At 50.5% G+C, this 70,944-nt stretch overlaps 1 protein-coding gene across 1 annotated transcript; it reads left to right on the top strand.

Moving 5' to 3' along the window:
* Positions 1 to 27,781: 27,781 nt before the first annotated feature.
* On the top strand, positions 27,782 to 59,173 carry LOC102112304 (heparan sulfate glucosamine 3-O-sulfotransferase 3A1). Its single transcript, XM_088065430.1, has 2 exons — positions 27,782 to 28,329; positions 57,896 to 59,173. The coding sequence occupies exons 1-2, from the start codon at positions 27,782 to 27,784 to the stop codon at positions 58,512 to 58,514; spliced, it is 1,167 nt and encodes a 388-aa protein (XP_087921556.1). The 3' UTR covers positions 58,515 to 59,173.
* Positions 59,174 to 70,944: the final 11,771 nt, after the last annotated feature.

Raw genomic sequence — 70,944 nt, 5'->3', positions numbered from 1 at the left:
CATATTTTTTATAAACAACACTTAGTCCTCATCTGAGGGAGGAAGATTTAGAAGGTGCTGGAACTGGGGGATGACTTCACTGAGTGTGCTTCTAATTGGGGATTATTGTCAGATATGCTAATTTGCAAAACCTGTAAAAATTGCATATGCAGAGTGTGCATCTTCTTGTCCACCTGACAAATTATGCATCTAAGGATCCTCATAGAAAGGTTTTATCACCCTAACTGTGTCTGGCTCATAATTCCAGGAGCAGCAGAAAAGGCATCACTTGTCCTTATGAGAAAAGGCTCTGGCCCCTGGCAGCCTCACTGAAGTGTCCAGCCTGGGGTCTGTGCTGGTGCCTTGAGGCCTCTCGTGGTCCCTGGGGTCCCTGGGAGCTCCCAGGGATGCTGCTGAGGGAATGTTGCACCTCATGGAAGTGGGGTGGCTCAGAGCCATGGGAACCCAGCTTGGACATCCCAGTTTCACCTGCAAAGCAGCGTGGCAGCACTGCAGCTCCTCTGCTTTCAAACACAGCCCTCACAGGGAGTTCAGAGTCCTTTAAAACTGGAGAAATTGTGTTGGCTTCAGCAATGAGCATCAACCCATCACAAAGGGATGCAGGAAACTGGCTCAGCAGGAGCCATGGCTCTCACCAGCTCCTTCTGGGAAGTAATGAAGCTACCAAAGGCTGGGAGGAGAGAAAGTGCCATCCAGCCCATGGGGAGCTGTATTTTTATCAGACAGCATGGGATAATTTCAGTCTTTCCCTCCTTAACGATGTCTTGGAGCAGCACAATTCCCATCTCATTCCCTGCAGATGAAATCTTATTGCCCAGAGAAGCAATTCTGCCAAGAGAGCAGAAGGGCAGGCAGCTGTGTGTGTCCTCCCAGGATCATGCTTCCCTTTGGAAAACTGCACACCACCAGGATCAGTGTCCCTGCTCTTCCACCTGGGACTCTGCCAGGAGAGGTGTCTGCAGCCATCTCACTCCTCCTGGCACCAGCTGAGCCTTGGCTTGAAGTTGTCCAGGGGTGTTTTTGATGGGAAGGCAGCGTGGCAGTGTCCCATCCCTGGAAAAGCGCTGTTGGATGGGCCAGCCAGTGTTCTGCTGACCAAAGAGCTCCCAGAGCATCACCCCAGAGCAGCAGCATCCCCCGAGGGCACAGCCCTTGCTGGAGCAGGGACAGAGCCGAGGGACAGATAGACAGACAGACAGAGAGACAGAAACAGACAGACAGAGAGACAGAAACAGACAGACAGACAGACAGACAGACAGACAGACAGACAGAAAGACAGACAGAAACAGACAGACAGCTGTCAGCTCTCAGGGGAAATTCCCTTCAGTTCTGACCCACAGTGCTGGGCCATGTCAGGGATTAAATTCCTTCTGAAAGACAAACCTGAAGCTCGTGGGTGTGGGTCCAAGGAGGCATGAATGCTGTCTACAAGGGTGACCCTTTGCTCATTACAAAATATAAAACATGTGAGACTGCCGAGGCTGCTTTTGGACTCTCATGGCTTTCTGATTTCTGCTAACAACGTGCCTTGGAGCTGCAGGTCATTGAGAAGGTCAGGAGAAGAGGAAAGGGCACTCTGGGGTTATATCTGATGCCTCCCATTCTTTCCCTTCTCTTTTCCCTGCCTTTGCATGGAGGGGATCCTCAAAGCAGAAGATACACATTTCTATTTGTTTCATTCCAGGTGTTTTTTTTTCCCTTTGGATGGAAAGATAAAAAAGCCTTTACATACAGCGAGACACAAGTGATCTTACATATTAAACAAAATGCTGACTATTTAAGGCCAAAACCATCCAGGGGGGATTTTTCAGAGCATTGCCCTAGGACCAGAAGGGAATTGGAATATCCTGTGCAATGTTGATAAATGATAAAATCTCCTGTAACTCCTTCTGCAGGGCACGATCCATAAACCCAGGTGTTCCCCTGCTACAACACAGGGACCTCCCTCTCTCCCCAAGCTGCCTCCCATTCACTTTAATTATCTGGTGCACCACAGCAGGTGTCTTTCATGGTTGGTCACCTTTAATGGCTGCTCAACAGGAGAGATTTAATTAAATTAGCAAGTTCAAAAACAAACGTGGAAATGAAGAGAAAATAGGCCTGGCACGTTAAACACAGAAACCTCCATCACTTAACAGTGACATTAACAAATGATGCTCACTACTAATTTTTCAAATGGCCAAGTCTGATATCTGGTGGAGATACAGGGAATTCCAGTAATTCTCTTTTAATCATTTCCCTTTCCATGATGGAAGGTGGGAGCTGCTCACCAGGAACACGGTGCTGGGCCCAAGAGGAGAGGCAATTCTTTCCTGAAGAGCAGTTCAGGTTTTGTCTTGGTGCAGCATCAATGTGAGCAGAGCCTGAGACAGAGCAAAGTGCAGCAGAGTTTTAGTCAGAGAGCAGGTTTTGATTCCCAGGCTCAGGCGAGCTGGCTGATGAGCTTTGCTTCCATGTGGCAGCACCTCCAGAGAGAACATAAAGACCTGAGTGCTGTAAAGCACTGCAATTTCATAGCAGTTAACAGCAAGAGACCGTAAAAGCCACATTGCTTTTTGCTTCAGCCTCCCCTTGAAGATCCATCTTCTTGTGCCTACGTGAATCTCTGATGAATTCCTAAAAGCCATGAGTTTATTTCTATTTCTGTGCCACTCATTCCTGTTTGCTCGTCCCCTGTTAACTGCCACCATCTGCTTTCACCTCTGTGAGTTGTGCTGTCCCATCTTGGACTCTGCTTTCACTCCCAGATTCCATAAATAAACCTTACAGGAAAAGGCAGTGGGAACTGACACTGACTGCAGCATCTCTCTCCATCGGTGTTTGATGGGGAGGAGCTTTGCACTCCTACAGCAGCTTTATTTTCTCCTTGCTCACCTTTTGGAGCAGCTGTCCCTTGGTGTTTTTCCCTCTGCACAGTGTTTGTGGGTGTTTTCTCCTGCAGGCAGATGTGTTCTGGGGAGCACTCATGTGTGGGCTGTGACAGGACACGCTGTGCCAGCAGTGCAGAACAGCTGCTTTGCCTTTGTGTGCTGTTATTGCTGTGGGGAGTGGTTAACACCTCCCCAGAACCACACAGGGGCCAAAAGGTGGGAGATGGCTCTGCCTGCCCTGGGATCCTCGTTCTGCATCACAGTGCTCAGGCAGAGATGATTTTAGACACTGCTCATGGTTATAAGTGTGCATTGCATTTCCTGGACAGGCCTTGTCCTCCTAAGCCCTACACCTCTAAAAAAGGCAACCTCAGCTCCAAAGAGCTTGCAGTAATACCCAACAGTGCCTTCCCACAGTGGGGACAGACAATTTACCCTGCAGCAGGTAATTCATTAGTGCATGGAGCATCCCCAGGCAGAGCAGCAAGGGCAGGCACAGCTGTGATGAACTGCTGAGACTGCAAACTGCACTTCAGGCTGCCTTTGTCCTCTTGTTTCCTCCTGGTGTCTGCCATAGAATCACAGAACATCTGGGTTTGGATGGGACCTTTGAAGGCCATGGCTGGGGACAGCTTCCACTAGACCAGCTTGCTCAGAGCCCCATTCAGGCTGGCACTGAAAGCTTCCAGCAATGGGACATCTCCTGCCTTATTTCTTGCTGGAAATTCAAGTACTTTTTGTCACCCTGCTGACTTCCCAACATGCAGGAGGGATCTCCTGTCCTTATGGGGTCTGAGTGTTGTACCTCGGCAATCTGAGGGCAGCAGGAGCAGGACAGTTAATGTGGATTTAATTTTTCTGAAGTTCCTGAAGATAGGCAAATGTATTTCAAACCCTCTGCTTCAGCTGAGCTAAGAGGAGAAGCCAGCACCAAGGGGTTGATGGAAATCAGTGGTGATTTTTGTGCTGTCCTACACAACAAATTCAGCTCTGATACAGGAAACTGCCCTTGCAAAAACCTCCCAGCCCTTTTGTGCAAGGCTTGGCAGTGGATTTCTCTAAAGCCTGGGTGCACACAGGTTTTGGGAGGGTGGAGAGTGCCAAGGACACTCTTGCTGCTGTTGTGGCTGCTGGGCAGCTGGAAGGATGATAACACGAAGGGTGACACTGCAGTGTCCCAGCACAGAGTAACCCAAAAGGACTTGGCTTTGGGGTGTGATCTAAACCACTTTGTGCTCTTCAGCCAGCCTGGCTGATGGGCTCACTCCATGTGGTCCATGCAGTTATCTCTGTTCTACGTCAGGGAAACTGAGGCACCACCACGGCTGCACAGCACCCGCTCCCAGGAGCCTGGAGTACCCACAGCTAACAACCCCCAGGTTATTTAAAATGAAAATAACACAGTCAAAGTCTCTGCCTATTTAAATGAGGCCTCTGATGTCCTCCCAGGGCTGTCAGGAATTAGGGACATGGGCACTTTGCACTCTTTGTCAGGACTCAGGGACATCCCAGGCAAACTCACAAGTTCCCAAAAGGCCCATTCCCAAATGTTCCCATGGAGAAGATGATGAGCTCTTGGCTACCCTGGGTTTGCTAGCAGGATGCTCCAGGAAGGTCTGTGCCATCAGGGCACTTAATTTATGAAATTAATTCATGGAAACCCCAGCTCAGACCTGACACAGAGCCCCGGTGCTGCTCACAGCTGGGGCAGCTGCTGCTCAAAGCCTCAGTCTGATTTAGTTTAGGTTTCAAAGGCAGCATATAAACATTCCCAGTGAAGACACTTCTTCTTGGCTCAGCCAAGTGGGGTTTCCTTCTTCGTGTTTATGGGAAAGCATTTTGTTTGGATAGAAAAGCAAATAAGCAAATCTCCACATTCCTCTCTGGCACATCTCAGCCAGCTCTCCAGCCTCTGGGATGGAGATTTAGCACAAACTCCAGGGAAATTTGCATTAATAGTCCCTTATGAACCCCCTGGCTGTGTGTCTGTGGGGCACCAGAGCCTGGTTTAGGTGCTGGAAGAGGGTGGGAAACACCACTGGTGATGCAGCCTGCAAACCAAGAGTTACCCTGAGACCCATTACAGCAGGAAATTCCTCTTTTAAAGACTCTTCTTGCCTGTGACTCAAACCCACAGCCTGCCTACAGCCCAGGAAGGTTAGAAAAGCTGATATTGCTTGCACTGTGTTTCCTCAAGAACTACAAAATAAGAAAGAGTTTCCAATTCTGCCCTTCAGGGCAGGTTGGAAATTCACCTCTACATGAATACCAGAAAAAAAGATTTACACCCATGTTGTACCACTCACAATAGGCTTTAAGTGAGAATTAATTGGTATCTATACCTCTGAGCAGGCTGAATTTCCCCTGGGCCCGAATAAGTTCTGCCTAAGCCTTTTGTGGAGTTATTATTTCTTTCATTAAAGGGGTAGAAGAAGGGATGAAAATCTCCACTGAGAACAGCTGGCTAATTTTTGCTCTTTATTTATAACAACTCAGGTCAACATCTGATTTCTGGCAAGCAAAGCCCCAACATCTGCAGGAGGAGAGGCCTCTGGCCCCCTTAGCTCGCTGGAATTTTCCATCTAATGGGAGATATTTCCCCAGTTAATGACAGAGTCTGTCGAGGCAGGGATGGGCTGACCAGGTGGTTATTTTTTGGATGCACATTTGGGTATCACAGGGTGAGTGATTGAGGGAAAACCCAACCTCATGCAGAGGTGGGCTCCACAGTCATGCTCCAAGGGAGCCAGGTTTTATTTCTGGGTCTGCTTTAAGGAACAGGAGCCTCCAAATCTCACGTCAGCCTCGTCCAGTTTGATCCCTGATTTATGGGAGCAGAAGAAGGGAAGAGTCTGGTGTCATTTCCATGTCCCCACTGACCTAGAGAGATCTCCCATCAGTGCAGGAACACTGACACATGATCTTCTCAGCAGCAGATTCCCAAGAGCTTTCTGCAGCACGGTCAATAAATGTGTTTATCTCCACGCCTGGGGAAGACAAGGCCCAGTGCTGACAAGTGGCTGCTCCAGCTCATCCATTCAGCCCCACCACTGCCTTTTAAGGGCTGCTCCTTCACCTCCCTACCCTCAGGATCTGACTCCAAATGCTCCCAATGGTCATTTTACAGCTGATCATTTGCATCAGCATGGCACGAGACACTTGGGACGGACCCAGGGAACCTGCAGAGCATCGACTGCAGGACTGGGGGTGAAGGTGAGGAACAAAAGCATCAGAGCCGACCTCACCCTCAATTGTGATCAAGGTGAAACCCCCAGGCAGAGGGATTGGAAGGCCCAAAATTAGTTAAAATCAGTCTGAGAGACTCACTGGAGCAGAGACCAGGCAGCTGTCACCTCTAAGCCCCCCAACCCCTCTCCATCCTCAAAGTTCAACCCCAAAACAAAGGGAGCCAGTTCCTGACCGGGGACGTGCTGGGCATCCACAGGAAGGAGGCATTGCAGGGGTTAAGGCTCTTGGCAGAGTTTCAGTGGTACGATGCAATAAAATATTTTATGACATTTTTACAATATTGTGCAATGGGATTTCAAAACCTCAAAAGAAAACACTGCATTAAAGCAAGATGCAGCTGAGCAGAGCAAGCCCGGCAGGTGAGGGTTTGTCTCTTTCCCCTCCTCTCTTCTCCCCTCCCTCCACCCTTGCTGCAGGCAGCAGCACTTGCTCCCCATGCCATGGCCCAGCTGCCCTGCTGCCTCCCACAACATCTGTGCTGCCTTTGTGAGCGTGCCACATATTTCCACACTGAGCACATCCTGCATGTTGCTACAAACAGCCCCAATAAACACCCAGGCCAAGTGTGCCTGAACATGACAACGTGTTAAACCCCCCTTTAAACCCATGGCCTTGTCATTGGAGCAGGAATAACATCTCCTCTTGCACTGGGATTTCATTGCTGCCATTGTCCATCAGCTTGGCTCTGGGTCAGAGATCACCGAGGCTGTGTGAGCACCCTGGGGAAGAGCATCTTCCCCAGCCACAGGACATGGGGGTTGTTCTGATGATCTTCTGACACTGCTCCAGAAATGATGGTCCCCTTCAAATGCAGAAGCAGAAAATGGGACTGCAGCTCCAAGGTGAATGTTTCTGATTCTCGGGGATCAGAGAACACTCCTTACAACAAGCAGGATCTTTAATCCCAAAACCAAGTGGTGCAAGAGGCCTCTTTCTCTCCCCCAAGTAAGATCTTCCTTCCCCATTTCAACCCTTCTGGTAACAACATGGGGCAGGAATGTACTTTTATAGCTGAGGCAGCAAGGAAGTTCTTCTGTAATCACTTTATTCCAGGAACTGGCACTCTAAGAAAAAGCCCAAACATCACAAAACTTGGCATAAAATTGTACAAATTGGCATTCAGAGTGAGGGGAGCTAAGAAAAGCCTAATCCAATCTTATACTTTAGAGTAACAGCATCGTGGCAACAGATTGCCTGGGGTGGCTGGGAAAGAAAGGCTTGTCCCAGCATGGGATGTGTCCAGGCTCTCTGCAGAGCAGGGGGAGATTCACAGAGGAAGCCTCAGTGTTTGAACTTCTGCAGGCAGAGACATCTCCTGCCATGGCTGATTTGTCTGATCAAACAGAGCAAATCCCTCACTCTGATCCCACTGATGGCTCTAAATTGCTTTAACCATTGTGAAATGAGCCACACAATACATTTTCAATGTAAGCAATTTTCTTTTTTCTCCTTAACAGCTCTTTGGCCTGACTTCAGTAGGAGGTTCAGCTCCCTTGGAAGGTGCTGCTGAGGAACTGGTGTGTGTGAAGACTCACATGAACTGCTTGTACTCTTTTGTTTCCTCCTCTGGATTACTAAAATGTGTTTTATTCCATAGCTCCAGCTGTGCTCGGGGATTCCTTGCCGTGGGTGCTGCACACACTCACATGAAGGCACCTTCATTCTGGAAGGGCATAATTACAGCCTCATTAGGCAGGAGGGAAAAGGATGGTTGGAGCCCCAGGCACAGAAATTGTCCCTTTATCTGTGCTGACAGGCTCAGGCACTCAAGAGAACACTGGCTTTAGCTTAAGACCATGGAGAAGGCTTCTAAAACTGAGTGGAGAAGCTGGGAATGTGAATGTGTGAGTTAGATAGAATTATGTTAAGTCACTGGGTGAAAAATATAGAGTTTGAGATACACTAGTGAGTAAGAGACAAGATGGAGGTTCTTGGGCTTGTCTTTGCCTTTCTTCCTTCTTCTTCATGGGTTTGGGAGGTATTGGGTGATTGATGTTGGAACCTGGGCATTATCCTGCTCACACAGAAAAATCCTGGATACCTGTGGGTGTCAGGGGGGACCTGGGGGCTAAAGAATCCCAGTGTTCATCCATCCTTAGCACAATCTGCCTCTCACTCTGGGATTTCCCATGGAGTCTTTTCTGCCAGAGCTTCAGAGGGTTCTGGAGTGCTGGAGAGCTTTGGATGGAAAGCAGGAGCCCTGCAAAGGGACAGGCTGAGAGCTCAGCTGCACCAGGGACAATGGTGGCAGGTGACAGAGGGTGACAGATGTCCTTACCATTACCTTCTTGAGCTCCTTCTTGCCTGTTTGCAAAGCCCTGTCAAGTCACAAGCCCCAACCCTTTAAAAAAAAAACCAAAAAAACAAAACAAAAGAAACAAGGAAAGTCCTTGGCTTGGAGGGAAGAGAAGGTTTTTACAAGTGATGGGAAAGCAGGAGGGGAAGTTTTGTCTCCTTTGAAGCAGCTGTGACTCCACCACAGGGCATGTTCACACTCACCATGAGGAATCACAACTGATGCCACTTCCAGTGCAGTCCCAGGAGTGCAAAACTCTTCCCTTTTGCCTGTGGATTTATCCAAGTTCCCCCCAGCACCTCCCAGAGTGTCCAGCATCACCTCCCTGTACTTTTCCTTACAACACAAGGCTCTGGAGCCCAGCCTGGGCTCCCAAAGCACCTGCAGCTCACCTTGAACACTTCTTCCTTCAGGGATCCTTGCAAAGCATCTGCTGGTGGCAGCAGCTTTCCTGGGAGAGCTGAGACTGTGCCTGGACCCCTGTCTGGGCACCCTGGCTTCCAGGCCAGCTGCTATCAGTGGCATCAGAACTTGGATTACATCGATTTGTGTGACATTGCCCAACTGAAACTCCCCGAGGGAGGCTCAGCTTAATTGGCTGTGGTTGTTAATATTGTATTATTGGCAGACAGATGGTCCAGAGACAGGCAAGTTTCATACATTTTACTGATATCCTTCAGTGAAAATTTATTTCCACTTATCTTTCATCTTCACGTGCTTCAGCTGGAACAAAGTGTTAACAGCAGCACCCTCCACCACGAGCAAAGTCACCACAAGGAAGTGCCTGGCTGGGAAACAGATGTGGAGAGGTGCTGGGTTCAATTAAAACAGCTTCATGGAATGGCTGGGGGAGAAGGAAGAGGTGGTGGGTCCTTCCTGCCAAGCCTGGAAAACACCTGGGGTGGTACTGCTGGAAAGGCTTTTCTCCTTGTTCCTTTTGCTCCTCTGCTCCTGACTTTTGGAGTGACACAATTGCAGTGGTGGGTGCTCAAAACACAAAGCCCCCAGAAACATCACCAAAAACTCTCCAGGTGAAGCCTCCAAACACAGAGAGATGGGATCAACACAAGTTTCGGAGCCCATCAAATCTAAAGCTGGTGGGAAGTTTAGGTTAGACACCAGGAAAAAATGATTCACTGGAAGAGCAGCTGGGACTGGAATGTTCCGCCCAGGGAAGTGCTGGAGTCACCACCCCTGGAAATGATTAAAAAAGCCTGGATGTGGCACTCAGGGCCATGGTTTAGATGAGTTTTTTAGATGGTTTTAGATGAGGAGCTGTTGGGTCACAGATTGGATGTGTTGATCTCAAAGGTCTTTTCCAGCCTGGTTCATTCTGTGATTCTGTGATAGCCCTGGGTGGAAAAGTGAGAGGTTCCTCAGGGAGGTTTTTAACCAAGAGGTTTTCTGGCTCCCAGAGGAGATTCAATAGCCAGATGGGTACCTCTCCACAGGTCATTTCACTTGATCCTGGTTCTGCCACTGTCCATTAGCTGCCACCCCTGAGATGCAAATGGTGGCTGAGATAAACAGAAAAGATCCTGGGCTTTGAATTGCCAGAGGAAATGTTCATGGATGGTTCTGTGTGCCCTGGGTGTGCAGGGCTGCCCTCATTGGAGGTCTCCAGAGCTTTTCTCAGTCCTGGCTCTGGCACCAACTCACCTGGTGGCTCTTGGTGTGTCCCTGCAGCGCCACTGACACCCCAGCTCCACCTCTGCCTCCTCCATCATCCTGGGGTCTGCCAGGACCTGCAGGAAAGCTTCTCCCCAAGGCATGGTGGTGACAGGGTTAACTGGTGACAAGCCAGCACCTCCCTCAGAGCCTCACCAGCACATCACCTCTGCCATTAATTCCCCTCCTAATGAGAATTGCTGCTGGCAGCTCCAGCATGACCTCAGAGCAGGTTTGAGGTGGGCTGGAGGCTCGAGGGGTGTGGATGGGGAGCCAGGACAAAGTGCTGGTGGTACCCAGAGCTCTGGGGAATGAGCTGCACTCAGCCCCACGATATTACATGAATGTAATGACTCTGCTATTCCTGTGCTAATTCCCACTCCAGCCCAGCCTGTGTTTCCTCCTCCTGGTGGGAACGGTGTCATTTGGGGGGTTTGCCAGGCTTTTACCCATCCAGCCTCCCTGCTGGGCAGCCCTTTAGTTCTGTGAGCTCTTGGAGCACTCATCCTGCCCCTCCAACCTCCCCCACTGCCCTCCTTCCCCCCTTGAAACACAGATGAGGGTCAGGGCAGGACATGGGGGATCCTGCCAGCCCAAATTGGGCAGCTGCCACACATCTCCTGGTGGACAGGCCACCAAAGCCTCGGGGGAAGCCTTTGAACACCAATAGATTATCTGGATCCTACTCAGCATTGCTGGGGTTTGTGGTACCCTGGGGAAGTTTTGGGAATCACATCTCCCCACAGAGAAACAAGCATTTCTAAAATGTACACGCTGTCTCAGGCACAGATTGAGCAAATGGGAAAATTACAAATTGCTCAGTGCAGGCAGTAGAGGAAGGCCAGGACAGTGAATGCCTATTTAGGGACCTCAGGGAAGTGCTTAAAGCAAGGTGAGCTGAATCCTCTCTGAGTGATAGCTCTCAGACCACCATGATGACATTTTTGGGACGTTGGATGGTTCAAGGCATTTTGTGATTTGCCGTGGAGGCTCTCACTCCGTGGCCAGCACGGTGATTTGGCTGAGCTCAGGAGAGGAGTCCTGTGTTCCCCACAGCCCTCTTTGCTCAGCCTGTGCTGTTCCAGACCCAGCAATGGGTCCAGTTCCCACAGTCACAGGGTCCAGCCACCCCCTGCCCTTCCCCAGGCCACCACACATGGGAGCATGGGGCACGTATTTGTGTCAGCAGCACAACTCTCTCCTGGCACAAAAACTTCAGTGCTTGGCCATAATATTTCACTGTTTTGCCCAAGCCTCAAGTAGCTCATCCTTCCAATATTTTCCACCCGGATAAAGTTTCCCTTCCTCCTGGGACCAGCTGATGAAGAGAGCCAGTACAAAGCAGGTTTCTGTGAAAGAAACCAGCCCCAGCTCCAGTTGAAACCTTGGCAAACCCAGTGCTGCCTGCTTCTCATGTGTCTGGACCAGCCCAGGGCCATGCTGCCAGGCAGCAGCTGGGACCTGCTCCAGGATGGAGCAGCTGAGCCTGGTTTATTTTATTTTATATTTTTTTAAATTTTATTTTATATTTTAATTCTATTTTATATTTTTATTTTATTTTATTTTATATTTTTATTTTAATTTTATTTTATATTTTAATTCTATTTTATATTTTTATTTTATATTATATTTTTATTTTATTTTAATTTTATTTTATATTATTATTTTCTATTTTATTTTATATTTTATTTTATATTTTCTATTTTATTTTATATTTTTTTTATATTTTTATTTTATTTTATATTTTTATTTTATATTTTTATTTTATTTTATATTTTATTTTATTATTTTATTATTTTATTATTTTATTTTATATTTTTATTTTATTTTATATTTTATTTTATTTTATTATTTTATTTTCCTGCTGGCCCACAGTGAGCGCTCCTCTGATGCCCACACTGCCCCAACCAGCGTGTGCTCCCCAGGTCAGCCACTCACCAGGAACATCACCAGCAAAACAGCAAACAGATGTCATCCAAGATCATTCATAAATATTTTATAGCAGCCTGTGAGCCCTTTGGTGAAAGACAGAGACCTCAGCCCTGCTCCAAGCTAATTACTGAATGCCGACAAATGCTTCTAATTGGGTCGGTGGCAGCGACAATGTTATTGACAGCAGCACAGAGAGCAGCCTGCTGGTGTTTATTTGCTTTGCTGTGGATACCCATGGTAATAAAATGTAAATTGAGGGTGATGCATAAGACTTGGTTGGAGAGCTCCTGTATTATTGAATTAACACAGAAACCCAAGGAAAGAGGGAGATGTGAAGGGATGCAGGGAAGCTGCTGAGAGGACACAGGCAGGAGTCACTTGGCATTTGGTGTTTCCAGCCAGCTGAGCCCAAGCAGGTGCCATGGAATGAGGAAAGGGATGTTTTCCAGGAGTCTGACCCAAGCAGGTGCCATGGAGGGAGGAAAGGGATGTTTTCCAGGAGTCTGACCCAAGCAGGTGCCATGGAGGGAGGAAAGGGATGTTTTCCAGGAGTCTGACCCAAGCAGGTGCCATGGAGGGAGGAAAGGGATGTTTTCCAGGAGTCTGACCCGCCTGCTTTCCCACTGAACATCCTGAAACCACAGTGCTGCATGTGGACGCTGCAAACGGGGCGCTTTCCAAAGAGGATCCTGCTGCAATCAGAGCAAAAACCCCATTTTCTCAGCTCATTCCCAGTGACAGACATGTCAGCAAACAGGAGATATGAAATGAAGGGGGTGAGGGTGCAGGATTCAAAGAGGCTTCTGTTCCTGGGCTGCCATGTGCTTGCCATACACCACTCGTTCCTCAGAGGCTGCAGCGTTGTCCCCATGTCACCAGGGATGATGTGACACTTGATTTGTTGCTGTTTCCAGAGCATTTTCAGGTCTTTGTTTGAAAGGAGCTTTTATTAAACTTCCTGCGTGCTAGGAACTGCCTAGAACTAATAAACAGGGTTTAAGGAAAGTAATTTGGGGACATGACAGCAGCTCGGTTCTGTGAGCTCTTGGGCGCGTAATCGTGTGTATGTGTGCGTGTACAAGAGTCTGGAGCTCACAAATTCTCTTGAGAACCCCCTCCTTTTGGAAGCAAAAGACTCCCATGTGAACATAAGTCTTGAAATGGCAATATTTTATATGCGAGTATTAATCCCCTCTTCAAGCAGCCCGTTTATTAAAGCTCGGCAAGTTTCATTTTTGAAGCTGGTTTCTCAAGATGTCATTATCCTCCTGCTGCAGCAGATTAGCGGATTGCTAGGAGGATGCAATTTGAGCTCAATTAATTCTGCTTCAAGTCCCAATTCAGTGTTGCTAAATAGCTCTCAAACCCTCTCATCAGGCTCTCCAGCACTCCAGTGCCTCAGGAATGCTGCCTTGGGACGGGGTTCCTGCCCCATGCCAGGCACTGCTCCTGTTTGCACCATCACTCCCCCTCTTCTAGAGGGCTTCTGCAGGATTTTTTGCTTAGTTACTCAACCTTGTGTGCAGGGAGCAAACACTGAGCTGGTCTTGCAAAATACCAACCTCAGCACTCATTTTTTCTTTTGGTAGCACTTCCCTGAAGTCAGTCAAACTGTTGGCACAGTCATTTCCATGTCTGCTCGGATATGGGGATGAGAGGGAATGGCAGAGCTAAGCAGATAAACTATAAAGCACTGAAATAAAAGCAGTCACAAGCAGGGTTTGGTTTGCTCTTTTATTCCTTGGGTAAGACTTTTCTTGACTGACATAAGTAGGATTGAACCAGAGCGTTGACTTCACCTGCTGTGCCCAGAGCCTGCGAATCCTCGCTCGTGGGGCTGCGTTTGTGAGAGTAGAAATTGGGGTCCTGGCACGTGTGAAGTGAAGACTCTGTAAATCACAGCTCATTCTTCCAGGCAGGAATTGTCATTTCTTTATATGCCTTTGCAAAACCAGTAAAACTGGGCCTGGAGCCAGGACTACCCAAATCATTATTATTCTTGACCTAGTTTACAAATAGGTATCAAGTCCATTTCCTTCGCTCCTGTCCTTCCTCCCTCCTTGCTCTCCCTCTTGTGCTCACAAACACATACTGCACATCCTCTCTCCTGCTTCCAGCCAGCATCTCTTACACTGAGCCCACCTTATTTATTTGTTTAATATGAATTCAGACCTTACCAGCATATTCAGCAGCCTCCCAGTCTGATGTATCTATTTTCACTGGATGCTCGAGAGAGGAGAGTCTGGGTGCCAGATTTAAAGCATCAGCATTAATATGGAGCAGGTGACTCTTTAGCTGCTTTGTTTTTGAACAGGGAGGATTTCTGCCATCTGAAGGGGAAGGAGCTGGGGGCAGGTGGGGGGGATGGAGCTGTTCTCAGACCTGCAGAGCACAGGGTGCTTCCAGCAGCTGTGCAGAGGGAGGTGAGGACCCATGGCAGCTGCAGACTCGTCACCCTCAGCCTCCTCTCTCCAAATGCCCAAACTGCATTGTGACAAGTGCAGAGTGTAAAACACTGTCCCTGGCTGCCTGGAGAAGCAGTGGCTGCCCCATTGCTGGAAGAGTCCAAGGCCAGGCTGGACTTGGAGCAATCTGTTCTAGAGGAAGGTGTCAGTGCCCATGGCAGGGGGTGGCACTGGATGATCTTTAAAAGTTCTCTTTCAACTCAAACTGTCCTGTGATTTTATAAACTCTGAATTGTCAGGTGGGACCACAGAGCCCAAACAACAAAAGTACTTGCCCTGAGCTCCAAGGCACCAGTTGAAATGCCTGCCTTGCTCTCTTCTTCCTTGCAGTCTTCTGGATGTCTCAGGGCTTTGCTTCTCTGCTACCCCACACCTGCCCGTGGGCTGTGGCACCACAAAATCCTGTGGCAGGCACAGAGATGCAGCTGCTGACACTTCCATGCCCTGAGCTTGATGCTGTCATTGACAACTGTGCCCACAAACCTTTGGAGCTGATAATGTTTTGCACGTGAGCCAAGGACTGCTATTAACAAGATTAGATAACAAAACCTTTCAGGCAGAGGGTGGTCAGGCGCTGGAACAGGCTCCCCAGGGCAGCAATCACATCATGCCTGACAGAGTTCAGAAGCATTTGGACACAATCTCAGGCACATGGTGTGTCCTGCATAGGGTCAGGAGTTGGATTTGATGGTCCTTTCCAACTCAGCATTTTCTGGGATTCTGTGGTTCTGTGACTGTTCAAGCACTGGTGTCACAGATGAGCCTTTCTGAACACATCTCACCAGCAAAAGGAAGAAAATGCAGCTCGATGAGAAAGTCAACTTCAAAGGGATTCCCCTGGCACATTCCAGACCTTTAGCCCATCACACAGCAGCCTGAAAAAATACTTGTTCCCTAAAGGTCAGCCCGTGTCACAGTGGTGGCCCAGCTGGGGAGTGAAGGGCACAGCTGAGGGACGTGGCAGTGGCCACAAACCGGCAGTCCCCAAAACACCTCTGCTGCCTCAGTGTCCTGTTTTCACTCCCCTTTGTGCTTGAGCTGGGACAGAACACCTTGTCCTTGTCCCTGCTGCCAGACAGACCCAGCCTGTGGAGCAGAGCCGGGAATGTCGATGGCAGGGAGACCTTGATCCCTGTGAGGCACAGGGTGACCCTGGAGAGACAGCACTGCCTCCCTGCTGGGTGTCTGGGTGCCATGGACCCACTGTCCTGAGCCTTGAGGGGGGCACCACAGCCAAGCACTGTCTGCAGCTGGCTGTGGCAGGGAGGTGACCTGCACCCTGAGCTGTCCCCTCTCACCTGCACAGCCAGCAGCACGCTCTCCCTTCTGGAATTTTCTCATTCCCTGCATCAAACCTGCTATAGTCAATGCCAAATGCCTGTCCTACATCACTGAACCCACGTGTGGACTGCTCAGCTGTCCCCATGCTGTCCTTCACAGCCGGGGTGATGAAGTGTGGGATGTGCTCTCACTGCCCAGGGATTTGCTCTCAGCCTCTCGTTGCACTGTGCCCTGTGGAGCTGATATCCCAGCAGGAAATCTGCACTGCCCGTGTCCTGCAGCACATCCTTGGTGGGTCTGTGCAGCCTCTGCAGGCTAGGGCAGCTCTGATGGCAGCAAACTCAGCCTGTGCTCCATCTCCTGTGATGAGAGCTGAGCCCAGCCCCAGCTCTGCTGGTGGAGCCCCCAGGGGTGCTGAGGGCACCCATCTGTGCTGCCAGCACCCTGAGGTGGCAGGGACTGGGGCTGTGTGTGCTCTGCTCACTGCCTTGCCCCAGGGTTTGGCTGCAGGTGAGGACAGAGCTGGGGCAGCAGTCAGGGCCAGTCCTTCGACTGCTGTTTGTTCTGCCCTGCTGTGCACAGGGGATACACAAGGCTGAGGTGGGCACAAAGCGCCAGCAGCATCCAGACCACCCCAGTGGGGTGAATTGGCACACAGCTGGTGGCACCTGGTATCTCATGGGGCTTTGCTGCCTCTCTAGCACAGCTGAGCCCAGCCCAGCCCCTCTCCAGGCCTGTCAGCCCTCGCAAGGTGCTTGCCATGGCTGGGGTGCTTTGTGGCTATCGACTGAAGGGGCTGGATCAATACACAATCTGTCTCGCCTTTGTGGCTGGAAATCCTTCAAAAAACAGTTAAATGCTTGGACAGGCCCAAAGGAGGATGTTGCAGCTGGGGTTCGTGACCCTGGCAGATGCCTGCTCCTGTGAGGCCACCCTGCCATTCCCAAATAACCCCACGGGGTGATTCCCAGCTCTTGGGAAGGATTGAAGGGCACAGGCGGGGCTCGGATGCCAGCACAGGGATATCAGTTTACCATCCTGAGGCAAGACCCAGCACAGACCCAGCAGCCACCACCTGGAATAATCTTCATTTCACACTGTGATCCAACCCTGAGCCTTTCAGATGCACCCAGGAGAGATGAAAGAACCAAGGCATCCAACATCCTCCCTGCCAGGGCTGTACAGAGCTGCTTGGAGACCAGACCCACAGCCTCAATCTGAGAGGCTCTGTGGTCCATGATGCTTTTAAAACATTTCTTTACATGGTAATTTTCCTAGGGGAACCTGTGGCTTGGGAAGTTCATAAGAGCATCCACTAAACAGGGAGGTGAATGGCACAGATGGGTTTCAATGCTGCAGATTCCTGCTGGAATTTCCAAGGCATTTGGGTCTTTCAGCCTTTCTTGTGTCAGTCAACCTGCAGCTCATAATGCCCAGCCTGAGTGGAAAGAGAAGAAGCAACTTCCAAAAATTGCAGCTCTGCCAGCTCGGGGCAAGGGCAGGAGCTGAAGAGACTCAAAGAAAGGGCAGAGTATGGGATACAGCAGAAGAGCAGGCAGGGAAGGGGAAAAAGAGCAAAATAATGGAAATTTTTCCATGGTTATTTGGCCGTTGTTTTTGTTTTTTTTCAAATGGGAACTCTCTGTGAAACATGGGCATAATCCTCAAGGATCATTCCCAGTGGTGCCAATATGACTGGAGATGCTCTACCACTGAAATTACCATTTTTGATCCACTAAACTGAACCAAACACACCCTTGCCTCAAGCCTGGCTGGTGCACCAACCTTCCCTTCATGATGCAGATGCTGAAAAAGCAGAACACCACCAAACCCCTTAAACAGGAGGTTCCAAAGGTTTGATCCAAGAGTGAGGATCAGCTGCACAACACCATCCAGAGAGAAAAATTACCAGGCATATCTCTAGAGTGATTAGACCCCAAAAAGAAGGTGATTTCTTAATGCTGTGGGTCTGTCTGTTCTGTGCAGAGCTCAGAACATCTGGCAGAAGCACGAGGGGCCAGTGGTGGCCAGCTGTGTCCCCATTGCTGGCCAGCAAGCTGTGCTCATTGAAACACTGACCATGATTCTCATGCAAATGGCTGGATGGCCAGAACAGATGTGAAACATTTGTTTCTGCTCTTGCTGGCTTGTAAAGAAATAATGCAACTGCAATGGGGTTAAAAAGGGGGCCAAGCAGGGTGTGGGGGAGAAAGTTTATAACAATGGCTCTCCCTTGGTGGCCCAAAGTGATGGAGTTTATGTCAGGCTGTGCCAAATTCCTATCTCTAAGTGAATTGGACCAGCCCAGTCAGGCTTTGAGGTAGGGGCAACACGCAAATATTATAAATATAGGCAAGTGTAGAAGCTGTGTCATGTCCAGTGTGGAGCCATCAATCATCCCCTTCCCGTCCTCAGTTTATAAAGTGGTTTTTGATGGCACTTAGGCAGTTTACACCGGCTGTGAGGATGGGCTGGAAAAGCTGACTGCATGCTCCAAGTATGTCGTGTCTGCTCTTGGGGAGTAGCAGTGATGAGGTGCCCTGGCAGGTTTTGTTGATATTAGCAGTCAGAAAGAAGTAAAATCCATTGAAGCAAAGAGAGAGACAACTGGGAATCTGACCTGATGGCAGAGGGTGCCCATCACCTCCCTCTGCACTGCATTGCTCAGTGCACGCGATGGGAAACCAGGCTGGCAGGAGAAAAACCCCAGAGTGACACAGGGTGTGATGATGCTCCATCTTCCCTGAGACCTTCTCCATCAGGCTCTGGAGCTGTAGTGGCTGGGATGCCCTCTCAGACACGGGTGTGATTTAAATGACTGCGAGTCCCTTTTCCAGGAGCATCCATGCAGAGGAAACCTTGAAGGAACAGAGCCCTCAGTGAGACCATGCCTGATGTGCAGATGCTCAGAGCTCACACAGTGCAACCATGTGGGTGTCCCCTACAGCTAAACACACCCCCACACCTCTGCCTGTGCTCCTGAGTGCATTGGAACACAAATATTTCCACACAGGCAGGAGCATCCCTTGGCAGCACACACACACGGGATCCTGAGCTCCACTTTTCCCTCCTGTGTCTGTGTGGATATCTCTGAGCTGGGACAGTGAAGGGGAACCTCAAAGCTGAGGTTTTCCCACCTTCAGTAGTGCCTGAGCCCTCCCACCACACTTCTGCAGGTGTCTCTGACAGCTGCCAAGAGGGAGAGAAGGGCTCCTGGGTGGATGTGAAGGTGACAGAGAATGGGAAGGGGAAGCCTGATGCCTGGGGGTGGGGCAAAGAGGGCACATCCAATTAGTGCAAGGAAGATATCAAACCCCTGAATCACAGAATCACAGAATGAACCAGGTTGGAACAGAACTTTGAGATCATCAAGTCCAACCTCTGACCTCACACCTCCTCATCAACTCAACCACGGCCCTGAGTGCCATGTCCAGGCTTTAACACATCCAGGGACGGTGACTCCAGCACCTCCCTGGGCAGACAATTCCAGTGCCCAATCCCTCTTTCAGTGAAGAATTTTTTTTCTGACAGCTAACCCAAACTTGCCCTGGCTCAGCTTAAGTCTGTGTCCTCTGAAGAGACAGCTGGATAACGACCTGAACTAACCTGTGCTCCTCTCCTCCCTCTTCCCCGAGTGGAGGAGGTGACCACATCTCCCTGGGCATGTCCAGCTTGGTTGGGAGGACCTATGTAACCTCCCCCAGCCCCACTGCTCCCCTTGGGCAGAGCTGACAGGCTCTGTGTTGAGGGGAATGTCTGCCTGTGCTCCGTGCAGCACTGAAGATGATGTTTGGAAACAGCCGAGCTGACGGCTGCTCGTGCAGCTCAGTAATTACACGCTCCATGCTGAACATGCAAATTAGGCCTGAATTAACGCTCCCAAGCTGACAAATGCTCAGTGCTGGTGCTGCCTCCAGCACCTGGGACACACTGGAATTGGCTCCCAGGGCCACAAGTTGCACCTTGGCCCGGTTGTATCCATCCTAGCGGGGCTCACACACAAGTTGGTGTGCGGCAGTGAATCCCGGGCAGATGGACCAGGACACGCTGCCAAACACACACCACGGCAGTTTCCCCCTCCCTGGGGTTTTTTTAGGTGTGTTTAGCATGGCCCTTGCCACTGTTGAGCCATCCTCAGCCTCAGTGAGTTCTGCAGGTGTGACTGCACCCTCTGCTGAAGCCCAGCCATGCCAGGGCTGGCAGTGGCTTTGAGCTTTGCCCCACAGGAGCAGGGGCTGCCTCAGGGTGGGGTGCTAAGAACACAGAATATCCAGCCCAAACCCTCAGGCTGATGCAAGAAGGCCAAATTTCCCATACAAGGCAGGAATGTGCATCTCTTGTTCCCCCTTCCAGCAAGAACTAACGCTGTGATGCTGCTTTGCTTCCTTTTAAAGTGCTCTCTTCAGCCCAGCAAAGGCTGTAAGCGGAGCTGTTGCCAGCTCAGCCAGGGTGGAACAAAGAGGGGGCACCAGGGATTTGCCAGCCCTGCTGCTGCTGGTGTGCTGGGGGTGCATCACTGCCCCTCTCCCTGTGCTTGGTGTTTTCTGGGTGTTACAAACGCCCCAGGAGCATCAGCAGGCTCTGGGCTCAGGTCCTGCTGCTGGACCAGTTGTTTCCAGCTGTGGTTTCATCCTTCCTGAGGGGAGGGGGTTGTTCCAAAGGTATTGCATGAAGAAAGCAAAGTATGAGTGCCTCCACATTCAACCTGCACGTGTACCATTGCTGTACAGAGGGCAAATTACCCCTAAAACCTCCTGTGAAGGGCTTTACACCCAGGCCCTCATTGGTGTGTCTCTGGCTGGTTTTTCCAGCCTTTTGGAAGACTGATTCAGCCCTCAGTGCTCTCCAAGAATTATCTGATACCCAACTAAGTCCATTAAAAAACCCTTAACTTCAAAGCTGCTTGGTTGAGACTTCACAGAGAGACATGGCATTTTATGCAGGAACAAGGTGAAGCTGGAAGTGAACAATTCTCCCCCCCATGTAGGGCACACCTTTTCCACAGTCCAGTTGTTGGGGTGATCTCTTCCAGCTGGAATGTCCATCCTGGACTGGGGATAACAAGTATAACAAGTATAGATCTTCATCCAAGCCGACCCTTCTCCACAAGACACACCACTTTCACCAAAAGAACATTTTTACCAGAACCAAAACATTTTATCAACAGTTAGTAGCCAGCCTTCCCTGCGTGTTTAATGAAGAACCATAAAATGCAGATTTAGGGTTTAATTTTCCCAGTGTTGTTTTCATTGCCTGACTTGGCTTTTTCTTTTTTTCTTCTTTTTTTTTTTTTTTTTTTTTTTTTAATGGAGGATAATATTAAAAAGCACAAAGGGCATGGAAGGTATTTATTGTTGTTCCAACCCACAGCCACTCACAAGTGTATCGAACCCGGCACAAGGAAGCACGCAGGGCACAAATAAAACGAGACACAAACAAAGGTAATAAAAGAGACAAGTATCTGTTTCAAAAGCACTGGAAGAGCAGCAGGAGTGTAACTACTTCATGTTCCAGATAATATAGCTGTCTGGAGTGATCCTCAGGAAGCTATAGCAGGGAGCAGTTTATAGGTTCCCCTTGGAGAGCTCTTGTAAATATTTGCCTGCAGTGGCTGGGGGCTGTTGGGAACATCCCTGGCTGCCAGCCCCACAACAAACCCACTGCTTGGGGTGTCCAGAGAACACCCAGCACCCTGCAGATGTGCAGAGAGGGCAGCACAGGCCATCTCAGGATGTGCTAGGTTATTCCAGGAGCGGGTTTTCCACGGATGAGAGCTGCTGGTGCACAAGCACCGGGGTGTAACAGGTTGTTTCAGATGTGAGGCTCCTCTTCGTGTGGCTTTGTGCTCAGCACAGTGTCCCCACCCCTGCTGCCTGTCCTGGCTCTCCAGCTGGCAATCCATTGTTTCCCACAGCCTGGAGAGGGCTGGATGTCATTCCAGCCAACACTGGATGACACCATGCCTTTTCCCATCTGGTAAAAGCCAGGATGAGGGCTGGGCTCAGCACCCAGATCCCACAGTGCAGCTCCTTGACCCCCCAGTGTAGCTCTCAGCCCCCAGTGCAGCACACAGACCCCTCAAAGCATCACCCAGCTCCATTCCCAGTAGCTCCAGACCTTCCCATGCAGGCTTCCCAAGCCCAGCACTGCCCCATGGACCCAGCCTGCCTGGAGGAAAGGAGCTCTGTGCCTGCTCCTGGGGTGAACAGGGGGACATCTGTGGTGCAGAAAGCCTCCCTCATGAGGCCAGGATGGGTGCTGTTTGCCTGTGGGATATGTTGAGCCACCTTTGTGTGTTTCAGCTGGGCTGAGGTGTCTCACAGACGTGGTGCCAGTCCCCCGAGGGCGCTGGCTGCAGTGAGGGCTGCTCCTCCTCTGGCCCTGCCTCTGGCTGGGCACCAGTGGTGGGCTGGTGGTCCCCGGTGCCTTGGTGGGCTGCAGAAGGAGCTGGGGTGGGCAGGCACCTGCTGAGGATCCCAGCCAGGCACCAAGGCTGCCTTGCCTGGCTCTGCCACGTGCCAGCCTGTCCCACCATGCCAGCAGCCAAGGGCCACCAGCAGCGCAGCTGGGAGCCGTGGCTGCAGTCAGGAGGAGAGATCCTGCTGGCCCCAGGAGCCTGTAGCCCACCCCAGCCTTTGGGAAACGCCTCTGCAGCTGCTGGCACGGCAGGCTGAGCCACCACGAGCTGCCAGCAGGCTCTGCATGGCACAGGCATCCCCCTGAGCAGGGCAGCCACCGTGGGAAGGTGACAGGGCTCAGGACCCTTTTACTGCAGCCAGGTGTCACACTGCTGGGAACAACGAGAAGAACAACACGAACTCTCTTGTGGGTTGAACAGGAGAGTGAGGTTTATTACCTCAGATCTTCTTTTATAGACCAATATGTGAAAGTACAGAAAGGTAAAACTCTTACTGATCAGTGAATTAGCACATCACCATCACTGGTCAGTGGGGTACACCACCCCTCCACCTTCTCTTGCAAGAAAACAAGGAACAGACAAACAGCACCTGCAGGGCTGTCTTCTGTCTCTGAGGATTGTTTTAATTCCTCCTTATGAGTTCCCAGACCACTTTCTCCAGCCAGACTGAGAGTTATGCAGCCTGCTATTCCACAGGCACTGTGCTCCCTGCTTTTGCTCACAGTTAGCATCCACAGCCAGGCACCATGAGCTCCTGTCCAGTTCCATCTCCTCCTCTTTCTGGTTCTTATTAATTCATGCTCCTGATCTGAGGCCTCCCAGATGTCCTCATGTCTTGTGCCAGCTCTCTAATCAAGTTGGCCCTGTCCCAGCAGGGCAGGAGGTATCAGAAACAAGGTGCATTCACTCAGTGCCATGGCCAGGCCTCAGGTACAGAGATATGTGGCCTCCAGCCCCTGCCAAAGCAGGACTCAGATTTCACCAGCTTCCTGCTCATTCTGCCTGCTTTGGGGCACGGGCATTGCAAATTGTACAACACACCGAGTCCTTTTGTCAGGTTAAGAGAGTGCAGAGTGAAAACAGTCTCTCAAAACTTTTCTTTCTTCTTTTTTTTTCCTGGTCTATGTGGTATTTCCTGTGGATACTTTTGTCCTTCCAAAAGAAAAAAAAATTAAAAACCAAAGCAAAATCCCATCCCTCCATTTTTAGTGACTCCAGATCAATATTTCAAAATACCTTTTCAACAAAACTACCAGGACTGGAGTTGATGATCAGGTCTCCAACACCTCTCCACCAGCTGTCCTGTCTGCTTGGACCCTGCTGATGGCTCATGGGGATGCAGCTCCCGCTCCCAGTGCCCTCATGGCTCTGCTGCTGCCCTGAACACCCCCATAGAAAGACCACAACTCCTTTATTTAATAATTTGACATCATTTGACTCTGCCAGTCTCTGGACATCCCAAAAATCTCAGTGGGTTTGGAAGCCCCTTGGGAGCCAGTGAGTCCTGGGACCAGGGCAGCAGCCACGGTGCTCCTGGCACCACTGCCAGCCCAGGCCTGGGGACATCCAGGGACAGCAGCAGCTCCTCCCTGGCCTCTCAGCCTGCCCCAGCACACCTCAGTGACTCTGGAGAACAATGCGTGTTCCAACAATATAAAGGCAAAAAGTCCTTGAACTTTCTGTGTGATTTCAAGGGGGGGAAGCCCAGGAGATTATTGAGATCAATAGAGGATTTGGGTAGAACAGGAGCTGTCATTGCCTCCTCCCTCTCCCCTGGCTCTCAGATCCTTGGCCACTGCTGGCCTGTCCCCATTAGCCATTGTTCCTATTCATTTTAGATGAAGGGGCTTTTGTTGTAGGAGCCTATGTGGGGTCACATCACCCCCCGGTTATCAATCTGTTTCACTCTGCTCTGTCCCATACTCCATCTCCCCAGTACAATGGGATGTTTTCTTCAGCAGCAGCTTCCTGACAGGCAGGGGTTCCCTTTCCCTTCAGACCTTATAATCACTTGTTAAGTTGTGCTAGCCTCGGGCTCCCGGTCCCTTTTCCACCATACTCCCAGTTTAACCCCTGATCCCATCTGTGCTACGGGTCACTGGGAAAGGGGAAAAAATACATTCATCCCAGCGGGGCTGGCACGGGCTGTGCATGCACAAAGCATCCGAGGTGGAAGCCTTCCCCTTTCCCAGCTGTATGAAAGCACCTGGAAATATCAGACGGTGGAAGCAAAGCTTTCAGCTCCAGTTTGCCGAGGGGGCAGAAGGTTTTGGTTGCTCGGTTTAAGGCTCTGTGGAGGTTTAAACCTCTGTTTCTTCAGCGCCCCCATGAAGGGCATCCCAACTCAGCCCATTTGGAGTAGGAAACCTTGCTGCTGCTGCTGCTGCTGCTGATGGTGATGATGGCGATGATGGTGATGATGGTGGTGGCGATGATGGTGATGATGGTGATGGTGATGGTGATGATGCTGAAAGGAGGATTTTGGCACCAGCCATGCCAGGAGAGGAGCCCCACTCACCCTCAACAGTAGCACCTGAAATGACTGGAGCAGTGGAGCACTCCTGGGGGGAGGCAGGAGTGCACAGCAATAAAACTGCAAACAGATAAAAGGAGAAAGGAACGGAGTAAAGTAAGGAGCAAGTGCAAACAGGACCTCAGAGGAGAACCTGCCAGCACCATCCCAGGGCTGAGCCCACAGCAGCAGCAGGATTGGAGCCAGGGAACTGAGTCACAGCCACACACAGCCCTGGGGGTGGCCATGCTCCCCTCCACCCTGCCAGCACAAGGGGACAGTGACCAGAGCTGTCCTGGGCACCCAGGGATCCAAACACCCCTGCCAGGCTGCGGGACAGCCGTGCTGGGTCTGTCATGGGTGTCATGAAAGGCTCTGAGATGAGCAGACAGAAACTGAAGAGGAAAAGAAAGAGGCTGTGCTGAAAATGTTAAGTCAGTTGTGCAAGTGGCTGAGCAAAAGGAAAAGCAACTTTAGCTCCAGCCCTAAGTCATTAAAACCCCTGAAGTTATCCCTGAGAAGGGTTATTTTTGCAGCAGGGCTAAAGTAGATAAGACGAGTAAGTTCTCAGTGCTTGATGTCATGATGTCAGCCACATCATTTTTCTGCCTTTATAGTAGTGTTCATCAAATGGTCTCTGTAGCAAGAAAAACTCATCCAAAAGCAAGGTCCAAACCAGTCTGCTGCTCATAAAGAATCTCAGATTTGCAGCTGTACTAACAGAGTCCACAGCAATACGGGTGAAACTATTTCCCTGTATTGCCCTTTCTAAAGCATTAAGACACCTTCCTTCTTGGAGAGCTGTTCCTGGCTGCAGAATTACTGGTGCCTTCAGCCCCAGGAGGCAGAAACCGTGAGTCAGGGTCTGTAAAAATATCACAAGTTTGCCTTAAATATCATAAGGCTCTTTTAAATATAGATATATTTAGCTTATTGCTTTCTAGACACTGAAACTTTTTATACAGGCTCTGGTCATATTTTCCCTAGTCAGCTAGTGAGTCTTTAAAAGAAAAGTGAGATTCCCACAAATATTTCCAGGAAAAATGCTGCAAACATAAGTCTTGCAGTGCAATCCCAGCAGATACACACTCTATGATCTTTCACACCGATTTCACTCCTCTTTTCTGTTTTTCTCTATTTGAAACAATCATATTTTTTTTTTTCAAATAGAAAGTGTAGCAATGTTCTAAGTGTCTAGGAAAAAAGTATCATAATGAGAATAATAAGAAGTCAAACCACTTTTGCCCTTCTGCAGGGCCCAGTCCAAAGCCCATTGATGTCAGCAAAGTCTTTTCATTGACTTCAATGAGCTGGATCAGAGCACAGATTTATAAAGGCATTTAGGTTCCTAATGATGTAAGGAGTTTCCTAGAGGTGTTGGGGGCCTAACCTGTTTATAGCATTTTGTAAATCTACTTATATGTTGGAGCATTGAAATACCTGAAATGCTACAGTATCTTGAGGTCACACCGAGATCTACCAGAGTAACTCATTGAAAATAGCATTTGTAATTAATTTCGGTGTGTTTACTATTTGGAAATACATTGTTATTAGCCAGCCAGCTCTGCAGATGGCTGATTATAATTCAATGCAATTTTTCTCCCCTCTTTTCATTGCATAATTTGTGGATACACCAGCTTTATTTCCAAGTAGTTGAAGTCCTCAGCTAGGTCCACACCAAACAGAAGGAAAAAAAAAAAGATCTAGAGTCAAGTGTTTCATGCGCAAGTTTGTTTGAAAATTCTATAATCTATGACAAACATTTCAAATTAAGAGGGCATTCCCACAGGCAATGAAATAACGAAGCTCTTGGAATCAGGCAGCCGAGCCATGAAGCTGAGAGCTATTTCCACATTTTATGTACTCTCAGAGGAGAAGAGCAAATTCCAAGAGCAATATCGTGTTGTGTTTGTAGCTATTTCTTACCAACCGTGGGCCAGATTCTGCAGCCAGCCTAGGGGCAGCTTAGAGGGGAAAAGTCTGATTTTGGGTGTTTCTGCGCTGTTCAGAGCTCAGGGGAGCTGTTGGTTTCGATACTGTGAGCGTGTTTTACACCCCTGACAGTGGCTTTGCTGAGCTTAAGGGGGACTGGTCTCCACGCAAAGGTATTTGTCTGTCAGGGTGGATTATTGGGAACATCAGGAATTTGTTCTCAGGTCCGGAGGGATGCGGGGGGTTCGTTCAGAACACCTGAGCGGACGGACAAGGCAGGTGGAGAGCGCGGTCAGCCGAGCACCAGCGTCTCATCGCACCGCACAGAGAAGTCCTGCGGAGCTGGGCTGCCCAAAGAAGCTGCCCGCAAGCAGCAGGATGTCCCACCGGGGCTGGAGAGCAGCCAGCACCGAGAGAAAAGCTAGAAAAGCGTTCCCAGATCTCCTCCCTGCCCTACAGGATAGACTCAGGGCATCCCTGCACCCTCCGCCACAGCTTCTGAGGCACCCCCGCACCTCCCGGCACGGCCTGCGGGGCATCCCTGCATCGTCTGCCTCCGGAACAACCTCCCGGCCGCCCCCGCATCCCCCGGGACAGCCTCCTGGGGGTTCCTGCATCCCCCCGCGCATCCCCGCATCCCCCGGCACAGCCTCCCGGGGGATTCCGGCATCCCCCCGAGCATCCCCCGGCACAGCCTCCCGGGGGATTCCGGCATCCCCCCGAGCATCCCCCGGCACAGCCTCCCGGACAGCGCCGCTCCCCGAGAAAGGGCTCGGCAGCGGCTCCCAGGGGTCCGCCCGCTCCGGGGGCGGCTTTGCCCCCCGCCCCCGCCGCTCCATTGGCCCCGCCGCCGGCAGCGCTCCGCCCCACGCCCGGCGATGCCTCCGCCGAAGTTTTCCGCGGCGGGCTCCGCACGTGGGAGCCCCGCGTCGAGCCCCGGCACCGCGTCCCCGCCGAGCCCGGAGCGGGGGCGGCTCTCCGCTGCCCCGAAGCCGTTCCGCCGTCCCCCGCGGGGGATGTCCGGCTGAAGCGCGGTCCCCGCGCCGGGGATGCGGCAGCTCGCAGCCCCCCGGCCCCGCGGAGCTCAGCGCGGGGGGGCCGCGCCGGGGGGCGGCCGCGGAGCATGGCCAGGGCCCCCGGCCGCCCTCTCGGGGTAGCATGGCCGTGAGCGCGGCGGCCGCCCCCGCCGCCGAGCCGCTGCCCCGCGGCTTCTTCAAGAGGTTCCTGGTGATGCTCTGCTCCCTCCTCATGTCCCTCTACGTCTTTTACTGCCTGGCCGACCGCTGCCAGACCTTGCCCGGACCCATCATCGCCGCCGGCGCCGGCTCGGAGGAGGACGAGGGCGGCGGGGGCGAGTTCCTGGGCGGCTCTGCCGAGCTGCCCCCCTGGCAGGCGGCGGCGGCGCGGCGCAAGCGGCTCCTGCAGCGCCTCAAGCAGCGGCGGCGGCGCCAGGAGGCGGCCCCGGGCCAGGAGCTGCCGGCCGGGGGCGGCGGGAGCCGGGCCGGGGGCTCGGGCGGCGGGGGCACCCTGGCTCTGCTGCTGGGCGAGGGCAGCAAGCGGCTGCCGCAGGCCATCATCATCGGCGTCAAGAAGGGGGGGACGCGGGCGCTGCTGGAGTTCCTGCGGGTGCACCCCGATGTGCGCGCCGTCGGCGCCGAGCCTCACTTCTTCGACCGCAACTACGAGCGGGGACTCGCCTGGTACAGGTACGGGACGGGGACGGGGGCGGGGGTGGGGCGGGGGCCGGGCCGCCAGTGCCCCCCGCTGGCCGCCGCTCCCGGCAGCCCCGCTCCCCAAATCACCCTCCGCTCCTTTCCTCAGCCCCTGCCTTCGTTCCTCCGTTCATCGAGCACTCTTTCCCCCAGCCCCTCGCTCCCCCCGTTCTTCCGTCCCTGCTCCCAAATCCTGCAGCCCTCCTCTCCCGCATCCCCGTCCCTGCTCTCCCCATTGCCGGGCCCCCCTGGGCTGCCCGCTGCAGCCCGGCTGCCGCCTGCGGGGTGCACAGACACACACACAGACACACACACAGACACACACACAGACACACACACAGACACACACACAGACACACAGACAGACAGACACACACAGACACACACACACAGACAGACACACACACAGACAGACACACACACAGACAGACACACACAGACAGACACACACAGACAGACACACACAGACAGACACACACAGACAGACACACACAGACAGACACACACAGACAGACACACACAGACACACACACACAGACACACACACACAGACACACACACAGACACACACACAGACACACACACAGACACACACACAGACACACACACAGACACACACACAGACACACACACAGACACACACACAGACACACACACAGACACACACACAGACACACACACAGACAGACACACACACAGACACACACACACACACACAAAGGGAGAAGCCGCGGATGCCCCCCTGGCCCGAGGACTGCGCGGGGATGCTGAGGCAGAGTTAAACCCTGCCACGAGAAGCGCAGCCCCTCAAAACCCTTTATACTCCCCCGGCTCTTTGCAAAACCTGTGGCTGACTCTCGGCCGAGCCGCCCCGCAGCCCCGGCTGCTCCCCCATCGCCTCCCGCAGCTCCCAGCCGCTAAAATTCACTTTCCTGTAGTCAGTGTGGACAAACCCCCCCTATTTCCCACGTAAACGTTTCTGCATCCCAGTAACGACTGACCAAAAATATCACTTCCAGGAGCATACCCCACATGCTCACCTTGGCTGTGAAATACTAGCTAAAGGTTGATCGGGTGGTTCTTTCAATGAATTAATGTTTTGTTAAGCTAGCCAGTAAACGCTAAAGCCGAGAGGGTTCTCACTGAAGTTGTTGGGGTCTTTTTTTGTTGTGTGTTTTAAAGTTAGCAGAGGAGCGTCTTTCCGGCAGATTGCTATAGGAGGGCTGGGTTAGGGTGAAAGTGCTGTCTCGAAAGGTGTGTCTTGTGTTTGTGGCTTTTTAGCGTGAGCGAGCAAACAGGAGCGGATTTTGGGTACCCCCGGAGCTTGTTTTACTTTCGCGTAAAGCCCGGCTATTAGCAGAGAGAAGAGGATTTTGGCTCAGCCTGTGGTGACGGTGTTGAATTGTGGAGTAGGGTAGTACTGACAGTCCGAGTGTTTATATAGAAGCCTTAACGTGGAAGGGATGAGCTTGCCTGTGTATCCACCAATGTCAGAAACACGCTGCATTTCTGCAGGCTGCAAAGTGTGGGTTCTCTTGAGAAGAAAGATTTCCTTTTGTGTGGGCTGAAGCTGTCTACAAAATTATATTTTTAGTCTGTGCTTATCCAATTTCCACATGCTGACCCTGTAGCAAAAAGGAAACGTTAAAAATGAATCCGAAAAAGCTCAAGAACTCTAATCAAGTCTTGACTTTGAAAAATAAACACATGGCTGTGGGGTGGCATCTACTGAAATTTATGGTGGATATGCAGAAAAGCTCATTTATCAAAGACGCTCTCGAAGCTTTGAGGAGCAGATGGCAGTGGGATAGACCTGCTTCTGGAAGCAGTCCCTGAGCGAGGAGTGCAGACCTAGACAGAGGAGGAGCCACAGGCATTTGGGGCATAGTGCAGTCCTCGGTGTCAGGGATATAATTTTCCAGAGGTTTGGTCTTGATCTTGCAGCTCTTATTCACTGGGCGTGCTGTCCCGTGCGCTGTTTGTGTAATCGTTCTGTTTTAGCACTTGGCACATGAGCTCTCCCATTAATTGCTGCAGTTTGTTTATTCTGGTATTTGATGTACTGAGTTTCATCTTTTTTATTTTTATTTTTTTTATTAGCCCCGTGGAGGCTGTGGTACAGTGAATTCTTTGTATGGGATTATTCCTTTGAGACCTAATCTTGCTGGCTTTGCTTGTGTGAGTAATCTTTGCTAAGGCAAAGTCCCGGCGCGATGGCAGAGCTGCGGTGCCAGCTACCAGCCTGCTCAAAATACTCATTTCAAAAGCTACCTGTCTCTCTGCACGCTTTGTTGTGATCTTTGATGAGGGTTCAGTGCTGGGGAAGTGGCCAGATGTTTGCCAGAGGTCCCGATTCCTTATCTCAGCCATCAGAGGCTTGGGTTTCATGCGCGCTGCTGTTTCGCAGCAGTCAGACTAAACAGCGTCATTCCAAGGTATAAACACTCGGGTTTGTTTTCAGCGCCCGCAGGAAGCCGGCACAGGCAGCCAGTGCCCTGGCCCAGGGAACAAAACACTGCTGGCTCTTGAAGAATTGAAGAGGCAGGCAGCCTTTGTAGCTGGTGCTGCTGTCACTGCAGCCTGGAGGTGGGCTGTCACAGGGACAGGGCACCAGGAGAGCCCTGGTTCCCCCTGGAAACAAAGGAGCTGCTCCCCCAGCAGCTGCCCTGAGCTGTGGCTGCAGCACTGGGCGATGCTCCCGGAGCTGCCAGCCAGGTGTGCTGCGAGGAACAGGCTTGGTGACACGCAGGGCACCTGCTGGGCTGCCACGCAGAGCATGGAAACATCATCCAGGACATCAAATGGAGTAAGGGTGGAGCTCCTGCAGCCCCTGGGAAAGGGACAGCTGTCCCTCCGAGAAGCTGACTTTGTAAAAAGCGTCTGTGGGATTGAATTTGGTGAGTGTGACACCTCGTGTGGGCCCGTGTGTGGGTTGAATATCAAGGGGAGTTGTGTGCCCAAAGGAGCTTTTTCTGTTTTGGGTTTGAGTCCCCTCACCCAGTGGGGACAAAAGGAGGGAGGGGGCAGCCCACAATGCTGGCATTGACTTCAGCGCTGGGATTGCTGCTGCAGCCCTGAACAAGGCTATTGAGCTAAGAGTTCAATAGCAGGTGAGCAGGGGCTTTAACAGAGTTCAACTGGCAACCCCCACCCGAAAACGGCTGTACAGCCTGGGGAAAACTCCCAAGAACAGGGGCTGAGCCAGTCATGGAAAAAAAAAAAGCCTGGATTAAAAGAAAATATCTGTGTTTGTGGGTGATACGGCGAATCTGGCTCTTTCCCTCTGATCTTTTGTTAGTCTCGCACTGATTGAGCTGCCTGTTGGAATGCCATTATACTGTCAGTCACCCCAGGAACATTTATTTCATATGTTTTAATCTCCCTGCCTCTGTAGCACCAATGCCACTTTCACTACAGTGAAGCCAAGTTAATGTCATTAGATTACATCTGATCCAGGGGAAGATGAAAGATAATTCAAAGTTACTCCGTCAGGCTGGGAGTTTAACCATCACTTCTCCTCGATGCTTCCAGAGCTGGGGAGATCTGACTCCTAATTAATGTCCTCATGGGATTTTTTTCCAAGGTTTTGTGTTTTGTTTTTTTTTTTTCCTTGCTTCTTTGTAATCTAGGAAACCACTGATACTTCTGAGTCAAAGGGAACAGAGAACATCTCAGGTGCTGAAGAGGTCTGGGGTGGAGGAAAAGCAGGATTGTTGGAGGAGACATGCTCACAGCAGCTGTGAGCAGCTGCATCCCACCTCGAGCTGTGTCCCATCCTCTGTGCCTCGGAGCAGGGTGAAATCAGAGCCCTGGGGATGGGGGAGCCAGGTTTTGAGGGGTTTTGAGGTCTTTGTGATCCAGCAGTGCATTCTGTGAATGAGTAAGTGTGGCAGTGTTGGTGTGGGGGGCAGGAGTGTGTGGAGGATGTCGGGATGACATCAGGACAGTGAACACAGTTTACAGAAGGTGGAGCAGGACCAAGTGGCCTTCAGGAAGGACCTTGTTGCAAACCCTGCTGCCTGAGGGAGATGCTGTAGCAGTAGTTGCCTTGAAGGGATCATCTTCCCACCTTTCTTCAGCCATCCTTGCTGCTTCTGCAAGAATCACCAGCTCTTCGTGTTCAGGGTGTGCCCAGAACATGACCTGTGTTATTGGACATTGAGTTTAAACCAGTTTGGGTTTTCCACTCCCTGCTGCATGTCGGAAGGGCTGCTTTAGCAGTCCCTTCTTGTCCTGGGAACATCTCATCTCCCAGACACATTTGACTCGCTAACAGCATCAAGCACAGCCTGCAGCAGTTTCTCTGGAAATTGCAGCCTTGTACAGCTGAAGAGGATCAAGGTCCTTGTTTATTTATTAGCTGTGTAATCAAACACCTCCTGCACTGAGCTCTCAGGGCCGGGTACTGTATAAAGAGGGAACAAAAGGTGGTGTTGGCCCCAAAGCGCAGCTAATTCTCTGTAAACATCAGGTGGAGATGGGCTGAGCCTGGCACAGACAGTGGAGGGTGCCTGTGTTGGTTGGGGCAAGGAGTCCCTGCAGATGGAGGATGAGGTGGGTCTGTGGGTGGCTGAAGGGACCTTTCTTTGCTGGGAAAAGGAGCTGAAAATGCTGGGGAAATCAGGGCTGGAGCCATTGAATTAAGACAGTAACTGGTTCTGGTGCTCACGTGTTTTGCCACTGCCTGGACTTGGATCCTCCAAGGATTTTCAGTAGACATCTGGAACAGTTTGGAAGCTGGGGAGATGTCAGGGTGTGCCTCAGTTTGCCCTTGTGTAAAGGGGAAAGGAAGTCCCTGTCCTGTGCTGCAGGTGGAACCAGCAGGGCTGTGGTGTGACAGCTCTCTCCAGCACAGACAAGGAGTTGTGTGGGGTTTGATGGGTTAAACACCACCCAAAGCAGGTGAACCCCAGCTGGCAGAGCAGCTGTAGCCTTGACACAGCTTTGGCTGGCTGTCCCCTTTCACTGGATGTTCTATCCAGGGATGGCACTGTCCAGATCTCCTTGGGAGATCTCCCTGCAGAGAACTGGGCCTGCACTCTTTCCCCTCTTACTCCTTAAATAGACACCAAAGGGTTGTTATTTTTTGGTGGGTTTTTTTTCAAGTGTTTTGTATCTCTACATATCCCTTCTGTTTTCTGTTAATGGAGAAGTTCATATCTGGGGTTTGTGTGTGCCTGATGATGGAGTGAGCTCCTGAGTTGACATAAGAGAAGTCAAAATATGATTTTAGTGAAATCTCCTTTCCAGTTGCTGTGGTCTGCACTGGGGCAAACTGGGGAGGTTCAGAAGTCTATAGACCCATCCTCCTCTTCAGTACTGCTTCACACCCCGGTCCTGGAGAGAACAGCACCTTTCTCACCCACTGTGGCTCTGCCTCGGCCCGAGATGCTTGGAAATGGAGCTCCCCTGGCCCTGTCTGCTGGTGCTGAGCAACTGTGAAAATATGGCCTGGGCTGTCCAAGATGTTGTCAGTAAAATTCTCAGAGCCAGCTCTCGTGGAGAGCAGCACAGAGCTGCAGCTGGCTGGGGTGAGAGCTCATTTATGGCAAAAATTGGGATAAACTTTAGAGAGGCAGCAGATTCACCAGCTTTAACCACTCTGGGTGGATTTTGTGAGTCTCCAGCTATGCACATAACCTGTCCTGCTGCCTTCAGGGGGGCTCCTGGGAGTCGTTCCATCGAGTCTGGGGTCCAGGGCCATGCTCTGGCCACACCATCACCACCAGGATGTCTTTACCACAGCCCAGCTTGGGTTTCACCCTGACCTTTTGAAGTTTATAATAGGAGCAGTGAGGTCTGGGGAGGGGGAAGGGAGCTGGTGCATTTCCAAAGAGTTCAGAGCAAACAACCAGCGATCAGAAAACCTGAGAATAACCCCCCATGAACCCCCCTTGAAACTCCTGAGCTGCTAATTATGCTTTTTCCCTGGAGAATTCTGAGGTAACCCAAACTGCTTTCACAGGGAAACAGCAGATGCTGGTGAGGGGCAGCAGGGGCGGGTGTTGTGGCCATAAATCTTTGCAAATTCTCATTATGTGCAGGTATTCTAGGAGGGAAGTGAATTGGGTTGCAGTTAAATTTGTGTTGCTGGGGTTGGATGCTGGGGTCTTGCCCCGTTACAAAGCCCCAAGTGGGGCAGTGAGGGTGTTCATGTGAGGTCTGGGGTCATCCCAGGGATTGTGACAGTGGCTGGTGTTCCTGCCTTTCTCCTGCATAACCCACCTCCTGGGAAATTCGCTTTTTTCTCATGGTTTGGGGTTAAACCCGTTCAGCTCCAAACTGCGCCCACCTGAGCCCTGTGCCAGGAGCTACGTGAGCAGGATGGTGCCCTCAGTGAGAGTATAAATAGAGTTGCTCGAGGAAGTGAATTATTCCTGGCGTTTCTTCCATTAAATAACGTGATTCTGCAGGAGGAAATCTTTCAGCAGAAGAAATCACCGGTTCCCTTCGTGCGTGGCAAGACCATCCTTCTTGCTTCCTGGAAGTGAGGAGACTCGTTATGTGCTCTTTCTCTCTCTGCACCATCTGTTGCAGGATATGAAGATCCCTCACAACTCCCCCAGACCGCTGGTTATGTCTCTGGTGGGAGATGGAGGAGAAACTTCTCACTGCTGCCCCAGGAGAGCTCTGGAGGCCTCGTGTGCTTGTTTTCCCCGTGGCCGAGTAGCTGTGCCCAAGTGTCGTGTAAGAAAATCCCACTGGGGCCATTCCAGGCATCTGGAGGCCTTTCTTGCACCAAACTCCTGCAGCCTCACTGGGATCCTGCCTGGCTCCCAGCTCAACCCCTTGACTCCAGTTCCTGAGCACAGCTGGTGGCTGCAAGCTGGGATATTAACAGCTGGATCATTTCTTTCCACAACCACCCTTCTCACATCATCCCCCGGGGAGAGATGTTCAGGTTCAAGTGCAACATCATGATGGGAAGCTGGATATTTATTGATTTGATTATTTATTTCTTTCTCCAGCGGGGTCTTTTTTTTTTGTTGTTGTTAAAAATTGCAAAAAGCCAGGCTGATTTGTTCTGCCATTGCCTGTTGGAAGAGGGCTCCCTCCCATAAACCAAGCTGTCTGGGGTAGCCTTGTATGGAAAATCACCAGATCAATAGTTTTGCCTTCTGTGTTTTTCCATGGGTGGCTCTGTGTGTTCCTATCTGCAGCTTTCGGCTCTCAATGTTGCATTTTGTCATTACCATTTCACTTCTGCCTTCATGCTCTTGTATTGTAACATAGAGCACCTTTTGACATTACTGAAACACTTTTGCACAGTCTGAGCTGGGCTGTTTGGGAAACCTAATTACAGGGAGAAATCCTGAGCATTGGCTCAGTAGAACAAGTGAGGAAACATCTGGATTTCCCAGCTGGGTGATGCTCTGTGTCCTGACTCCTCCAGCACAGAGTTAGTGAGTGAAAGGCTGGAGGTGTGGTGCCCAGGACAGATGTTGTGCCAAGGAGGTGCCTGGCCCAGCTGAGACACCCAAAACACCCTGCAGATCAGTGACCCCACAGTGCTGATGTGCTCCAGGCCCCTGTAGCCAGCAGGACATGTTGCTTTTCCCACTTTGCAGCTGCACTTTGGCTCCAGAGTTGTTACCTCAGTTGGAAACCCGCTCCTTGAATCCCTTTGGTTTCCAGCATTGCTGGACTCGAGGTTGTACCTTGCCAAGTTGTGTTTTGGGCCTCAATAAGATGCTGTTGGGAGGTCCCTGGGCCTGCAGGTGCAGCAAGGCACAGCTTTCCCCTGCTCCTGCAGGACCTGCACCCATGGAAGGGTCCCCAGGCCTGGATGGGGGGAGCAATTAGTGGGTGCAATTAGTATTGTGCCATTAACGTGCTGAGATTTGCACAGGTAAAACTGGTGATGGCAAGAGGAGCCTGGGTGATGTGCCAGAGCCACAGGTGAGGGAGATCTCCCCTCTGTGAGACACAAGCATTGTGCCAGTGGCCTCTCTGGGCTGTTTCTCCCTTCCCCAAACCGTGCTGGTAGGAAATGTTGGCAGAGCCATGGTGCTGTTGCAGAGCATTAAGATATATGGTGTGTCCCTGAGGATAAACCTGTCACTCTATTGGGAACGGCGAGAAGAACGACACAGACTCTCTTGTGAGTGGAACAGGAGAGTTCTTTCTCCTCTTTCTTAAGGTTTATTACCTCAGATCTTCTTTTATAGACCAATATGTGAAAGTACAGAAAGGTAAAACTCTTATTAGTCAGTGAATTAGCACATCACCATCACTGGTCAGTGGGGTACACCACCCCTCCACCTTCTCTTGTAAGAAAACAAGGAACAGACAAACAGCACCTGCAGGGCTGTCTTCTGTCTCTGAGGATTGTTTTAATTCCTCCTTATGATTTCCCAGGCCACTTTCTCAGGCCAGACTGAGAAAATTAAGCAGCCTGCTATTCCACAGGCACTGTGCTGCCTGCTTCATAGTTAGCATCCATAGGAACCACCCTTGGTTTTGTATAATGTTGGTCCCTTCCTGGCCTCCCTTCCTTTTTCCCTACCCCATTATATATATGTTACCCCCCACATCTCCTCACCTCCCCCTACCCTAGTTTAAGAGAGAGCACCCAAGACACCTCTCCCTCTCTCCTGCCCCGGGCATTTCACATAAAATAAACCTGGGACCACTTCCCTCAAGACTGAGCCTCCTTTGTCCAAATACCCAAGTTCATGCTGAATATATTATTATTAGATTCCCCCACCTCATAGTCTGTGCAGGGCGGACACATCTCTACGAGGGACAAGAATGGAGGGATTTGTTTAATATTTACAGCAGAGTGGTGCCTGATCAGGAGGTGAATACACACAAAGTCACAACCAGCCAGTTCCCACAGCCTCACCCTGGCCTTTAGGATCAGCTGAGCCATCAGCTCTTGTGGCTTGGTGATGGTGTTGGGTCGTTGATGGGAGAGGAAGACCCACTCTGTGATTAAGAGTGCATCTCTCTGCCCCTCAGCCCATTGGAATATCAGCCATGTAAGTGTGGTCATTTCCCCAGGACAATAAATTTGAAAGGCAGCTCAGGTTTGAAGCTCAGCACGGCTCATCCCATCCCGTGCCTGGCAGGTTGGGGCAGTGCTGTGGCCATCAGCAGCACTGGGGGATGGAGGATGCTCCACTCTGCCCATGGGGAAAGAGGCAGAAAAGCACCCAGAGCCTGTGGCAGGGCAGGACTGAGCACGTGGGAGCTCTTGGCACGTGTTCAACCAGTGCTGATCTCCCCTGAGTGTGGTGAGAGGGGAGCTTGGCTGGTAAAGCATCAGCCACGGGTGTTCAAGGTGTGCTGAGCTTCCCTTGGCACCAGCTGCATCCTCCAGGCTGCTCCCCAACCACTTGCTTGTGCTGGAGGTCAGGAAAAGTTCTCCTGATGCCTCTCACAAGGGTTGGGGATGCCAGTCCCCACATCTGGGCTAACTTCCATCTCAGGTAATTCTAAAATTGAGCTCTGCTGTTCCAGTTGGCTCCAGTTGCCTTTGTTCCCTGTCCATGGACAGGCAGAGCCTCCCCACAGGGCTTGGCGTGCTCTGGCTTTGATTGCTGGGAGATGGTTGCTCAGAAGGACAATTTGGGTTTTTCTGCACGCAAAAGCTGCGTGTCACGGCAAGGCATGAAGTGAATATTGTGCAATAATCCCGTCCTCCTGCACTGCTGAACTCTGCTGTGGGAATGTGAATATTTGCCTGTAAATGTTTGCCTGGTGTTCAGCATTCTTGTACGTGTGTGGCAAAGGTTGTTGTAGCCTTCATCACCTCTAAAGGAGGATAAGAGCACAAAAGGAAATTCTCTTTGCCTGCAGCAAGCAGAGCACAGGCAGTGACATGCAGAGCTGGGCCAGAGGAGCATGTTTGGGGGTGACAGCTGGCACAGCCACCTCCTGTGCAGGGCCTGGGGAGCCCTGGCTTGTGCATGTTCATTCCACAGCTCCAGAAGCCTCTGGGAGGAGAGTTCATGGGGTGGTTACTGAGGCAGTGGCTGTCCCTCCTACCCCTCTCATGTCTCCATCTGTACTATCAGCAACAGGTTGGAAAGAAGCAGAATTAGAGACTTTCTCAAACAGTGTGAGATTAAGCTGTGAAATGGGCTGCCATGGGAGGATTTTAGCTAAAGAAGTCTAAAAAGCACCCTGAAAGTGCTTGGCAAAGAACAATGCACCTGGAGCAGCTGAGTGTGATGGGCCAGAAACAAAGTCCAGCTCAGGGAGCTGCGAGGTCTCATCTGGGAGGGACCCAGGGCTCTGCTCCTGCTGCTGGCCCAGGAATTCTCTTGTGGATCACAGGGAGGCTCATCCCATAACTGTTCTTGGAGGGGAATTATGGTTGGTGTTGTTTGGTTAAAAACCCAGCTGGGTGTGCAGGGATGGATTTTCCAGTTGGCATCACGTGGCTGGTAGCAAAGAAAGGGAGCATTTCCACTTTGCACCATGGTCTGGGAAATTTGGGTAGAAATGACAATCAAAGCCCTGCTCCCTGTCAGCCCTTGTGCTGCCTGGAGATCATCAGCCCAGCTCCTCTGCCCCCTCCAAACCTGCCTGGGGTTAAGGGCTGCCAGAGGTTTCTGAGCAAGCACAAAAAACCCCAAAACAGTCTGTGGGCGGGTGTGAATGGCTGAGAGTCAATGTGTGTCCTGCAGAACACCAAATGTTTCTTGTCCAGCTGCTCAGTCAGACCCACCTGAGGAGCAGGGATGGGATTTTGTTGGGTACCTGCAGAGAGAGAGGTCCAGGGGCCAGCATGGGCATTGCTGTGGCCTGGACAGCATGTTCTGTGTCATGTCCAGAGCAGCTGAGGAGGCTTTGGGACACACTCAGCTGGCTGGTGGTGAGTCAGGGCCTGAAGAACTCACAAAACACTGAGCTCCTTGCTCGAGGTGCAGCTGGGAGGGCTGGGACTGGGTTTCCAGTGAGCACCATGACCTGTCCCTCCAGCATTGCCTTCCCTGGGTTGTGTTTGCTCTGACCACAGGCAGACACTGAAGGTGCCCAGAGACAGGACAGGGGAGTCACTCTGAGCTGAAATCTTGTTTTTTCATGCCCAGGATGTGATCCCTGATCAGCCCAGCACAGACCCAGAGTTGTCTTTGTCACAAGTCGTGATGCTGCTCTGCCTGCTCCTGGCCCCCCACCCTCCCTCCCAGCCCCGGTGCATCCTCTGGAACAGCTCCTAAAGAATTCAGCAGGATGTGCAAGCAGAGAGGCTGGGGCTGGGGAAAGGCTGCCCAGCCTGACCCAGATGCAGCACACAGCACTTAATTGAGTTTGACCATCGGCAGTGCCCCCGCTCGGGGTCAGCCCTGGGCGCACAGCCTGCCCCAGCGCCGGAGCTGCGTTCTTTGGTGTGGGACAGGCTGAGCTCTGCCCTGCCTGCACCGAGGGTGGTGTCACATCCCAGGGACCCACTGTCCCCACGGTGTGACACGACAGGGTCAGTGAGCTGGGGGCTGTGCCTTTTGAGGGAGCTGTGCCTTTTGAGGGAGCTGTGCCTTTTGAAGGGTCTGTGCCTTTTGAAGGGTCTGTGCCTTTAGAAGGAACTGTGCTTTTTGAGGGGTCTGTGCTTTTTGAGGGGTCTGTGCTTTTCGAGGGGTCTGTGCTTTTTGAGGGGCTGCACCCTGGATTTTACAGCTTCATCTGCCCCAGGCTCCCTAATTGCACTTGAGTTGTTTGGCCGAGTGACAGCGAGCCACACGGTCGCAGCTGGTACCTGGGTGTGTCCCCATTCTTGGTGCTCCCATCCCTGCAGTCAGGCTGTGGGGGATGCATTTAGGAGTTTTTCAACCCCTCAGTTTCCAGAATGCATTGGCCAAGATGTCCAGAGGAAGCTGTGTCCTGGCTGACCTCCCAGGCCAGGCGTTAAGCACGTGGCACACGCTGGGAAGGAGAGCGCACTGCGAGCCGTCCATCCCCGTGCTGTCCGCAGGGAGAGGGCCCTTGCCAGCCTCCAGATGGACTGCAACCCTGAGATCATCTCACTCCTGCCCTGACCAGCCCTTTCCAGGCCTCTCACAGCCCAGAGCTGTAAAGCAGATTCCTGGAGATGAGGAGCAGGGAGAGACCCGGGCACCGCTCTGGTGCTGGGCAGCGCTGGAGGCTCCAGGCACATCCCTTGCTGGGAGCCACAAGCCATGGTATTCCAGGGGAAAAGAGTCAGGAGGGAGCTTTGGGGAGTGGTTAACAGCCTCAGCCAAGGCAGGGCTGTGGGTCAGAGAGGCCCAGTTCTTTCCTGGTGATATTCCTGCTGATGTGCTGATGTGCCTGCACCCCCAGCTTTAGCAAAGGGCAGGGACAGTGGGGACATCCCCTGAGCCCTGCTCTGCAGGAGGACTTTCAGACACAAGCCCATGGGTCACCCTGACATTGCTGACTCAGCCACGGGCCCTTCCCTCAGCAGAGATTTCCAGGAATGCCATCCTTAACATCTCCCACTAGGCAAATCATAGCCAGCATATGGTTAGGGAGGAATTGGATTTACCCTGTAATCTAATCAATGTTAAATAACAGTAATTCTAACTCCGAGCTCCGTGTTTAAAGTGCTGTTGGTCTCTGGGGTTCATTGGAGTTATTTAATCTAATGAAATCCCATTACTGTCTCATGAGGGTGCGCCACAGGGATGTCTTTCCTAGGAAGGAAGGCAATGGTTAAAGAATTGGCAGCCAAGCACAAATATCCAGTAGGGGAAAGGGGCTGAGTGCAGTAAGTTGAGGGTTTCACCTGGCAGGAGGAGCTCAGAGCACTTTGGCTGCATCATTCCAGTGGTGACTGTCATTGCTCAGGCCGTGCCCAGCTTCCTCCTGTCACCTCCCTGGGCAGGCTGTACTGCATGGTGCCACTTTTCCCTTCTGCTGGCCCAAACAGAGGGTTCCTTAACCCATCTCAATACCCAGCATCACACCTGCTGTGCTTCCTGCAGTGGGTTGTTCTCAGCACTCTGCTGCTCCTGGCTGTGTTGGCCACTGGACTTCCACAGAATCAGAGAATCACCAATGGTTTGGCTGGGCAGGGACCTTACAGACCAGCTCATTTCAAGCCCCTTCCACACCTTCCACTAGCCCACATTGCTCCAAACCCCATCCAACCTCACCTTGAACAACACTTCCAGGGATTTAAGATGTTTTCCCCCCAACCTGCTGTACTTTTTCCATTTGCATTAAGCAATTTTTCCCAATCTGCTTTATAGAAGGAGACAGGCCCTCTTCCGGGTCACATTTCCCACACTGGCTTTGTGACAAGTTCTCAGCCTTCAATCAATTACATCACAACAGAGTCAAGCCGAGCCTATTGCACCAGTTGCTTTCCTACATGCTGGGCTTATTGTATTCAAATACCTTGGAATTCTGTCAGCAGAAGGCAGGGACTCTGCTGCTGTCAAATACCAGCCAGGCTCTGTCCTGTGTGGTGGGGGAGTGTTCCTTCCCTGTAGTGCATGCTCCAGTTTCCCATTATTACTCCTCTAATAAGACCAATACTTGCTCTGCTTCGCTCATTTGCTGCTAAAATTGGAGCCATTAGAGCAGGAAGTGACAATTACCTTTTGAGCAGTGTGGGGTAGGAGCCCAGTGTGGTGCTGCTCCAAAGGAGAGGGATCAAATCTGCTTTTGAGGTGTAAATTCCTGTCTCACACTGGACCAGCTTTCTGGGAACAGTTGGGATGACTGTCAGGAGTGCCCAGCATCCTCTGGAGGAAAGATTGCACCCATAGGTGCTGGGAGAGGACACATCTGGCTCAGTGTCTGTGGATGTGATGGGAATGAGGGGTTGTGGCTCTGCGCTGCTGAGTTATCTTGGGACATCCTCTGAGCTGCCCATCCCCAAGGAGCAGCTTCTTTCCTTGAAAACCATCTCTGTGCTGGAGAAAATAACACAAAACATTAAAAAGGAGCATGTCTGGTACTTTAATCACGTTAAGCACTCCCAAACCCACGTCTGCACTGCACAGCAGCGTGCCAGAGCTCTCTGGAGGAGCAGATGCGGCAGGTGCAGAGAGATGGGGCAAAGGAGGGATTTCTGGAGGAGAAAGGGCTCTGTGACCACAGCCTGGCAAGCACTGCAGGAGCAGCCCTTGCCCCTGGAGAGGTGGCACTCTCAGCCCTGGCATGGGTGAGGCTGGAGGTGCTGTGTGTGGCGTGGGAGCAGCGGCGATGCTGGCTGTGCTGAGCAGGAGGCGCGGGCAGCGCCAGCCGCTGTGTTTGTGCTCATTATGCACGTCCCTTTCACACCGCCTTCATTATTCCCCTGCTATCTAGTGTCATTAAGATATCAAGTTCATTTAGGTACATCCACATTGGCAGTTTAATTATGTCTGGGTGCTACTCTGTATTTTATTCATGGACTATCTGGGGGCGGTTGTCAAACACAAGACCAGGAGATAAAGGTTTGGTGGCTGCAGAATGCTAATGCCCTGCTGGTTCCCTTTTGACAAATACACATGCCAGTTATTACCAAACTGATTATTTCATTCATTAACACCACATACATCAGCTCCCTTCACCCAGTATTATTGTATACATTCATCTTTTCATAAACAATTACCTGACAAAGTTGGGAAAGGCGAGTATTGGGGAAGGAATGCTCTGCTGGGAAGTTCCTGGTGTGGGTTAGTGACAGGGGGCTGGGGGTGTGTGGAACGCTCTGTTAGCGTGATGGCTTCATTAATCAAATTAGGGACAATAGCATGTCACATGTGTGCCACGTTTCCCAACAACCCCTCTGCGCTGTGCCACAGCTCCCTGGCCAGTTTGTGCTGATGAGGTGACACAAAATCCAGGGGACCCTGTGGGAAGGCCAGGAAAGCAGCTGGACCGTGATCTGCATTTCTCATTATTATTATTATTTTTAGTAATATTATTATCATTATTATGACGAGGAGTATTAGTGTGAAAACAGGTCTTTTGTTTATTGTTTCTGTCTTTTTCCAGCTTCCTCATTCTGCTTTGCCCAGGTTGGAGCCCTGTGCAATAGGATTAGAAGTGGTGGTAGGAATGATTAGGACATCACGAGTGTGTAACCAGCTGGGGAGCAAAGCCCTCACTGTGTCTTCTTTCCACAGTTTTTGACTGTAAAAGCTGATGATGGAGAAAAAAATGTAGCAGGGATATGTGAGCAGTGAAGAGTAACCAAAGTCATTAAATAAGTGATTCCTGGAACTTTCTTAGAGATGGTGAAACCCACCAGGAAGGACTGGGGATGCTGCTGGCCCAGGTGGGGATCATTGGCAGCATCCTCCAGCCCCTTACATCCAGCACAAAGCCCTGCAGGAAGGGTTTGTTGTTGAACACACCACCCTCATGGTTTCAGTGTGGTGTCTTCCTTGATTTCTTCAGACACTTTGTGCCCTCAGCTGTCTCCCCAGGCAGGCTCACTCCCTGGGATGTGGAGAAGGAGCAGCTGCAGGAGGCCACCAATACAGCCACAATCAATTCAGCTTCTCACTCGAGCAGACACGCTCGGAAAGCAACGCTTCAGGGGTCACACTGCAGCTCAGGATTTGCAAATAAATAAAGGATCTGAGTGAGTTTTAAGTGCCTAACTCCCTTAGGCCCCTTTGGAACAAACCCCACTGGAATAACTAAGAAGCTTTCCCTGTGTGTTTGCAGAAACATTAATCCTCCTTGCTATGTCAAGTCTCTTTGATCACGCTTCAAAATCTTCATCTCCAGGGGTCCTGTCTGGGCTTTCCAAAGTGGCTTAAGAGCAGAAGACCTGGGCTCCCAAGGCTCAGGATCCTTTTCCAAATCCCTCTGTGGCTCTCCGTGTTGGAATGGAGAGATCACACCATGCCAGGGGTCCCCGTGGTCCCACTGCAAGGTGGGACCCCACCATGGGGTGCTGGCTGACTGTTGTGGTGGGCTGTGGGAATTAGAATCCCTGCTGCTCTGAAGAGTGTCAGCATGGGCTTAGTTCTGTTTCCTTCTGTATTCCCAGGGAAGCAAGATGACAGAGGAAGCACACTCAGGCTGGGTTTTCTCTTCAGGGATGCTGAGAAATGATTGGTGAGGGAGGGTTGGTCTTGCTAAGAAGGGAGGCCCTGGCAAAGGAGAGGCTGGCAGTCATCTTCAGGAGCTGATCTGAAGCCTGCAGCCCACACTAGTTCAGTGCTGAGTGAGGAAGAGCAGTTTTTATTGACCTGGGTCCAAATGACTCAAGTTGACTAATGAACCTGAGGTCACTAATTGGGGTTTTTTCATCCATCCATCATCCATCCATCCATCCATCATCCATCCATCATCCATCCATTCATCCATCATCCATCCATCCATCCATCATCCATCCATCATCCATCATCCATCCATCCATCCATCATCCATCCATCCATCATCCATCATCCATCCATCCATCATCCATCATCCATCCATCCATCATCCATCCATCCATCATCCATCATCCATCCATCCATCCATCATCCATCCATCCATCATCCATCATCCATCCATCCATCCATCCATCCATCCATCATCCATCCATCCATCCATCCATCCATCCATCCATCCATCATCCATCCATCCATCCATCCATCCATCCATCATCCATCCATCCATCCATCCATCATCCATCCATCCATCCATCATCCATCCATCCATCCATCATCCATCCATCCATCCATCCATCCATCATCCATCCATCCATCCATCCATCCATCCATCCATCCATCCATCCATCATCCATCCATCCATCCATCATCCATCCATCCATCATCCATCCATCCATCCATCATCCATCATCCATCATCCATCCATCCATCCATCCATCCATCATCCATCATCCATCCATCATCCATCCATCCATCCATCATCCATCCATCCATCATCCATCATCCATCCATCTCCATCCATCATCCATCATCCATCCATCATCCATCCATCATCCATCCATCCATCATCCATCCACCCATCCATCCATCCATCCATCCATCATCCATCATCCATCATCCATCATCCATCCATCCATCCATCCATCCATCCATCCATCAATCATCCATCCATCTTCTGGAGAACACTTCACCTTTCTTTTTTCTATTTTTTTTAATTTTCACATTACTGAGCCGTGCTCACCCTGAACAACCTCGGTGTCCCACTAACGCCCAAGCCTCAGCCTCCACATCCCTGTGCCATGAAGGTACAAACCTACAGACCAGCCAGAGCTGAGCTGGCTGCTGTGTCATTTACCCATGAGATTTAGATCTGCTGCAGACTAAAACTTCCTGGAATATGTCAGATGGCTGATACTGGATTAGGCAGCGATGCATTCCCTGGGAGAAGGTGGAATTGCTGAGCTCAGGGAAGAGCTCTTGCTGAATGAATCTTGTGAGAAGTGGCTGAACTCCCTGCCTTGACTGTGGGGCTGGGGAGACCAGTGTCCATCTCTGTGCAGCTTCCTCTGCACTGGCCCTTGCCTTGCCCAGAACTTGCAAATTAGGCCAGGAAGAATCTTTTTCAGCTTTCTGTTTTCTGCAGACTTTTTCCCGCTTTGCACTTGACTGCTTTGCTCCAGGAATGAAAGCACAGAGCCCTTTCCCAGCCATTAAAGTTTCATTTAGCAAAAGGACAAACAATTGGCACAGGAAGGATGAAGAACCACTGCAAGAGTAAACTTGTGTGACTATATATTTTAGATCATAGCCTGAGGTCAGGCTCCCTTTTTTATAATACAGATGGAGGAGTTTTTGGCCATGCAGCAGGAGGATACATAAAAAAAGTCACTTCTCAGCATAATTTAAGGAGCAGCCTCTACTCTCAACGTTGAGGTCTTTGAGGTGTCTGGGTCTTTCATAAAACTCTCAGCACACAGATACACACACAGATGTGCACACACCATCTCCAGCAGTACAGGGCACGCCACAGGAATTTCCAAAACTCTTCAATAATCTCTGTTGAACTGTTTAGGACTCCACAACAATATCTTGGTGGACAGATCCTTTCACCTCTGCAGATAAAGGAGAAAATCCATCTCCTTGCTCCCAAAACGCCGGCAGCCAGTTCACAATCTCCAGAGGCACCAGGGTGTGCAGAACTCCCCAGGTTCTGTACAGCCCAGTGCCTCCCAGCCTGCTGCATCCACTGCCCATTTCCAATATTCTTTCCCTGCCTCCAGCTTCAGCTGCCTTCATTTAGCCAGTGCACTCACTAGGGCCTGATTTCCAGTCTCTGAGATTTGGTGGCATTTCTTCAGAGGGAAGGAGAACAGAGGGACACTGGTTTTGGGTTTTGTTGGTTTTTTTTTTCACAAATCACATCCATTTAGTGTTTTTTTTCTGTGTCCTTCCAATTTTCAGACAACATTTTATGTCCCTTTACGTTGTGTGCTGCTTCTCAAGCACCACCCCTCTCTCCAGCTCCAGTTCCCATCCTTCTCTTCCATGGGAGGAGCACAGGCACTGTGTGCAGGGCCTGCTTGCACCAAGGGAAAACGAGGCAGACATGGAAAATGAGCAAATTGCATTATGTATTGCAGGCAATAATGTAGCTCCCAGGGGACAGAGATAATGTAGAGAGAGACAAAGGAACAACAGTTCTTGCTGGCCTGAGCACTCACTTGATTGTGGCTTTTCTGGAATTATTCCTGATTTCTTTGTGATTGTTTGTGTCACTCTTTTGACTTTCCACTTTTGTCTGGCTTCTGAATCGAGCCCCAGGGCTGATGAGTGATCAGGATTTGGGCAGAGGCATCCCCAGCACCAGGGATGAGGATTATTTTCAAGCTGGCTATGATTTTTGAGGTTGGTTTGTCTGGGGGACTTTTCCTGGAGAACTGATGGTTTGGGTTCCCATTTTCTGGCAGTGGGAGGGAAGCTGTGGAGATTTCCTGAGTTTCAGGTGCAGAAAGAGGCACCAGGATGAAACTGCTGACATCAGCCACGCAGTGTGTGTGTGTCCCCAGGCACTTCTGGGTTTGGGGTTCTTGCAGGACACAACAGGGCTGGTGATCCACGGGTCTGTGGGACACTGAACTGTCCCTGTGATGGGGATGGATTTCCTCAGCAGCCTTGGTGGTGAGAGGCTGCCCAAATCAAAGCTCCACCAGCTTTTGGAAAAATCCCATCTGGGATGTTTGCCTGGAGCCTCCCCAGGGTCCCCCTACAGAGAAAGCCAAGGTTCTAAGATATGCTTTGGACTCCTCTCCTCTCTCCTGTCCTCTCCTGTCCTCTCCTGTCCTCTCCTGTCCTCTCCTGTCCTGTCCTGTCCTGTCCTGTCCTCTCCTCTCCTCTCCTCTCCTCTCCTCTCCTCTCCTCTCCTCTCCTCTCCTCGAGTCTCCTCGAGTCTCCTCTCCTCGAGTCTCCTCTCCTCTCCTCGAGTCTCCTCTCCTCGAGTCTCCTCGAGTCTCCTCGAGTCTCCTCGAGTCTCCTCTCCTCGAGTCTCCTCTCCTCTCCTCTCCTCTCCTCTCCTCTCCTCTCCTCTCCTCTCCTCTCCTCTCCTCTCCTCTCCTCTCCTCTCCTCTCCTCTCCTCTCCTCTCCTCGAGTCTCCTCGAGTCTCCTCGAGTCTCCTCTCCTCGAGTCTCCTCTCCTCTCATTTTTCTGCTTTTTCTGTCTGTCTTGTCTTTCCACCTTTCTGAGACGTAAGCAAATTCCAGGAAGGCATCAGTTGTCTTTAACACCCAAAGGAAAAATCGAAGGGAAGGGTTCAATTACTCACATGAAAAATGAGTCTCCTAACGGAGGTCTATCCATTTGCTAGTTGTGCTTGTTTTAAAACTGAATTATAGAGACTGCACATTTTTCCAGAGACAAATGCATTAATTTTTCTCCAAACAGACAAGAGAGAAGCAGAGGGAAAATAAGATAATAAGAGTTTCCACAGTGATTTATATGCCTTTGTGAAAAATAATGGGGGCAGACAGCAGTGTGCTCCAGCAGCTGGGAGGAAGGGGCAGGGGGGTGGCAGGGACGACTGCAAGGAAAACTGCCAGAAGTCCAAGTCTGATTGTTGGTTTTAGATGATATAAGATCACTTTATGTCTCTGACTGGCTTGAAAAATCTCTGTTCCTCTCTCTCTCTCTCACTATATACACATATAAAATATAGGCCATATGATGCACTTAAAACCAGCACAGACTATGGTGTTTATACAGGAAAGGATTGTGTTTCTGGCCGACCTCTCCCCAGCCCTGCTTCTTCTGACGAAGGATAAACTGGGACCTTTAGAAAACAAAGTGGTGGCTGCAATTTTTAACAGATTTGCTCTTGTATATATTTATACAGGGCAGGCAAGCCCTTCCCCAGGGCTGTCTCCTTGTGCCTGTGGGCAGAAACCAGGGGGGTTGAGTTTATTTTTTTTTTTTTTATCTGTTCACTTTGGTTTGATTTATATGGTAAAAGAGATATTTTTATTATAGTGCATAGTAAATTGGGTTTCTTTATTGCTCATGAGAGCCATTTCCCAAAATTGGACTATTTATATAGTACACTGATTGCAGTGTATTTCTGATCTTGATGTCTAACTGTAAAAAATACAAAAAAATTACAGAAAATCAGATGTTTTTTAAGAAAACCTGCAACTTCTCTTGAAATAAGATGAAATGGGTGACCTTTTTCTCGAGGTGATGATGTGGAACTCAGCAGCTCCCAGGAAATCATCTGGGTTTGGTGACTAAAGAGTTTTGGTGGGAACTGGAGGCTCTGGGAGGTTTTGAAGCAGTTTTGTGGTTTGTCCATTGGTGTAATCCACAGGAAACACATCCATGAGGCCAAAGGCCACCAGGGCTACACTGATGTTTCTTCTCTCCAATTATAGGAATGATTCAATGAATTAATTCCCAGTTGGTTTCCCAGCAGAAAATCCTGCAGCGTTCAGATGGATGTGAGAGTGGAGGGAGGCTGGAAGTGCTGCTTCAAAGCAAAACTTAAATCTGTTCCAGGGCAGATGGTTAACTGTGTAGTTTCAATTTATTTGCCTAATGCAAATCATGTCCCATTTGCCCATGGCACCAGGAGAACCAGATTCCTGTTTGTTTTGCTAAAAGCTGATATTTCAGGGAATATTCTGCAGCTCCCACATGAAGCTCCCATTTGTGGTCCCAGGGGAGGGAGGATTTGCACTCAGGACAAGCAGTGGTTCCCATGGAAAGGTGCTGGCATGGGGATAAGCTGCCAACACCGTGTTGCTTTGCAGGATTCAACCTCTCATGCTCATGGCTCCAGACCTGAGAAGGTGCTTTAACATCCTCTTTTCCCATTCCCAAACCAGGCACCAGGACATGTCTGTGGGGCTGGATTCCTGCCTTGAGCCAGGAGGGTGCTTCTCAGGGAACTTCCCAACTTCCCAAAAGGGCCTTGATTGAAGCCTGTAGAGATTTTTCACAGATTCATGGCTTTTCAAAGGAGAAATTTGCATATTAATAAGAAGCTGTTCAGACTGATTGGCTTAATGTGTTTGGGGTAAGTATAATTAAATGTCAAGGGAAATATATCATGAAGTAATGAAGCTGGAGTTAATTTATCAAAAAACGAATCCTAAAGAGGGAGACAATTCCAATAACAAACAGTTCTTTAACCTTCCTCCTTAAGATGATTTGCTTAGTCAGGGCTGAAATGTGTGGTCTTGGAGATCTTTGAGTGAGAGAGGCATGAGGGGGTTGTTGGTTTGGGGATGGAGGTTGTTCCATATTCTCCCTATTACAGAGCCTTCTGTCCTGGCTGAGGACAAGGCTGAGGACGTCAAGAGGGTTCTCCTGGGTCCAGGAGGGGGAAGGTGCAGCCCTGGTCCCTCCAAGACCAGCAGCAGCTCCTGGGAGAATGTTTGGGAGGATGTACCTGTGTAAGACTTCAGGAGTGCCCTTAGGGAGTAAAAATTACATTGAGATTTATTTATATCAGTGCTGGGCCATTTGTAGCTGTTTTTTCTCATCCCTTGGTCTTTACTCTTTGAACTTTTCAGAACAACTCCTGCTCTGTTCACATCCTGCCTGGGCATAAACCCCAGCCCACACAGGCACATCTTTAAAACAAACAAAAAATTGCAATGCAGGTGCCAAAACTGGGTGGTTTAAGACTGTAATTGGGGGAGGTGAGGTCCAGGCTGAAGGCTGTGCTGATCCCTGGCAAGGCTGTGGCTCCTGGCATCCTTCTGTGTGATGGAAAGAGGTTGGGAGCTCCCTCTCCATGGTGCAGATGTGCAGTGGACAAACAGGCAAGGACTTCCCAGCAAATCTCTGTTTTAGGTTAGTGTAGGGTTGATGGGGTTCATGTCCAGCCATGTCCTTGCTGTCCTCTTCCAGCAGTGAGTGACCCTCGTGTGTGGTGGCTTGGCAAAAGGGAACTCCTGATTTGCACTTGCAAGGGAGAAGGGCAGGGAGCAAGGATGCAAAAGGATCATGTCCATTGTCTCAGCTGGAAAATCCTGCTTTGCCATAACGTGACAGAGAGGAGAGTCAGCAGGCTGTAATGAAAAATCACTTCTCATTTGGGAACTACGTTGGAAATACGATGAAATCGCTGTGAGCCTGATTTTCTCCCTTGTAAGAATCAGCTGGTGCTGCAGGAATTTGGCGAGTGGCTCATGGCTTGTGTGAGGAGCTCTGCCCACTGCTGGGGTTCAGCTGTCACTGGGAGAGGTGCAGAGTGCTGCTGCAGAGCCACAGGTGGTGAGAGTTGGGTCCAGGTCTGATGGGGACAGGAGGAATTTGTCCTTCCCAGTGCTTGGCCCTGCTTGCTGGAGCTGCTGGGAGAGGGGAGCTGAGGCTGGGTCAGAGAGCTCATGGCCAGCCCCAGGGGGAAGCACTGCAGAGATGAGCCCAGCCCCAACCCTGGCAGAGAAAGATCCTTTAGAAGATGCCTGGTGGTGTCTCCATTCCCGTACAAAGGATGGCCACATGTTGAAGGGGCTGTGACCAAGAGCCCTGGGGCTCTTCATCTGTTCCTGCTAGGCAGAGGGCTGGGATTTTCCAGCAATTAGCCACTGGAAAGAAAACAGCCCCGAAATCCCTCTTCCAAAGCCCAGCTGGACAGCCCAGAGGAGGTGGTAGTGCCACCTGCGATTGCCTCGGCTCCGATGAGTTTCTTGTTCCAGCAGAGAAAATCAATGGCTTGCAGGGCTAATGACATCAGGGAGTTTCTGCCTGTCAATAGCACTTAGGCACTGGTGGTCTCCAGATGTGCTTTCCAGCACAGTGGATTTTTGGGAACCTCTTGGCACAGTTTTCTCTCCCAGACTGGCCATGGAGTGCCTGGACATTGGGATCACTCCTCAGCACAAGGAGGCAGGAGGCCAGCAGGTGCCTGGGCAGAGCGCTCCCCATTACCTGCTGCCCTCAGAGCAGCAGCTCAGCCCGTCAATAATTAATCAGAGCAATTAGACAGAGGGTTTGCGTGCTGTAATTAGCTCTGATCCACACGAGCTTCATTCCCGGGAGAGCAGTGGGGCAGGAGCCGGGCAGGGGCTGCTGAGCAGAGCCCCCTCTTTGCGTGCAGATGCTGCCCCTCACTCCTCAGCCCCGTGGCTCTGCAGCCAGGGGAGCTGCCAGGGAGTCACACTGTGAGCTCTGCCAGGGTCTCCTGGGGGTGTGGGACCCCCTTATCCCGGGGACACCGCTGCCTCCTCGGCTCGGCTCCCTGCCCTCAGCCCAGGATTGATGCTGCTCCTCCTCAGCAAGGCCAGAGCCTGAGGTCCAGGAAGGATTTTGGCCTCTGGAGTTATCAGCAAACGAGCTGCATTGTCCATGGCATTCCTTAGGGATTTCCCAGCTCCTCAGGAAGGACGAGGCTTCCTGGCAGTGACCTTGGCACGGGGTGGTCCCAGCTCTTTCCTCCTCCAGCCCTGCACTGGCAGCCCGAGGTCCCAGTCTGTTTTGGAGGCACTGACATTCCTGGAGTGTTTTTTTCTTAGAACTGCTGAGGTGGTTAAACCCAGTGGTGAAGGGAGTGGAGGTGCCCCTGGACTTGGTGTGCCCCTGGGAGGCTCTGCTGGACACACCTGGGCTGGACACACCTGGGCTGGACACACCTGGGCTGGACACACCTGTGCCAGGGGTGATGGTGGGCACAGCCTGGGTGCCTGCACGGGCTGCATGAGCCCCTGCCCTGCTGCACAGGCTGCATTTGGGCTCTGGGCAGTGCTGGGGCTTTGGATGGGGCTGGAGGAGACACCTCAGGAGCTGTGGGGGCTGCATTTTAGGGCTGCATTTGCACCCTAAACTTCAGAGGGAGCTTAACTGGAAGGAGAGGAAGGGAGGGAGAGGGAGGCAGTTTTGCTGAGATGCTGCCTGACAGAGCCAGTGTGCAAACAGCTGCTGCTGGCTGCAGATGTAATGAGACACATAAATACTGAGACTTGCTCAAATAAATGCCAGCAGCCACGGAGTGAGCAGGTTTGGGGGCTGGGGGCAGGAGAGGCTCTGAGGGCTGTGCTGGGGAAGCTGGTGTGGAAATGGTGTGCTGTGTTTGTCCCCTGGCTGTGACCAGGGCAGTCACCCAGCAGTGACTGTCCCTGCAGCCTGGGCTCTGGCACGGCTGTAGGTGGCTGCCTGCCGCCAGGTCTGGTTTTTGGGATACTTTTGTGAGTTCCTGACAGTGTCAGCATGTCCCATGTGCTCTGAGAGCTGTCCCCGTCATCCCAGCACAGCTCAGTGCTCCGGGTTCACAGAACCCCTGAATGGTTTGGGTTGGAAGGGGCACTAAAGCTCATCTCATTCCAAGCCCCCCTGCCTTGGGCAAGGACACCTTTCACTAGCCCAGGTTGCTCCAAGCCCTGTATAACATTATTTAAAATAATTTTTAGCTAGTCTTTCATGATGTCCAAGGGTCTCTACCTGCTAATGAAAATAATCTGTGCTTCTCAATAATGTACAGTAAAAAACAGAAAAAAACTTCCTTCGAGATTTCAGTCTTTAAGATTTATTCTACTTCCTAATATTTTTCAGTAAAGTGTTTGCTTACTTGGACTTATTTGAGATTAACAATCAGATGTTTCCCATGCTCAGGTTTACCTTGGATATTCACCTTTAATGTGAAGTTTTATCCCCTTGAGCCATCACAGTTGACTGAAGACATCACTGGCTTTGAACACTTCCCTGGGCAGCCTGGATCTCACCATTCTCATAGTAAAGAATATCTTCTTAATAGCTGATCTACTTTCTTCATGCTTCAACTCCTCTGGGGTACTGGAAGTGGTAAAAACCTGTTTGCTGGGAGGGCCCTCACTGCACTGGGCACAGGGACCATGCCACAGAGGCAGGACAGGCACCTCAGCACGTCCTGTGGAAGCAGAGAATCCAGGAATGCTTTCCTGATGGTGGAAATGAAGCAGTCCTGCTGGACACCTTTCTGACCACAACCTAAAGAAAAAGGAGTATTTCAGCAGGTGATAGGCACATCCTGCACACACTGCTTCCGTGGGGGTGGGAGAGCAGAGATGAAGGAAATTCCAAGGCCCCTGACTTGTTTTGTGAGGCTGCAGCATCCTCTGAGAGATGGCAGTTGTATCATAGATCCCTCCAAAGCACCAGCATTTCCCTGAGCATTGTCTTTATGCAGAGAGAATGCCTCTGCAGCAGGATTGGTGAGGATAGGAGACACCCAGGGCTCCTTGTCCTCTCCTAGGACCATTCCTGCCTCTTATTTTGCTCCAAGCTCAGCTTAATCCATCATTAAAATCAGTGGCAAGGGTGTCCTTTTGCTATTAATGCCAGTTGGGTTTGATCTTACATCCAACAACACAATGAGTGATTTTCCTTGCAGAGCTCTGATCTTTTGCCCCTCTCCTTTCAGCTTCCTCAGTCTCACAGCTTCTCATGGAGGTTTTTTGTTTTGTTTTGTTTTGTTTTTAATTTTTCTCAGTTTCCTGAAGTGCATCTTTCCGTGTATCGATTTCACCTGAGATCTAAAGGAAGGCAGAGCAGGAGGCTCAGCTAACTCCTGTGTACACTCACAGCTCATCAAAGCAAATGCAGAGCCTTGTGAGAGCTGCTGGGGCAGCACAGCCCCTGGGCTTAGCAGCTGGTCTCATGGGAGGGAGGAATTAATCTCTTTAGGCAGCGTTTTTGAATTTATACATCCATACACGCTCCTGGTTACATCAAGTTATCACTCCTGCTAGAGCATCTTTCTTTTCAATCATCTGAACATGCTGTAATGGTACTTCTGGGAGTGTGGGCTGGAGGTGGGGGAAGGGGACTGACTGCTTGTGAGAGCGACTTTTGGGTTTTTTATAAATTCCTGTTGCAGAGTCAGTGCTTAAAATGATTTGGAAGAAAAAGAGAGCTGGTGGGGGAAGAAGAAGACAAGTTGCTGGTGGCAGCAGTGGTCCAGGGAGCAGCACACACTCCTCTGGGGGTGTGAGGTTGCACCAAGCCGCGATGCTGGCTGTGCCTCAGTTGCTCTGTCCTCCTTGTTTGATAGCTTCATGATGGAGAAGGCTCTGTGTTTCCCCCAGGGCTGCCAGCTCTGTCACATGCCTGTCACATGCCTGTCACCACGGTGTCTGGCCCCTTCCTGGAGACAGAAATCCTGGCACTGTTTCTGTGGAGAAGTCAGAGATGAAATAAGCCCCCTCAGACAGTTCATTTTCCCTCTCTGCCCTGCTACTCCACCTTATCTAGAGGGTTCCATCCACCCTGTCTTGCATTTCTGGGAGCAGATTTGACTCTTCCTTACCCTTTTCAGAGGAGCCAAGGTCCCACAGCTGATTCAGAGCTGTGGGGCATTTCTTAGATAACAGCTTTCCCTGCATTGCCCTTCAGTGGCACTTCTTAAAAACAGCACTTCTCACCTGCACAGGGTTCCTTTCCCACCACTGCCTCAGGCTGGGGTGCCCCAAACCCCAGCCAGACCCTGCACATTGCTCCGGGGGAAAATCAAGCTGTGGCACAGCTAACAGAGAGATTTCCCCTTTGTGCTTTGCTTTGGGGTGTTTGTTATCACGTCCATTGACGGCTCATCCCGAGCCATGAAAGCAGGGAGGCTCCTTGGATGCTCTGACACCTGCCCAGGGGTTTTTCCTTCCCCACCGTTTCTTTGTGTGTATCTCACTGGTTGGACCAGCACCTGTGGCAAAGATGGAGACAGCACCTGGCAGCTGGAGCAGGGTGCCCCCAGCCCAAGGTGTTTTGGGGTGCAGGGTTGGGGTCAGCAGTGCCTTCTGCTGTCTCATAACCCTGCAGCACCTGACAGGCTGTGCAGTGGGAAGGTCCTGATTGCCAGAGTCACCAGCAGCACCTCTGGGAGAGCCCACGGGCTCTGTGGGACTCCTTTATGCCACAGGTGTGAAGACCTGAGCCCCCTTTTGGGGCTGCAGCCAGGGCAGTGGGAGTGCAGCTGAAGGGAAGGGTGAGCATCCAGCAGGATGGAGCTGGCAGGCAGTGGGGAAGGGACTTCCCCAGACTTGGTTTCTTCACCTTTCCAAGGGTTCAGGTGCTCCCAGTGGTTGCAGGGCAATACCAGCACATCTGAGAAACGTGGGCTTGGTGCATGAGGGGGAAAAGGGTGATTCTTAGAATCTGCTTTGGGTTAGAAAGGTCCTTAAAAATCATCCCACTCCAACCCTCTGCCATGGCAGGGACACCTCCCACTGTCCCAGGTTGCTCCAAGCCCCATCCAACCTGGCCTTGGACACTTCCAGGGATCCAGGGGCAGCCACAGCTGCTCTGGGCACCCTGTGCCAGGGCCTCCCACCCTCACAGGGAAGAATTTCTTCCTAATATCCATTCTAAATCCACCCTCTTTCAGCTTAAAGCCATCACCCCTTGTCCTATCTGCCACTCCATGCCATTGTCAAAAGTGAGGCTGCCCTGAGCAGAACCAGCTGCACCGGTCCAGAGCGAAGTCCTGCCTCCTTCCAGATGGTATCAGACATCCACAGACAGATGTATAAAGTGTAGGTCTCCTCCTGTTACCTCCTCCCAGCTGAGGGCAGGGGGGTTTGGGGGTTTCCACAGCTGAAGGGGCACTCAGACTCTGGTACTTCTATTTATTTCAGCCACCAAGAATTTGGCCAGCCTGTTTCTAAAACATTTACACTTTTGTCTTTTGCAGCATCAGGCAAATTGGCAAAAAATCATGGCAAATTCCACTGGAGAATTATGTGCCTGCTCAGCAAATGCCACACTTATTATCAGCAGTGATTCATCTTCACATCCTTCAGGATGCACGAGAGGTCTTTCACACTCCTCAGCTTGCTTATTCCCCATCCTGAATGCCCCAAATTCTTGGAGTTTCCCCCAGACAGAAACCCTCAGCAGAGGTTTGACTGCTCTGGGCCCATGTCTTTGCTCAGCCCCCGTGTGACGTGGTTGCAAAGGGAATTGTCCTAGGAAGGGCCATTCCTTGTTCTCTCTTGTTTGTAACATAACAGCCTGGGGTTTGGTTATTATTGCTGTTTTTAGCTGCTGTTGGCTTTTCATTGTTGCTTTTTCTGATAGATGGCTTCAATTTTGCTGGCATATTGCACAGGTTTGCAAAGCAGATGTTGCTGCTGCCCGATGGTTGCAGCGGGAGCAGTTCCCTCGCACACGGGGTCCAAGGCAAGGGCTCAGGGTGTGGGGGGCTGCATTGCCATGAGAACTGCTGGTGCCATGGTGGTGAAGCTCCCTGAGGCTGCAGCCAGCCCCATCCATCCCCCAATCCCCCAGGAAGGATGGGAGCCGTGGGAAGAGCAGCCGAGGGCCCGGGGGGAAGGATGGATTTGTGTGTAAGCAAAGGAGGGGGTGGGAACCTGGCGTTCTGTGGATGCTCCTGCCTGGGTGTGGTGTTGGAGTGAAGGTGTGAGGGGCTGGGATGTGGTGTGCCATGCAGGTGGGATGAGGAGGAGAGGGAGAGGAGCTGGGACTCACCTGCTCCTAGGGCTCCTACACCTTCCTGCTGTGCCTTGTTTAACATGAAGGAGCTCAGGGTATCCAACCACCAAATCCTGTGGCTCTGTAGTAAATCACACCCAATCCTGGCCCAGGAGGGCTCTGAACTCTCAAGGGGACCATGAAGCAGGATGGATCTGCCCCAAACCCCCTTCCCACTTCAATGCAGAACTCCCCAAAGCAGCCAGCGTGCAGGATGTCTTTGGGTGAAAGAAGGAAATTGCTGAGGTCAGGGGGCTGATGTTGCACATTTTTATGTGGCATCAACTTGCTGCCTCCTTGGAAATGCCAAAAAATAAAGTCTTGCATCCTGGCCCTTGAAAATTCCTCTCTCCTACAGGAAGGGAGGGTTGCTACTCCAGGAATTCACTGTTATTCCAGGGAATTTAAGCCTCTGTGCAGGAAACCCCAATGTGGGCAGAGAAGAATTTAAAGGGATAGGGCATTGGGATGGTTGAGATGTGCTCCTGCTGTTTCAAGAAGGGAGGTGGGATCCCATCCAGAGGGCAGGGCTTGAACAGGCAAAATGAATTCAGGTCTAATTCCAGGTAAATGTGCAGTGAGAGGAAGTGGGGAGTCAGGGACGAGTTCAGGTGTTTGCAGAGTCAGAGCATTATGGGCCTCCTGACAATAAATGCAAGGAGGGAAGGGCTGGGGCAGAGGCAGGAGGCTCAGGACCATCCTGCCCTTGATCCCCAGGACATCCCCAGGGCGCTGCCCACATCCAGCTCCCGACCCTGCCCCGGGGATTTTGGCACTAACGTGTCCCTCGTTCCCCCTCTGGCAGGGACCTGATGCCCAGGACACTGGAGGGACAGATCACCATGGAGAAGACCCCCAGCTACTTTGTGACCAAGGAGGCCCCAGCCCGCATCTCCTCCATGTCCAAGGGCACCAAGCTCATCGTGGTGGTGCGGGACCCCGTGACCAGAGCCATCTCGGACTACACCCAGACGCTCTCCAAGAAGCCTGACATCCCCACCTTTGAGAGCCTGACCTTCAAAAACAGGACTACAGGCCTGATTGACACCTCATGGAGCGCCATCCAGATTGGCATCTATGCCAAGCACCTGGAGAACTGGCTCCTCTACTTCCCCATCGGGCAGATCCTCTTTGTCAGCGGGGAGAGGCTCATCAGCGACCCCGCAGGGGAGCTGGGCAGGGTCCAGGACTTTCTGGGCCTCAAGAGGATCATCACTGACAAACACTTCTACTTCAACAAAACCAAGGGCTTCCCGTGCCTGAAGAAGGCGGAGGGCAGCAGCAAACCCCACTGCCTGGGGAAGACCAAAGGCAGGACCCACCCTGACATAGACCAGGAGGTGGTGCAGAGGCTGCGGGACTTCTACCGGCCCTTCAACATGAAGTTCTACCAGATGACAGGGCAGGACTTTGGCTGGGACTGAGGCTGAAAGAAATAATTTAAGAAAAGGAAAATATAATATAATATATATATTTTTTTTACATATCAGTAGAGAGGGGGGAAATACGGGGGAAAAAAAAAAAAATAGCTGTGCTGAAACATGATTTGCTCTTGATTTGTTTTGGTTTTTTTTCTTTTTTTTCCTTTCTTCTCTCAGAGAAAGGCGCTGTTACATCCAGAAAAGGAGGCTGTGAACAGCAGCCTGGTCCTGTTGGTACAATGGGCCCAGGGTTTAGCACTGCCTCTGTAAAAAAACACAGGTGCAGAGTTTTTAGAAGTGACAGGGGTAGCTCAGAGTCTTCCTGAAAGTTCAGCCAGGTTTTGGCTTGCAAGTGCCATTTTCACCAGACCTCACCACTTTTGACAATAAAACAAAGGAGGCTTAATACCTAATTTGGCTTTCCAAATGTTACCTTAGGGGATTTTTTTATTGCATGAAACATTTGGTGAATTTTGCTTCCACTTATCCAATTTTTTGTTTTACTTTTACCCCCATTAAATCAAGCTCTTTTCATCAGCCAAACTTATTTTTCCTCTTAAGGAAGCCAAAACCAATAATCCTTTGTTTTGTTTTGAGACAAAATAATCTTGGTAGCCAAAAGTGAAAGAACACAAATGATTCTTTTGACTCTATAATGAAAATTGCCAGGTAGTCAAAAGGCCTCATTCACTGAGGCTGGCTCCAAACCAGTGCATCCCTTCTGCTACTCTGATAGCAAAATGGTTTTCTAAGGTTTTTTTTTTTTCTAAGGGGGGCCCATCTGAAGGGATTTTGGGGATGGGAGGGAAGGTTCACACTGAGATGATGCTCGTGGCACACCCTGAAGGTGTTGGGGGGGACCCACCACTGCACCAGGCATATGCAGGAAACTTCAGTGGACGTGGTTTAAGCCATAAAGATGGATCTTTTCAGCTGGGTCAGTCTTAAATAGACTGGAGGAATGGTTGGTTGGGAAAAAAGTGAACAATAATCATGTCCAGAAAGAGGAATGAGAAAACAGTAGTTCTTTCCTAAAGAACTGAGGGGGGAGCTGGAAAGTTGTGAAGGGCTTTAAAAAGTATCAGGCAAAACAAATCTCTTTTACCACGTTTTTTTTAGCTGGTGGAAATGTTTCAGTGACAGAAATCTGTTAGTGAAGCAGAGTCTTTTATTACCATGGGCTCATTTATCTGCTGGCTCTTGATCTTCAGCATTTGTGAGCTTTGGGAGTACCCAGTTGTCGCTTGGTGCTGCACAAACAACACAGCAGTGCTCCCTCTCCTGAGCACAACTTTGAAAAGTACCTGAGGGGGGTAAAACAGAGTGGGGATCCCCCAGGAATGTGATTAGGAAGAAGCCTGGGGATGAAGTTCACTGGCTGCCTGCATGCCAGCCAAGATCTTAATAAAATCCCAGCAGAGCAGAGATTTCAAAGAGTCCAAAGAGAATTGTATCAGAAGTTACAATTTTGCAGGAGAGGGAGGCATTTCAACCTCTTCAGGTGAGGAAAAGAGTCTGGTGACCCACTCAGCCTCGTGGCACTGAGTTCCTCTGCATGTGTTGAGCCACAACTTCTCCAGGCTGCCCCAAACCTCCTTCCTACTCAACACCTTCTGTTCCCAAAGATGCTGAGTCCTGGAACCTCCCTGTCCCCTGAAAAGAGCTGCAGGGTTTTGCATGCCAGGCCCATTTCCCAGGGAAATGAAAGTAGCTTCATTCAACCCGTGAGGCCCCAGGAGCTTCTCCCACAGCTGTCATTGCAAAGCTCTACCTGAGCCTCACCTGGTAGAGAAGTGGTGATGGGTTGGTGGCACCAAAGCCAGACTGTGCTCAGTGCTCTGTCCTGGTGTGGCACAGCTCAGTGCCATGTTCACTACCTCCACTGATGCTTTCACCCTTTCCCCCATTTATATCCCATTTTAAGGCCTTTTTTGGCAATGTCCCATCTGCATAAATGCTTCACCTTACAGCAGAAAGGGGGTGAGGCACCACACAGACCCCCAACAGTCCCTTCTCTTCCCTGCCTCCCTTCAGCCCCTCAGTGTTCACACAAAACATGACATGAGAAGATCAGAGATGGTCACAGAGCCTTGGTTCCATGAGACCACAGTCCCTCCCAGCATCTGCAGTTCAAATAAACTTGGGAGAATGTTGGGCTCGTGGCAATGGTCTCCCCAGTGTGTCACAGGAGGTGAGCAGAGAAATCTGCCTGTGCTGCTCAGAATGGGCATAAGGTGTAGCCAAAAGGATTATAATTACTATAGGGTAATTACTGGGAAATATATTCTAAGAGCAAGACCCTCCCATGCTGTGCTCTTTCATTCAAATGGAAAAACCACGGTGGTAGCGAGGATGAGACATCAGTCACTCACAGGCATAACCAAATGGTGCCAGCACCAGCAAGGCACAAAATCTGAGGTCTTCCCAGCTGAAAAGGAGATTTAAGAGTGCCATTTCTTTGGTATTTCAAGGAGAATTAAGGCTGGGATAATATGGACATGCCTTTGACAAATTGTTGTGGTTTGAGCCCAGCTGGGATCTCGGCTCCATTCACTCACTCCCCAGGTGGGATGCTGGAGAGAATTGGAAGAGTAAATCTAAGGAAACCTGTGGGTTGAGATAAAGACAGTTTAATAGGTAAAGCAAAAGCTACACAAGCAAGAAAAACAAACCAAGAAATTAATTCCAGACTTCCCACGGGTGCTCAGATGCTCATCCCCAGGACAGCAGGGCTCTCACATTTGGAATGGTGACTTGAGAAGGCAAACACCATCACTCCAAAACTTTCCTGCTTCCTTCTTTCCCCACTTTTATATGCTGAGCATGATGCCATATGGTCTGGAATATCCCTTGCACCAGGTGGGGTCAGCTGTCCTGGCTGTGTCCCCTGCCAGCTCCTTGTGCATCCCCAGCCTCCTCACTGGAGGAGCAGGAAAAGCCTTGGTGTTGTGTAAGAAATGAAAACACCCCTGGGTTATCAGTACTGTTCCCAGCACAAATCCAAACCACAGTCCTATGAACAAAACCAGCTCTACCCCAGCCAAAAGCAGCAGACAAATCACTTAGGAGTATGATGTTTTAAAAAATCAGTGTAGTTATATTGCTATTTCCTCACATGCAGTCACATTTGCACTACCATAAAGAAGCTTTAAATGGCCACAGACTGGTCTCCCCATATTGGACAAGCTACAGCAATACCAAGCAATTCCTACAGCTGAGTATCTGCACCTGCCACAAATCCCTGGCATTAAATCAGTAGAGCCTCGATATCTGTACACAAGCCCATCAAATGTGCCTTTAAAAACTCTTCCCAGCACATCAGGCTCAGCCACTTAGGAATACTTTCTCCTAAATACTTCAAGGTTTTCCTCCCCTTCATTTCCAAGGGTTTGAATACCTTGTTGCACACCTTGTAAAGCTATTTAGGGATCTGTGATTGATTGGTTTTGATCTGGGCCATAAGTAGTTTAGAAAATCCCTCCACATATGAACAATGGCTTTTAAAAAGAGGTCATGCAACCAAATTGCTTTGAACTCTAATAGCATTTAAGCCTCTAAACTCTTCAGGCTTATTTGAAAATCCAGCCATGAAGTTTAGATTGTTTTAACCTAAGAAGAATTGGAGGTAAACTACTGAAAACCACATCCCTCCTGGGCCTGCAGTGCTGAGCACGTGTATGGGAGGGGAAATCAAAAGTGGCTATAAATAAAAAAAGTAACCTGTATAGTGTTTAAAAAAAAAAAAAAAAGCAGAAAAATGAAAACATTAACTATGAGAAAATAATTAGGTTATTAAAATGCTTCTGGTCTCAATAATCAAATCTGCCATTAAGCACTGAAGAAGCTTAGGCTTATACACGATGCAACATTTGGATTTTAGGACAAATCCAAATTTTGGATTTGTTTGAAGGAAAAACCAAACCCACACCAACCTTTACAAGGCATCCTATGAGCATCAAGTGCCAAATTGATGGTAAGGAATTTTTATACAGTGAGGGTGGTGAGGCCTGGGTTGCCCAGAGCGGGGGTGGATTCCCCATCCCTGGAAGTGTCCAAGGCCAGACTGGACTTGCAGCAACCTGGGATGGTGGAAAGTTCCAGTTCCCAGGGCAGGGAATGGAATGAGGTGAGCTTTAGGGTCCCTTCCAATCCAGAGCATTCCATGATTCCGTGATCTTGGAGGAGACAGACACAGCCACAAATGCCACCACAGCTCTCCTGCACTGAAACCCCCAGGAGTGTGAGCTCAGCACAAGGATTGACCCAAAGTCTTCAAAAAACATTTTTTCCCCCATTGCTGTTGATGTGCTTGGCACAGGCTCATAGAGCCCATTTCAGAAAGGTCATTGAGGTGAGACCCAGTGCAGCAAGAGCTTTCAGCCAAACCTGGAGTGTGGGGAAGCTCTTTACTCTCTGTTTCAACTGAAAAATCCAGAGAAATGGAGTTTTCTTTACCAGTGCAGTTTGACAAGGCAGCCACGTGTGTCTGCTGCTGTGAAATCCATCCTGGAATTCCTGGAAGGGCAAGGATGGGGCTGCTGTGCCCATCCTTGGTGCTGACTTTGTGCCATGGGGAATTTCATCATATTCAAATATCTATTTCCTGTGGAAATGCTGCCACTCAAAGATCTACACAGATAAAAGGAGTTTATACCCCAAGGTGCCCTGGAGATCAGTGTGAGACTGCTCTGCCTGATGTCAGGGTGGCCTTTGGGTGCAGCACTAAAAAGTCAAATTTCCAGCAATAATTTGGCCTTTCCTGCCCTGCACTGAGTGATTTTGACTTGCACTGATTCTCAGTTCTCCCACATACACACTTCACACACAGCAGCAAGTCTCCAGATGAAGGGGAAAATTGCCCATTTTCCTAACCATTAAAAAATTCCTTGATTGTCTTCAACAGTTTCTGGGTTTTCTCTCCTCCCTCCCCTTCACTTGGTGATATTGTCATCCTTCTCCCTTTGGTGCTATTTCAGTATGAAAAAACCTGATTTTAATTTAATTTAAGAATGAAAAAGCACACATTTAATAAAGTTTACGGGTACTGAGAGGCTGTGCTCTCTTTTTGCTGGTGGCAGCAAGCTGGATAAAGAGGGGGCAGGTTTATGAAAAATGGGGAAAAACCACAAAATTACCCATTTGTGTCTGATTTTAGTCTCCTAAACCTAACACCCTCCACGTCTCTGCCTCCTGTGAACTCCCCAGTGGCATCACTGGCATTGTTCCCATGACCTCTTGTCTTCCACCACATCCAGGCCAATGCCATGGATTGGTGCAAATCCTGCAAAAAGCCTAAAAACAGTCAATTCTCCCTTGGCTGTCCCTGCCCTGCCACGTCCACAGCATTTCTCCACGGGGATGGATGAATTCCTGCTCCCCCTGACCTGGGTAGCTCAGGAATGGTCCCAGATCACAGTGCACGGTGTGAAACCCGAGGGGAAAGGAATTCCTCAAGAAATATATACAGTGGAGAAGCCCCCCCTGTATCAGATTTGCTGTGTGGTCAAGTAAAGTGATATTCTATTTACCTTTTCAGATGTATAAACAGATTAAGTCCCAGGGAAAATATGCTCCCAAACTTCATAATATTTTATTAAACCACCGAAGTTTAATATAATCTTTTGGCTTCCACAGAAAAATTTTCCATTTCTTTTCTGAGCACCTTTGATTTTATTTTCTTTTAATTACCGTTATCCGGAGTTAACAATCTAGGGTTTGCACTCCACCCAGAAGGGACTACCCAGATTAGAAGTGGAGAATTCTGCTGAAATACAGAAATATCGATGTGACGCTAAGAAGTCAACGACACCTGGGCAGAAAACTCTGCAGAAGCCAACGTGCAGAATTAATTCTGCTCAGCCAGGCAGAGGCAAGGCTGCATTCCTCAGTTCACAGCATTTATTAGCGAAGACATTGGCCAGCCATGGCTTTTGTAAAGAGTTATTTCTCCTTCATCTTCTGCCTGCCCACGTGGCCTCCATCGGTGCTGCGCCTCCATCCTGGGGCAGCTCCGTGGGGAAAGGTCTCGTTAATCCAGGGCCCAGCACTGCACCATGGACACAGCTCTGGATCATCATCCATCAGGGTGTGGAGCTGCAGGAGAAGGACACCACCGTGCCGAGCCTCCAGCACACGGCTTGGCCCCTGCCCTTCCAATTCTGCTGGATGAGGAATGCCCGACAGGCAGTGTGGCTCGTGGGGAAAGCTGCTGGGAGCCCCCCTGGCTCGTGGGGAAAGCTGCTGGGAGCCCCCTGGATCATGAGGAAAGCTGCTGGGAGCCAAGCAAAGCCCCTCAGGAAAGCACCTGCACTGCAGCATGGTTAATTAGCAATAATAATGGCCATCATCGTGGCACGGTTCTTTAGACAGCTGAGTAACTCCTGGAGGCCAAATCCGCTGCTGTGAGCGTTACCCCAGGGCCTCAGCGCAGCAGAGGAACTTCAAATGTGGCTTGTCAGCCCCACCTGTGTCTCCCTACAGCTCAGATCAGTCCTGGAAATGGAAGGTCCTTCTTCCCAGACACAGCAGCCTCTCTGAGGTTCTCCATTTGTGGGTTAGACTTGCTTGGCCAGAGTTTCTCCAGCTCATTTCTTTTGTTCTCCCCCCAGCCGCTGTGATCTGGGGCATGTGAGCAACACTCTAAAGGAAATGACTGGGAGGTATTGGCTGGGGAGCACTTACCTTCCCTTGTACAGGGCTTATGGAAGAGAATCAATAGATTTTCTATCCAGTTCACTGCTGGGGACCCCCTGGCTGGGCACAGAGGAGATGGCAATGGAGTGAGAACACTCTCTTGAGAAGGACGGAGGAAAGAGGCCAAACGCATCCTATCGACAGGGCAAACGCAGTCACCAATCTAATTACTCACCTTTCTGCACACTCACAGCTCTCCAGGGCTCTGCCAGGGCAACAGGACCACCAGTGGTTTCCTGGGATCCATGGCTTTGCAATTTGGCAAAGCTCCAGAGAGGAGCAGGGCTGGGGGAGGCAGAGGGAGCACCCAGCAGGGCCCCCAGCCCACCACCAGATCTGATGGAGTGCCAAGGGCCATTTCCCTGCTGGGATTTAATCAGTTCTGTTAAGTTCAGACAGGGTCTGTGGACCAAAGTGAAGCTGCAGTCCAAGGGCTGCAGTTTAGGGGCACATCCTGTCCCACAGGAACATCTCTACCCACCTGCCATGGGAATTATAAAGACAAAACCAATGGCAATGACACACCACGACTTAAAAACCCCCTCACTGTTACCCTTTCCTTTGGCTCAAACCCAGCATTGTCCTGAGACCTCACTCCTTCATTTTCCACCATGGGAAGATTCAAGGTTAAATGAAGAAATTATTTGTATGACTCCTGGGAGCTGCTGGGGCTCAGGGCACAGCCAGCTCTGCCTGTATAAATTGGATATTAACCCTGGACATCTGAGTGAGCAAGATGTGAGCTCTCCCTGGCCTGCAGTGACCCTGGTGTCTGGAAGATGCTGCTGATGTAGTAAAGGACTGCACATACACATCTGGGATCATGTCTGGCCTTTAACCAGCTTAGAAAAGCTTGTAAACAGCAGAACTGACCTTTTTCCAGCAGAGCCTGGTCCCAGATTTAACATTCCACACCATCCCAGAATGGTTTGGGCTGGAAGGGACCTTAAAGATTATCTCATTCCACCCTCCAGCCACAGGCAGGGACAACTTCCACTATTCCAGGTTGCTCAAAGTTCTGCCCAACCTGGCCTTGGACACTTCCAAGGATCCAGGGGCAGCCCCAGCTGCTCTGGGATCCCAGGGAATGGACATCTGAAGTCAGAGTTTTATGTTTGAACAGCCTAAACCCCTCCCAGACACGATGTGCCCTGGCTGGGGAGGGCGTGGGGACAGGGAGGGGTTCGAGGTGCACGTTGGACCCTGGGCATTGTCACTCCAGAGGGCAATGCCACCGAGGAGCCTGCAAGCACTGCCTGCACAGCCAAACTATCCCACTAGCCTGGGAAATTCATCCTGGCTTGACAGCCCAGATTTTACCAGCTTTACTGAAGAGAAAATTGTCATATGCTTCCACTTTTCAAGGAGCTGAGCTGTCCTTTTGATAGCAGCTGCCAGCATAAATATACATGAGAAACAGGTTTTCAGTTCCTGAGAAATGTCTAAAAATTGTAAACAATCCTCAAGTCATATGGGGATAAACAGTCAGAATTTCAATATTGTTTATAGTTTAAAAAAGCAACAGTTGTCTGAGTCGAGTCAAGCCAAGTCCTTTTGAATAGATAATTTTCAAACATTTGGTTTCAATTCTCTCAAACCTTCAGTAGAGAAGTCCCATTCATGGAATATTTAGCTTACAATTCAAAATGAAAAGTATTACAGAGAAAACTGAATATATTTCTATTTCAAAGAATAAATGGCCTCAGATACTGAATCGTCTTGAAAACCCTTTTTAGAAAAAAAGGAGAAACAAAACCACTCAGCCAAGAAGTTTATCCAGGCTGTTCTTCTGCCTAAAATTCCAGTTTTGCTGAGTTAGTTGTTTGTTTCACTTAACAAACAAGAATATTTCCTCAAAAACACAGTCCTGCTAGTCAGGCTGAGAGCAGACATGTCCCTCCCTGTCCCCCACCCTCCAGCCCCTCCTTCCCCCCACTCCAGCACCAAGGTTCTGCAAGGGGGAGAGTGGAAAAGAGAGTTCTTTCATTTCCTCTTTGCATTAGAGTTCATTAGGAAAAATCCACAGGAAAATTCCCCTCATTGTGCCTGCATTTGCATGTCTTTGTGGATGTTTAAATTATATTTTCCTGTGTTTTGGGTTTTTTCTCCCCTTTTTCATGTGTCTTTCCTGTATCGCTGACACTGGATTGCTTCCCTGCTCACAATTAATTCCTGAAATAATTTATTTTGCTTCTGTCACTGTTCCTCAGCTGGATGGCTCACAAAACCAGAATTTGCTAGTTCTGTTGGTAGGAAATGACTTATTTAAACTATTTGTTGGTATTAGGGAATAATCAGTTGAATTCCATGGCAGGACTCCTTTTCCTAGGCTGGGTAAGACATCTCTCAGGACTAAAGGAAAAGTTACTAAAAAGCTTTACTGGATGCATTTCGGATGCTTCACTTCCCCTACTAAAATCACAGAACAATTAAGTTTGGAAAAGCCCTCTGAGATCATCAAATCCAACCATTAACCCAGAACTGCCAGGTCCACCACTAAACCACGTCCCCACTGAGCCACATCTGTGCATCTTTTTAACACTTCCAGGGACGGTGATTCCACCACTTCCCTGGGCAAAAATGCACCAGACCTGATGGTTTTTTGAACCAGAATTTAGTTCTTTACTCAGAGGGTGGTGAGGCCCTGGCACAGAGAAGCTGTGACTGCTCCTGAATCCCTGGCAGTGCCCAAGGCCAGGCTGGGCAGGGCTTGGTGCAGCCTGGGACAGGGGAAGGTGTCCCTGAACATGGCAGGAGTGGAACTGGATGAGCTTTAAGGTCCCTTCCAACAGAAACTATTCTGTGATTCTAATAAATCAACTGACATTTTGGTTTGGATTATTGTTGCTGTCCTCTGATCCACATTTCCTAGATGGACACAGGTGTGAGTTTGTGCACACCAAGGGTTCTTCCTTGGAGATGGAGCATTTGGAGCTCTGGCAAATCCTCTGTGCAGAGGATCAGAGAGTTCCTGCCCTGAAACACAGTGGAGGCAGCAGAAAAAATTGAAAGAAAAAGGCTCCCAGATGTTTCACTTGACTTTCTATCAGGCTCTTTGCTACCTGTGTGGCCTTGGCAGAGCACTGGGGTTTCTTGGATGTGAGCTCCCGTGCTCCTGTTGGATCCATCCCAAGGTAAGGAGCTGGCTGCTGGTCAGAGAGGAGACGCCAAGCTGCAGCTATTTCCTCCTTTCTCTCCCAACCCGTAGGCTGTGCTCCAGTATCTCTGCTGAGAGAAGAAGTTTTTTGTTAATCAAATGAAATAAAGATTGGAGGGATGAAAGGGAAGGTTGGAGGGAGCTGCAGGTGGGGAGAGCCCACGAAACTGGAGCAGCAGCTGTCTCTGTAGGGCTCGGTCTTGCAGAAGTGTCATTTGTGCTTCATCCTCCTTCTCTATTCCATCTCCAGCCTGGCCTTGGAGCAGTGAGGCTTTTCCACCTCTTCCTTCCTCCCAGCCCTTCTCCCCCTCACACAGAAACTCAGTGTGGTTTTGGGCACTGGGTAAGAGCAGGCACCACGCTGGGCACACCGCTCACCACCCAGAGCTGCCCACACGCTGCTCAGAGAAAACAGTGATTAATTCTGCCAGATACAGGGTTTGGGGATTTCCATGCCCAGCCCTTGGCCCTCATCCTTTCATGTGCCAACCACCCAAACCCAGAATGAGCAAATGAATGAGCTCCAGGGCGTAAAAATCACTCTCTGCCTTAGTAATCTCAGTTCCAATTTATTGGCGTATAAACTACCAATTTCCTTCGGTTACTCCCTGCTGGAAACTCCTTTTCCAAGCTCTCCTTCCTTTCCAGCACCACCACACCCATGTCCAACCAGACATGACACCAACAGCTCCTGCAGCTCTCTGTTCACACAGGGTGTAGCTCCATCCTCGGCCTTAGGTTCAGGCACTTTGCCCCACGGTCAATTGGAAGCAGAGACACTCAATCCCCCCCTGTTCTTTTTATACAGCACCCTGCAAGCACTGAAATTCAGCCAGGTTTGGGAGGTATTGGTAGATGGGCGGACAAAGTGATCCTTGAGCCAGCTCAGGAGGATTCTGTACCCCAAGACAAGGGGAGAAAATTTCTGCTTTTACATCAAATTCCTGGCCACCTTTAGGCAGGAGGCTGCCACGCTTAAGGAGCCTGTGCATAAGGTCTGGTTTGAAGATTGGCATCCTTGCACTCAGGTTAGATACTGCAGAACTTGTACCATCCACATCAGCTCACGTGCAGCCCAGCCAGGTCCTGGCTCCCTCTCCGTGCTGCCAGTCAAGGGTCCTGCAGCTGGTGGGTGCAGCAGTCACTGCAGCCGGTTCAAGCTGCAAGGATCAGTGTCCAAGGAGCCAGAGGAGCCTGTGGATGGAGCTGCTGGCACCTGGAGGCAGGGAACCTCTCCTGCCAGGGCCCTGTGCTGTGTTTCCACATCGAGTCAGCTCTAATGGGAAATGACAGCTCATGAAAGCTCTTTCATGGCCCTCTAAAGAGTTCATTACCCCCTGCTCATCCCAGCCCCTCAAAGAGGTTCTCTCTGGCTTGACTCCAAGCCCAGAGACAGAAGTGTCTGGAGAATCCGTGGTGGCCCCAGGAGCTGGTGCTGCAGCAGGGTTTTCCATCGGTGATCCCAGCTGTCTGTGGAGCACAGCCAGCAGCTGGCTCCTGCCCCACTGCAGAGCCCAGGCCCATCCCAGCTCTCCTGTCCAGCTCATGGTGTGCTTTTGGTGGTCACCAAGGCCTGTCTGTGCAGGTTTCTTCAGTATTTGAGTGCCTCCACAAACCCCTCCAGATGTGTTTGTGTTCTGGGACACACAGAGCAGGCACAACATCAACCACTCTGCTGTTTATCTCCATCTGGCCACTTTTGTCCCTCCAAACCCTAAATGACATCTCCAAGCCTGGGGGCTCCTAGATGTCCTTCTTTTCTCAACTTTTCTAGCTCTAAAAACTTCTAGAAGACTTTTAATTTGAAAGAATTTCAGTTTTCACCACTAACCACTGGGGTGGCTGCACAAAGGACCTGGAATTTAGGTCGGATCCTGTCTGTAAGGTCCTGCAGCTGCACACCTTGGGATGTAGGCTGAGAAGCTGGAAAAGGATTCAGAGAAGACACATGGGAATGGGTGAAGCTCTGGAAAATCCTGGAAATCCTGCCTTAAATCAAGCAAAATCTATCTTGCTTAAAGGCAATCTTTTCTCAGTCTGTAAGAGAAGAGATCCAAGACCTACAACAACCTGAGCTTGGACCAGGGGCTTTGGCCACTCCTTTTGGTGCTAAGTTTGATCATCTAGGTCTGGATTTAATTGTCCTCTGTTGCAGGCTGGCCAGCTGTGCTATGGGGTGGGAATTAATTCTTCATTTATACCTCACAGTTCTGAGACTTAATGGATGGAAATTACTCTGCAGAAACCCACCACGTAACTACCAGGAAAATAACTCCAACCCACAGGCCCTAAGACTGTGAGACAGGCAGTCACATGAAAGGGTAAATGCAGCTTTTTGAAAAGAAATCTCAAAGAAATCAACTCTTACCTCCAAAACCCTGACTGTGGCATCATTTCACAAGGAAGGGGTTTCTGCAGAGGATACTGAGATGTTTCAGCAAGGATGACTTGGTGGATAATGAGGTGGTGGCAGGGGGCCAGGGTGAGCTGCTGGCTCCTCTCAGAGTCCTGTGATGGTGCCACAGCTGTGGCCAGCAGGAAAGGACAGGATTCCTTCATCACAACCTGACTTCTCTGGGCTCA

This window comes from Pseudopodoces humilis, chromosome 21 (assembly GCF_049639895.1).
Source record: "Pseudopodoces humilis isolate 2021_Gansu_Grassland_sample_001 chromosome 21, ASM4963989v1, whole genome shotgun sequence".
In the NCBI taxonomy this organism is placed as follows: Eukaryota; Metazoa; Chordata; class Aves; order Passeriformes; family Paridae; genus Pseudopodoces; species Pseudopodoces humilis.
The sequence above is the reverse complement of the archived record's forward strand: the minus strand, read 5'-3'. Positions and strand labels throughout refer to the sequence as shown.

What these genes read in the sequence shown, in the direction of transcription:
- LOC102112304 (XM_088065430.1), top strand. Translation starts at nt 27,782, where the DNA reads ATGGCCGTGAGCGCGGCGGCCGCCCCCGCCGCCGAGCCGCTGCCCCGC. An exon ending in CGGGGACTCGCCTGGTACAG is followed by an intron (nt 28,330 to 57,895) that starts GTACGGGACGGG and finishes CCCCTCTGGCAG; the next exon opens with GGACCTGATGCCCAGGACAC.